Genomic DNA, 72089 nt, shown 5'->3' on the forward strand with positions numbered 1-72089 from the left:
TGAACATTCACCTCCAAGCCCCAACTCAAACAAAAAAATCTTTAAATCTCCTTCAAGAAGACATAATATATTTATTTGTCAATCCATGTTTAATGATTATTAGGGCAATCAATTAATTAAAATGAACTACATGAAAGTGAATGCAATTAAAATGAAATGAGAGATGGGATTACAGCCTCTGTATTTTGTACTGGTGTACATGGTAACTTTTCTGTCCTTAGTGATCAGTTTCAGCAAGGTCTGAGAAGAAGGAGAGGTACCTCAAAGATGTGCATGTTCTAAAAGTTTTGCCAACTCAGGAGACAGAGTAAAGAACAGAAATTATTGTTCCCTCCAAGGAAAGAACAATTATAACTCAGCCAATTCGGAGAGGATAGGACGAGGCTGGGGAGACTGGGAGCTCAGAGCTGTGAGTTCTGTGTGTGTGGGAGGGGGCATGGAATAGGTTAGGAATATGGGATACTGTCTCATAGGAAAACCGGCTTCATTAATTCTGCTAATTTTACTTAGCTTTAACTTTAATACCTAAGCACAGTAGCAATGAGGTGAGAGCTCTTAAATGGGTGAATGCACATTGTAAATTGATTATTAGAAGCCTGTCTTATAGATACATTTATATCTATATATGCAAATACAGATATTTATATATCTATACGTGCATTTATGGGTGTCTGTGTATGTACATATATAAATATGTATACATACATGCAAATACGTACATGTGCTTGTAATAGAGAAGGTGCCAGTAGATGGCACTCAAGAATGTAGAACTGATGGGTTTGTTGGCTGCCTTTTCAGGACGAAATCAGTAAGAAATCTAATCAGATTCTTGAAACAACGATGGCCTCCACCCCAGACAAAAGCATAACAAAGTCTCTACTTGAAACTAATGCAATGGCTCTCTAACCTCCAAACAGTCTTTTTCTGCGTTGTCTAGGGAGGGTTTGCATGTACTAGGGCTCAGGTGGAACAACTGTTAATACTACGGCTGCCTCCAAAGTACTAAGTAAAAAGGTTCAGATGTTATTTATTTTTGTCTCTGACAGCACCTGTCCTGGTATGATGCTTCACTATCAAGCTAAACTTTTTTATCACCAGAATTGGGGCAGCTGCATCCAAACTGCCTGATGGGAGTTGACCCAGCCATGCTAACCATTGTGTATTCTGGACATAGTCTGGAGAATAGCTCACCCAAGACAAAACCATGAAGACTTTTCTAATAGTTTACATAGACAACCCAGTCCTTGGGCCTGTTTAGTTTATGGATATAGATTTCTTATTTAGCTTTTGTAAGTGGCATTGTATCTGCAACAGAAATAATGAAAAAAAACTCTGTATGAATGCACTGAAATCAGGAAGAACTAAGTGGAACTTTTCCTGGTAAAAATGGATTTGAGAAAAAGTTGTAACCTCAGCAGATAGAGATTTTTCTTCTTTATTAGTCCAGAAGTCTGTTAGTCTAGAAAATACAACTGTGTCTACAGGCAGCACAGGCATACTCCATTACATCTAGACTTCAGTCTTGCCACCCCTACCAGCATGTCTGCATGTCAGAAGAAGACCCAGGTCTACACCACCCTCCCATATTCCCAGATTCTTCTTGGAAGGAGATCTGAGCAGAGAGATGTGAATTGAACCACACTGCATAACCATAGCTCGCCAGGTCTGGAAAGCTGGGAGAAAAGAAACACCAGCCCCTCCATATAGACACAACCAGAACATTTAAAAGAAAAAAAAAAAGGTGGGGGGCAGAGAGGGAGAGGAGCATCAGTATTTGCCATTGAAAGTGAGAAGCTTGAGAAATCAATAATGAAAAATTACACGCAGACTGCAAATCACTGGGACCATGGCTTTGTAAAGATCCCATTTTAAAACACATGCTGGATAAAAGTGGCTTGAAGCCACAACTAAAGAAACACTCCTGGTTTTGTTTTTTTTTTTTTTTAATTTCTTCTGTGTTCAGGAAAATGGGCTCTTGTTCTCTAAGAACAAATGATCATACCTCATTTCATTATGAAAATCTCTCTCCTATGAGATATCCCTCTCAGGCCTAAAAGCTTCATCTGACTGATCAGATGATGAGAGATAGCAGTCGTGTACAGCCTGGGTTTGGAAGACCAAGGAATGTGTGTCACAAGTTGCTTCCTTTCTGAAGATCTGCAGCTTTATGCCTTTCTCATTCAACCTTAAAAAAAAAATTAAACTTCGAGTGGGACTTAATTTGGGAGCACAGACTTTCAAAAGGCTCACAGAAGAGAAAATGTATTCCTCCATATCATTCTAGCTTGAACTTGCTCTTTGTCAAGCTTATGTACACTCTACTGGCCTTCCCCTGTATCTTCATTTTCTTTAAAAAGGCCTTGTTTTGAAATCTAAATCTTATCTGGCATCAAATGAAGTCGGTTGTATCACTCTAATTTCCATGAATAATCTCATTCATAAACACACTATGAAAATATAACGCACACATGCAGAGAGAGGAATCTGGGTATTTATTCTGCAACATAAAATGTTTGGATCAGCCACAATAGTTTTCCATGAGGAATGTTTTTGCCTGTCAATCATTTTAAATAACCAGAAAGAGAGAAAGCCTAAATAAAACTTTGTCTGAATGGCTACAGAGAAGTCAGAAAACGAGAGATGCTAACTTCTTGCCAATTAATCTGTTTCTTTTTTTTAACAAATGAAATTAATTCTGAGATGTGCTACATTCAGAGGCAACTGTCATTCCTGTTCTAGTTTTCACACATTATTTTTCCTACTTTTTCTCAGCTGTAATGAAAAGACTAGCAGACTAAATTGAGAGAAAAGGAGAGGTGAATCTGTTGAGAGGCTCTCTAATGACTGCTTACTGCAGCATTCTTTGCATGATGGCTTAATTAACTAGTTATGGTATATATCTGCTATCCTTAGTGAGTACTTGTTAAAACTTTATGTATACTCACACATGCAGCTTTGAACACAGCTTTTAAGATACAAGGGCTTTTTTAAAATTATTTTTTTTCCTGATGTTTTTCCTCTAATTCTCTTAGCAATCAGCTAACCCTAATTATATTTAGTCTACAAAAGGCTGCTGTATGCTGTTGTAATATGCCACCTGAGAGATACCTCCTTGAAGTTTGGTAGAGTTTAATAAAAAACTAGTTAGCGAAGGCTAAATCCCGGAAAGAACTAATGCCACAAAGTCACTTTGGTTACATGGGAATTCTCCCTTTGCGGTACAGACACGTGCCACTCCTAAAAGCTCTAACTGGTTTGATAGATTCCTGCTTTTTGCTACATTGCCTGTTCAGCCACAGTTACTTAAGAAATGTTATTTTAGATTTGTAGGAGTTTTACAAGTGTTATATAAATTGCTTAGACACCTTTATGTAAAACAGAAGGGTTTATTTTCCTTCCTCTCTCAAAATAACAAAAATAATTTCACTCTCTCTCACATCCCAAATGGCAAATCACTTAAATTCTTTAAGAAAAGAGCATGTTTTTGCAATAATCTATAAAGTATGATATGTTATAAAGCATAACATGTTTTGTTGAATAAGGATTGGGTTACGTATATAATGGAAATTAGTCATATGCTTATAGAATCATAGAATCATAGAATCATTAAGGTTGGAAAAGACCTCTAAGATCATCGAGTCCAACTGTTGACCCAACACCACCATGCCCACTAAACCATGTCCCTAAGTGCCTCATCTACTCGTCTTTTAAATTCTTCCAGGGATGGGGACTCAACCACTTCCCTGGGCAGCCTCTTCCAAAGTTTAACCACTCTTTCAGTGAAGACATTTTTCCTCATGTCCATGTTATGTTTTCTGTTGACTCACCTATTGTAGGAATGACTAAACTAGCCTACGCTAATATCAATGGCAACATTCTTACGACATAAATCAAATAAAATCATCACAGAATTTGGTATGCAAATCTGCATGGCAAACATCTCACCTTTCTTCCAGAATTCTCCTATTCCATATCCTATTCCATTGGACCAGCTTTTTCCACATATGACAGCTTCATGCATAGGCTGTATAACAGAAGAATCACACATGCAACTATCAGTAAAAGTCTCCTTTTTCTTTAAGACATGAGGCCACTGTGGTACAATGTCATTAATCTGACTATACTTTGGAAGGCAAATGACCGTCAACTGAGCAGTCACAAAGCAACAACTATTGCCATGAAACACATTACCTTTATTACTTTTTAAACATAATTTAAATTATTAGCAAATTATTTGGAGGCACTTTTCAAAGACTAAATAATGACCCTGAGGTCCAGCTGATATAAGAACCTGCGATTCTTTTAAAGAGACTTGAGCCACGTAATTTTGTACATTCTGAGGACTGAGAAAAGTGACTGCTAAAGATATTTTTTTTTGACTGAGTCTTTGGGTCTTTGGTAGAAACAGAGCAAATTAGCCTGTGCAAAATCCAGCTATATCACTTCTAATACTTGAGATATTTTATTTTTGTACCTAAAAAATATTTCTACTCTGCCTTGTTTCAGGTTAGAGGTAGGAACCTAATTACTAAATACTTTCTCTCTATTTTTTTACCTCTCAGACTGTATCTGCATTAGTGACTATAAACCTGTGAAAAGAGCACTGTGTTCTTATTAAAGGCAAAACTGCAATCCAAAGTAGGTCAAAAGAAAGGAGCACCTGACACAATACACAGCTTCCAGAGATCATAGTTAAAAAAGAAAAACACCCATCTGTAGTGCCATTGCTAATGACAAGCTGAACCTAGGTTCCTTTCAGGAAAGAACTAGGAGGAGGGGCAGTGCAATAAATACAGTGGCACATGCCTGCTTGCCTGAAGAGTTTCCTCTCACTCAGCCCTGATACCCCTCCATCAATCACGGCTGATGCCTGCATTACATTCTAATTCCTAAGACACATCTCCTGTCATCTGGAAAGATCAAAGGGGAGGCTTGCTCAGGGACAAGGGAACATGTTAATCACAATCCCACCCCTTTGTTTGTAAATCCTTCGCAAAGTTCCAATTGCAGTGAATTAATTAAATTGGTTCTCACATAATGACACTGATTCTACTTGGTTTTTTCCTTTCTTTTTTTTTTTTTAATCACTTGCAAGAAACACATATTGCAATATCTTAGGCATCCAGCATTTCAAGAATATGAATATGATCTTGAAGCGTTATGATTACAGAGCACTGGGAATCTACATGTATTTTCTCTCATAAGAGAACTGCATTAACATTTCACTTACTTAACCTCCCAGTAGAATTGTGAGGGTATCATTTATAAGAATTGTATAGGTAGTATAGGAAGAAGAGAGGATTGATTGATTCAGGAGGGAAAATCATATTTCTTTCAGGCATATTCCTAAATTGCTTGACACACATTTGCTTATATGTGAAGGCTATACTTGAAGGAAAGCTGATATCTGAGCTTGAATAAAATACATTTCAAGGTAGAACTGGGAGAATTAGTAAGGAAAAAACTGAGATTCAGACTACACAAAGGTTGTATATACAAACAAGAAATTTACACCAAATTTACACTGAATTTAAACCACTTTTTAATCCAATACAATTTAATTAAACACACTTATTTCAATTTCACACTGGTTTATTGAAGTTTAATTTAAGCCACTTCCTCCAAGCTTGTTCCCAATTGACTTAGACTATGTCTACGTTAAAGACTTTGTTACAGTTCAAACAGCAAAGGTGCAGAGAGTGAACTTAAACTCACATGTCTGAACTGGCATAAATCCCTACTACAGATTCTGTTCCAGCAGCAAAGATGTCCTTTAGCTTGATTTGCTTCAAGACAGTGAATTTATTACATTGATACAAAGGTTCAGTTTGATAATGGCTCCATTAGGAACACTTTGCTGGTTTACTGTATTGGTATTTCTATAATGGTAAAGTGTTTCTAGTATAGATGCTTCTGGATATTAAATTGAACAAAACCTGATTTAAACCCAGAATAAGAGCATCATCCCAGCTTTCCACATATAAACAACCCCTGTGCAATAGTGAAATAAAAGGAGTTTGTTAATCCAAATATATACTATTTTCCCAAGGCAAACATTTTCTGATGGCAAAAGAAAAAAGTATTAAACCTCACTTTGGACTTAAATAACAGTGAAAGCCATATTCAAGGCTGTCAAAAATCCCAGACTGTCCCTGAAGTTAACACAGCTGAACTTCTCTAGAGTATCTGCATAACTGTATCAGCTTCTTTCTTCTTTTACAGATAATATATATTTACATTAAGCTTTTAATCTCTATGAAGAAAGGGACCTTAGAAAGGATTCACAGAATGATTTAACCAGGCAACAAAACAGAACATGTAAAAATTCATGTGTATGTCTCTTTCCAAGTAAAGATGTGGAAGGAGACAAAAAAAGTCCTTGACGGGGACATTGATGATTTGGGAGTTTAAAGCTCTTTAAAAAGAAAAAAAAAAAAAAAAAAAAAAAAGCTTTACGTAGAATATTTTAAAATAACATATTTTGTTACTGTGTTACTGGTAGTGGTATTTCAAGAACCAATCCAACATCTATAAGTCAAAGGAAAATTAGCATTGCCTTCAAACTTAGTTTCTTATATGAAAACAATGTTTCTTTCTACACTGTGAATTTTCTGGAGTTAAGACTCAGTGCTAGGGCCCTTTAAAGTTCCCTTGTGAATTTGCCAGGGTGAATTTTCCTGGTAGTTTGATTCCGAACATCATATTAAAATTTTGTAGCTTATATACATAAGTATTCAAACAATTTTAGCCTGATTCTAATGAAATGATGTGTCCATTCCTGCCTTCCAGAATTCTAAAATAAAAATGTCACTTTCATCTTTTTCTTTTTTGCTTTTGGGAATTAAATTATTGTAGTCTATCAATAAATGTTCACCTATTTAATACGGATGCTAAAATCATGCCAGGTGGAAATGGCTCATGTCCACACAACTGTGGAAAATTTAAAAAAAGTCAGGAGGGAAATACAGTACACTGAAGATGTTTCTTTTACTTATTTTCTTCATGTCACAGCTGCAAAAGGTAGAACTTGATTTAAGCTCTTTAAGTTTTTGTTATCTTGGTGAAACTTGATGATATTTCATGTAGCCATGAAAAAAAGAAAAGCAAATAGTGTGTTCCTTGAGTAATTATTTAAATCATATGGATATCTGAAAGTATTCTTCTTGTTCTGTATTAAAACACAAAGACCTGCATGGTCTTAGAGCCTGTACCAACATGAATGTTTAGTGAATAGGTAGGCATCCATGTCAAAGTCTGCTCCATGTTTTAATATGTTAAAGTTTGTGGCCTCCATGGGTTCCTGAGATGGTGAATTCCATAGTTCCTCAAACATATGACAAGACAAAACCAATTCCTTTAATTACTTCTTAATTTTCCTTTTTCTTCAAGGAGAACCTGTGTGCCCTCTTTGTAAATTCCATCTCCTTAAATTTAACTGTCCAAAATAATTTTATAATAACTGCAATCCCCTGTCATTTAACTTCATGGGAGGAATCACATACTACACAGTTTTAAGAGTCTTTGGTGAATGACTAAATGAATTTTATTGGCTGAGTCACTCTTTTCTATAAATTTGTTAAGAAACTAAGAAAAGTACTCCAGTAAGTAACTCACCTCCACAAAAGCCAGGCTAATGTTCTGGTGTGCCAGTTTTGTCTATCCATATGTTATCTTTGTTCTTTATTACCACATTTTGGTACAGAGCAAAAGTTGTTGATTTGCATGCTGGGTAAAACTATTTTGGGAGACTTGCAATCTTCAGCCTTTTTTAGTAGTAGTAGTAGTCGTAGTCGTAGTCGTAGTCGTAGTAGCTGAATTTCTGTGAACTGAAACCAAAGCTGGTTTATCATAATAGTTTGGGTCAGCTGCCCCACTGCAGAGACAATAAAATTTAGGAGAGGGGTAGGACAAACCCTGGGAAGTGACTACTTCAGCAATCACATTCCAATTTTCCTTTATGTTTGAGTCAACAACTTAAACCCTTAGGTTGCCAGATCGCAAGACAATCCTGGAGGTTTTTTCGAAGACTCTATGAGATTTGCCATAAATATTTTTCTGGTATTGAGATAAATGCTAATAATAGTAGCTTAGTAGTCCAGAAGTTTCACAGATGAGCTTCTTTAGAATGTTTATGAATATCACTTTTGTATTTATTTGTTTACTGAAACAATTTTAAAGCAGTTTTCCAACTGATCCCCTGTTGTGGTTTAACCCCAGCCGGCAACTGAGCACCGCACAGCCGCTTGCTCACTCCTCCCCCAGTGGGATGGGGTAGAGATTTGGAAGAATAAAGGTGAGATAACTCATGGATTGAGATAAAGACAGTTTAATAGGGAAAGCAAAATCCGTGCACGCAAGCAAAGCAAAACAAGGAATTCATTCACTCCTTCCCATCGGCAGGCAGGTGTTCAGCCATCTCCAGGAAAGCAGGGCTCCATCACGCGTAACGGTTACTTGGGAAGACAAATGCGTCCCCTCCCAACTTCTTGTGCACTCCCAGCCTCCTCGCTGGTGGGGTGGAGTGAGAAGCAGAAAAGGCCTTGACTGTGTGTAAGCACTGCTCAGCAGTAACGAAAACATCCCTGTGTTATCAACACTGTTTCCAGCACAAACCCAAAATATAGCCCCATACTAGCTACTGTGAAGAAAATTAACTCTATCCCAGCCAAAACCAGCACATCCCCCTTTAAGAAGAAAAAAAAAAAAATCCTTGTGAGTGTTTCTCTGACTTGTTTTGTAGTGAAAATAAATACAATAATTAAGTTAGTCTGACTGCAATGGTCTCCTTTCACGCTTTTTTCATACCTTGATCACTATTAGCTCTCAGGAGCTTTTTGCTGCTGAAGTATTTGAAAATATTTTATACTCTTGGTAAGTAATTTTCTCATATTTTTGTGGCCTGCCTTGCTGTAATTTTATGTGTAACTTTCCAGAGCTGATGTTTCCAGAGCTTTCTATTCTCCTTGATTAGAAGCTACTTTCTCTTTCTGGAGGAGGTCTTTCTAGTTGAATGTTTCACTGCAGGAAAGATGCTGACCATGGAGAGAGAGTCTAAAAGTAAATAGAAAGAATTACCAGAAAATTAGAAAGAATGATCGTAAGACTGAGGAAACCGAAGCAGCTGTGGCGGGGGGCAGGCACACAAAAAAACCCAAAACCATAGAGAATACTGAATGGGGACATTAAAAACAGTTGTCAAGTACACAAGAGGCTACTGCAAGATGAAAAATACTTAGTACTCTGTATCCATGGTGGTTAGGACAAGTAGCAACACATTTCAACAGCAGCAAGAAAATTTCAGGCTGCGTGGAAAGAAAATCTTCCTAGTGTAATCATAATGAATCTCTGAACTGTCTTAGATGTGGAGGTTGAGTCCAGTACTGGAGGTCTTTCAGAACAGCACAGAAATATACACACTGGACAAGTATAGCTGATTCTGATTGGGCCAGGGGATGTGTTAAATGATAGCCTGAGGCTTCGTTCATACCTATTTTTATCTGTTTTTATCATTCTAATAACTTCCTTTATTCTGAGTTTTTAGCAGGCTGGCTTATGACATCTCCCTTTAGAGTCTATTTCTTTATTTGTGCCATATATAGAGGCTCTAATGTGTCTAACTTAATCTCTGTGGCACCTGTTTAGCCTTGTTTAAGTGCCTTTTAATTAACTTACATATGTTTATGTAATTATTCTTTTTAAAAAATAATGCTATTTTTGGCTTTTTTCCTCCATGAGACAGACTACATTTGCCTAATTTTAGACATTGTTAGAGAGTGAATTTTTTGTAAGTTAATTCAGTTTGAATATTTTTAGTGTCTTGTTAAATTTTTGTATGAGAAAGCTTTATTTTGGATGAGTTAACATATATCACATCTATACCACAGTAGTTAGAAGAGGTAATGACACTTAGATATTGGCAATGATATAATCAATCCTTGTGTCAATATTCCTACCACTGATTTTGTAAACTTGAAAAGGTTGATAAGTGTATCTGATTCCTTGTAAAAGGTGGCATGTGTACTTTCGTAATGCAGGAGATACTGCGGAGCTTCTTACAGCAGGTAGAATAGATCAACCACTGTAGGTGTAATTTTTAAATGTAAATTCATTTTCTTTTGTGTAATGTAATTTCCTTTTATTGAGTATAATGTATAACTTCTCCTAACCCTTTCCTGATAAAGATTTTCATTTTTGTCATCTTAATACAGGATGGGTTCTTCATTTGCTTTTCTGTTTTTGCGGGATCTTTTATAGCACTACCGTATTGCAGGACCCAGTTTACTTCCTGTTTCTTTACAAAGAGGTGAAGGCAGTAGATGCTTTCATAAGTGAAACACGTAGATTCTTGACATACTAGTTTTCTCTCCCACAAAGTGACTTTGGAATTGATGAAAGAGGATACAGAAAGAACTTTTAAATTAACAGGAGTAGCAAGCAATGAAGTTTATTTCTAACTGATCCAAAGAGCATTACAATTTATTTTTGAAGTTGTGCAGATGAAGTATCTCAGAAATTCTTCTAAAAAAGACATATTCCATAGGTAGTTTCTTCGTTGTGTTTCAGCACTAGGTTTTTAAGGATCTTTGGAAGGGATTCATCTTATCTAACTCTTGGCACCAGCAGTATGGAGATATACTCCAAGCTGACACTTTGGTCTCCCTTTCTTCCAAACAGAAAGGATCAGCCATTTTAGGAAGTAATTATCTTGGTCTATATTAGTTGACTATTTTAGGACAAGATGCATTACTCTCAGTAAGAGCCTGCTTGTTTCTGATGGTGAAAAGATTAGCTTAAAGATGAGTATATCATCATAATTAGCTCAAAGATGGATATATATTTCTGATGTTTGTGTTTGTTTAGTTAGATGACTCTCACTCTTTATGTTTTATTATACTGTGGTTTTAATATTATGGCTTTGTACATGACCTAAATAATCCATCCAGCAGACCATTTTGAAGGTGCTAAATGTCTAGGTCTGTGCTCTACAAAAAACATAAAATGGAGCCAGGCATGACTATGCACATTTATAATTTGTGTCTTTATTACTTATAACCAGCCCAGTTGAATAAATGTGCTTTGCCAGCAAGCCACAAGATCTGCATAGCTATATTTGAAATGTGCATTTGAACTTCATCAGTGAAGCATTGGTAGGAGGTTGAATGTTTAATGTTCCACCAAATGGCTTTACACAAATCTTTAAATTACATATCTAATACAGAAATTGAGGTCCACAAACCATTTAGAGGTATCATTTCCTCTGAGCTACCCTATTGTAAAAGTCAAGCCACATCTCAAACTAACCGCATTCCTCCCAGAAGTGGTATCTGAAACAGGATTAAATGGAGAATCTGCTTGCTGTCTAAAGATCTTATAATTTGTATCATTCTCAAATCTTTAGGTGACTGGACAATATATAGCCCTAAACCTGAAGGTAGAGATCAGATTTGAGAAACATTACATGTATTAGTTCTTCCCCTTCACAGCCACTGAAATCTCACCTATTTTATACGCTAATATTATGATGAGATGAACTTGAAGTACTGATATTTTCCTGTATGCAAGATAGAGAGTCTAAACAGTCAGTTTAGATGAGGTGCCTGTTGAAGAGCCATAGGAGAGATGAATCCCATTTTAGGTAATCATTTCACTCTTTAAATGTAGCCTGGTTTCTATAGGACTATAGGTGGGGGCTCTTTTCTGAGAGAACACACCCAATGTTTCTGTTCTGCTTCTTTTCGGTCCCAAACCCATCCAGGGAATTAAGCAACAAGGCTGTGCAAAATAGGAGATCCATTCCACTGGCAACAATGCAAGGCAGTCACAGGTTATTCTGTGCTGCACCTAATATTTTATTTAAATTTTATGAAAAGTTTGTATTCATATCTAGAAAGCTTTTAACAACTTTCTTACCTCCTTGGGGCTCCCAAAAAAATGCTATGTAGTAGTCCTCAAAAGCTCCATTTCAAGGGGTCTTGACAATTAAGAAAAGGCAGTGTGATTGTCTAAGTTGTTTTGAAATATTGGCTTGCCGCCTATGCAAAACTAAACAAAGGCTTACTCTGGCTTTTAGGTCAGACCAATACAGGCCAAGCTTGAGCTCTGATTTGCCCCATACGAGGAAATATAATGGAGTGGAAGCAGCAGCTACTTAATATAGGAGTTAAAATTACCCGTGACTGAAGTGAGCACATCAATCAAAAGTTTTGGCATGTAATGAGCTAGAAAAACTGGTGTGGCAGGTTTGGGGGCAGGAAAAGGCTTCACTCTGTATTCAGCAGTTTCCAAATTACCATGACATCCCTTTGCATAAACCACCCGACTTCCAGCAGGTGGATTTTACAGGCATTGTGCTGCCAGCACAAAGATGGATCAAGCGGGAGCATTCAAAATAGCTTCCTGTTTTGTGTTCTTAAAATCAGAATTCCATGAAGTCTGCCAAAATTCTTAACATTTTTAGAAGCTAGACTATAAAATAATAAAAGGGAGAGAAAATCAAGAATGAAAAATGTGACAGGTTTAATACATTACACAAGCAACAGTGCTTGCTTTCTGTGCCCTGAAAACCACAATTTTTTAATATAAAGACCTACCTTAAAATGATTCAAAGAGAAATGCTCTAATCTTTCTGAGGTGTCTTTCTAGTGCATGCATGTCATTCAGTGTTCGTTGCAATTACACATAGCATCTTCTCTCTTACCACCTGAATGCTTTTTGATTTATTATTCCTGTCTTGATCTTTTAGAAAAAGATACTGACATGTTTACGTGTCTAAAATCATTAGCTAAAAAATCTCTCCTAAATATATAATGATTGCAAAAGTGCATTTGGGAAGAGATCAGATGCATGTTATGACACTTTTCTATAAATGCCTTCAAGGCATCTATATATAGGGGATCAAATTCTTTTTTTCAGATTCCCACATGGCAGTGTGAGTTGTGTAGGAAATCCTTGCAATCATCCCAGAGAAGATCACAGACAGTGCAGGGCTTTAGGGTGTGCTTCTAAGTTAGTACATTGGAGGCCCTCTGTTCTGGGAGATTTTAACTTTTTTTTTTTTTCCTTAACAAGGTATCCTAAGGTTTAAAAGCAGACTACGCATTTGCAGTTTCTATCCTGTTTGTTTAAAAATAAAGCCATTTTAGTGTATGTTGCAAGCAATACTAAAACATGTTTCTCAAGGAGTGTTAAATTAGACTCTGCTGATGCTGCAGCACCATTAACCCACCCAACTGGATGTTCACTCTGAGTCACTGCAAAGTGCACAACACAGATGTTCATAGAATTGCTAGAAAAATCCAGTGTTCAATGGTCATAGGATTTCCAGCTGTGTGGAATGACGATCTAGTTTCAGGATACACTGAGTTGTAAAATAAAGCATTACAGACTGGAAATAGTTCGTGTGGAATTGTTTTCCTTTTTTCTTATTTATGTTGCTGCAGGACAGGACCTCAAAATTTCAGCCAGGATTGGAGATAAGAAACGGTGGAAGAGAAGGAAGAAGAGAAGGAAAATTGCAAATCTACAAAAACTACAGGAAGAGACACCCTTCACAGGTTGATAGATTAAAAACTTAATGCAGGTGTTTTCTGGAAGCTGAAAAGAAGGCTTTAGTCAACAAGGAGTTTTAAACTTAAATCAGAACATATCTTGAAGAATGATTCAATGTCTAGTACTTGAGCTGGACACATCATTGTTAACTGGCAAAAACTTAGGTGAAATCTAGGCTCCATTGCAAACAATAGATGTTTGCCATTGATTTCTGTGGAGGCAGGATTTTCCCCTGGCTTCTTCTCATCAGTGTACTACTGGAAACTTTCCCTCTGTTTTTGCTTTCTAACACAATAGTGCGAATCTCAACACACAAGAGACATTTGGCCCCCTACAACAATTTCAGCTGTTGCTCTTACTTCATACTCCTGTTCTTCTGTCCTCATGTCAGCTGTTCCTCCTCTCGCCACAAACAAATTATTTATGAACCCTTTCTCTTCATAAAAATGCCTTCAGTAGCAGGCTCAAAAGAAAAGGCCCTCATCGGCCATTTAATCTGTTATACTACATGTGAAAGCAGAAGCCAGGGATAATATTTTTTAAAGTGTGGAATTTCACAGGAATAGCAACATTGAAAATCACATAATCTACTGGTCTTATTGTTTTGCTTTCATAACTATCCCTTTTGTTTGGTCAGAGAAGAATTAAAAAAAAATCTTCATTAAAGAGCATGTGCTTTAAGTCTGGCATTTAAATGATATATACTGGCTCTAGATCAAGAGGATTCTTCTGATGTCCTTTTTTTTTTTTCCCCCCTTGTGAGTAAATCCACAACCCCTTCACAGCACCATCTTTCTCCTTCCTTACTTTTAATGGGATAAAGTCTTCTGAGCTAAAGCCAAAAATTGTTTTGAATTTAATCTGTGGTATTGTCTGCCTGTGTCTCCTTTTAAGGGTTGACAGCAATTTGTTGTTCTGCATATTTCATGCAACTTAAAATCAAATCCAAACATTCCATTAATATAGGTAAAACATCAGAACGATGAAGCTGTTACCTATATCTGCAACAAAGACCTGACTTAACAGCAATCTTTCCAAGGACTTTAGTGCTAGCTGTATCACATCCTGTGTTCCTTGCATCAAATTTTGTATTTTCTCTTTTCTTTTTGAGAATTACTTTCAAAAAGTAATTCCTAATTTCAGAGAAAATCTAAAATTATTAAATCATTGTTAAATTACTTAAATTCCTCAGCGGAAAGGAGAACAAGAAGCTGCCTGCATTAAGTCTCAAAGTCAAGAAAAAACAAAAAGCAAATGACTTATTGAAAATATAAAGAAAGGAAACGAGCTTACAATTAAGATTTTAAAAGAAAATCTTTCAGACAAGGCAAGTTGGTTAAATCAGTACCTGATTTTGCCTAAATGAAAAAGAGATGGAATACTTATTTTTCCTACTAGGCAGGGACAATGTCTCTTTAAGCTAAGGGAATTAAATGTCTGTTTTTATCCGTCTTTTCCCCCTGCAGTACATAATCACTGTCTGTCACACTTTGATGTCATAATCATCCACTGAAGCTTCACTGTTAAAGAGTAAATCTGCTTAACGTACCAAAAAACAAAACAAAACAAAAAAAAGCACTTGCTTTTTATTGCCTCAGTGGCAACCAATTTGAATTACAGACGTGTGGTATTATGTCACTCTGGCCTTAATGAAACCATTTTGAAAGGCAAAAGTGCATATTTGAAACAAAACCTTAATCAGTTCAAACAGTAACTGCAAGTGTTTTCTACTAAGTACGCATAAAGAATCCTTTCTTGTGTGTAATGTATGTGGGCAGCATGACCTCAGTGTCAAATAGTACTTCACAATACCTTTTTGCAATCATTTTTCCATACAAGGAAGACATCTAAACCTTGGTATAGATTTCAGCAGTGAATGAAATACCCTTTTATGTATTTAGTTTTTCAAAAAGGTTGGTTTACGTTTGGATCAGCTAGCCCAAAATGAAGACAGTATCCAGTTCATTTCTGGAATGAAGTTGAAAGTTGCCGTCCGTTTGATGTTATATTATATTTTTAATGCCAAGTGAAAGTGCTAGCTCCTGTTTAAAATTTTCTGTTATTTATTTGCACCGGTGTCATTTTTTCTGTTGTTTTTCTTCCTTTTAATTCTTGTCCAGTTTTTATCTAACTTACTGAGCCATTTAATGTATGATTCACTGCATCCCTCTGTTAAGATTAATTACAATAATCAATGAAGAGAAAGGACTTTCTCATTTCCAGTAATTGTTAACATTCTCCTGCTGGACACCATACTATTTGGTCAGCTATTGTGAAAAGGAAAAAATAAAAAATCAAAGAGGGAGGGGAGAAAGAAGAATGAGACAATCTGTGATCAATATCAGTAGCCCACATTATTTCTTTTGCAACTTTTCCATTTTTACTGTGGGGTTCCCATAAGCCAATTCCAATTTCCCTAAAAATGTTGACAAAAAAAGCTTCTCGGTGTAAAAGTATAACTGAATGTTAGCATCAAACCTTGGGAAGTCACCTCCATCATACAAGTTGCGCTTCCTGATTTTGCCCTTGACATATTAACAAGAAATCTTTTTTTAAATAATAATGCTAATATTATTGTTAACAATAATAGCAACAACAATGTTTTTCCAACATTATTCTAACACAATGTATTGGCAAACACTCCTGAACTGGTACTGATTTTATATAGTGGGTCTGTAGAGAAGCTGTAGCCAGATGTCAAAAATACCTCTTTGCTCCATAGAATACTCAATGTTCTTTTTATTATGTTAAGGAGTTGATCATTTCAGTTTAATTATCCTTTGGTAAGATAGTATAATACTTACAATGCAAACTGCTTTCCCTATTATATTTCTCTGGTGATTTTCCTGCCTATTGGGTTTTCAAATGGTATTTCTCTATACAGTATAGGGGTAGAAACTGTGGTTCCAATATATTTACATTCAATGCAAATAGTAGTATGGTATATCAGTTGGTTCACTCAACAGAGTAAGTAAAAAAGATTGTTGCATTTCATTACCCATATCATGTAGCAATTTTAACCTAGTTTAGGCTTTGACTGCCTCAGTAACAGCCAGAATCGCCAAGGAAAAAGAGACTCATTTGTGCACAGTCCCTACATTTGATCAACTGCACTAAAACGCCATGAAAGGAATCCACATGAAGGATTGATCAAGGAGTGCAGATAACCTGTACTGGTGTCAAATAAAGCTAGTGCTGAAAAGCTCATCTCAAACTCACCGGTGTGAACCTAAAATATCTCTCATTCTGTACTCTTAATGACAAAACACTAAAGAGAATATAGATACAATGAGGTTCTTGTAAACACAGACAATGAACTGATGCTTTTCTTAAAATGAAGAAAAAATTGGAACCATAAGACAGCATCTTTGGGATCAAGAAAAGAAACACTGGCTGTTCTCAGTACAACTGCCTGTCAGCTTGAATATGATCTCATTTTCTTTCATATTATTCTGAATACACCAGTTTAATAACATTATGGACACTTTAATGCATAACAGTCTATAAAAAAAGGAAGGAAATAAATTATATGTGGGTTTCTTTTAAGATCCAGCAACTATTGTTTGAGTTTCTATGCCTGTTCTTTCATTATGCCAAAATGAGTTTCCTTTCAGAGACAGCAGAATGGTTTGACACAACAAAACAAATAGCTCTCCTCCCCCTCCCTATTAGACTCACAAGCCACGTGCAGGTCTGCACTGCTGCACTAAGCACAGTGTGTTTTATAAATCAGTGAATTCATGCTTCTCCACAACAGCAGACTCAGCTTAATGGTGCATGCTACTTTTAAATGTACCACTTTTAAATTATTTTTCCCCTTGGCACTTGTGAGTGTGAGGAACCAGTAACATTAGTTCAACTCAAGCCTTCTTCAAGGAAGCGTGTCTGAGTCGAGCTCCATCACTACAAAGCAAACGCAATCTTGATTCACAAGATGTCTTCTGTCTTTAGGAGAAGCTGGGCCGTGAAAAAGAAGACTGCATTTGCGTGGTAATTTGGGGCTACATAAAGGGATGCCTGCTGCCTATTGACTTTATAAACCTGCTTCAGTAGCAACCACAGCATGGAAATTACGCCATGGAATGCAGCATTTTTAAATAAGTATCAAAGAAGAGAGGTGATGTCCACATCACAGGGCTGCTGTTGACTTTCTGGTTTACAGTCTGATATAATTCAGGTGACAGTTCAATAAAGTGACTAGATGCATTTGAAATGTAAATATGTAAATATCTTTACTGACTCCAATAGAATTGCTGACATCTCGAAGTTGTAAGTTAAACAAGCTTTGCAGAGAGGAATAATGTCTTTTGATAAACCTAGTGATATAGTTAGGGAAAGAAAGACAAACTTTCAGACACAAAATCTATTTCTCTGTTCAATTACCGGTTAGTCTAGTGAAAGATCACTCCCCATAAGCCTTGCTTCCTTTCCTAAACCTTGGCCATGATAGCTAATATTCTCCTCCATTCTTAATTTTAGGCATATATTTAAGAATTTGCTGTATCAAAGACTCGGTGAAAGCTCTGAGATATTTTACCGTAATTCAAATGACAACCACACTATACAATTTTTAAAGATAGTACTGATGCAGCTGTATTCTAAGTCTACATTTTGGCTCTAACCCTTCACTGCATGTGAGCACTGGCCATGTGATTCCTGGCCGATCTGACATGTGGTTGTGAGAGTGACAGAGTGACTCGGACTCCTATTATTGCCATAAACATATGTTATGCAGAAGGAGGGTCTCATCCATATTGTGGCTTACCTATGCTGTCAAAGTCTTCATCTCCTAATATATCCCCTACCTACTTATATTAGGAATTCACCTTGCCCAGTTTTACATATGTAACTTGTTAAAAAAGAATTTTTTTTTAATAGAAGAAATCATTCAGGTTATCAAAATTCTTTCTAAGAAGCTTTGTTCTTTGAAATTACTCAACCACCTCTGAAAGGATCCAGGAGAACTAGAGAAGATACACAGAAAGGTAACAAAGATGGTCACAGGTATAGAAGTCTTTCTACATAAAGACTAGTTTGGAAAAGAGACCACAAAAACACATAGGATACAGCCCTATAAAATCATGAATTCTAAAAAGAAGTTTAATAGGAAATCTGTTTTTCTCACTACAAGATCTGGGTAATATTTAATGAAATGATCACGCAGCAGGCTTAAAACAAACTAAAGGAATCACACTTCTGAAACTGATTTATTCTCTTTGAAATTACATTATATGGATTTAATATATCTTGTCACAAAATGAAAATGCTATGTTTAAGGTTATAATGTCCAGAAATATGTAAAAATAAAGAGAATATAAGTATGTCATAGTTCTGTGGAAAAAAAAAATGGGACAACATATTTAAGGGTGTTCCATTATGCTTTTTGTTCTTCCTTGCCACTAATTCACTGCTATTCTTCTATTTCTATAACTATATTTTTGCATGTGTTGTTATTTCTGGCTTGACATCATCTCAGTTGTAGGTCATAAAGGAGAATCTATACCCTTGAAAGCAAAGTCTAAGAAAAGGTAATGTAAATCATTGTATGCTTTTGACATTTACAGATAGTTACTGCACCCCGACTAGTACTTCTGAGAGTTCTTTCTTGTTTATAACAAGTAGTGCTTGTTCTTAGTTTTAGATTTTTGAAATGCTATATGCATAAAACAATAGAAATGCACTCTGACTCGACCATTTAGTACAGATCACAGAGCAAATATAATGAAACTATTTCTGACAGATGTTTGGCTAAACTCTTAATTACCTTCAGTGACCTTAAAGGAAATGTGAACAGCTAAATTTTTTTAATTTGTTTTTAATAGGCATTTTTATTTTTTCCTCTTTCTTTGGTATAATTTCAAAGACATACATTAAAGGTCAGCAGTGCGTCCCATATACTTTTGTAAGAATGCAAAACACATCCCTTCCATGAAGCTTCTGTGAAGATTGCTGATCACAAGGGACACAGAATTTTGTCATTAATGACCAAATGAGTACATACATCAACCTCCCAAATGTACAACTGTGTATCTCTGTACAAAGGAGTTTTCTCAAGCAACTTCTTCAAATGGAAGACATAGGGACAGGCTTCTCATAATTCAACGTCTCTTGAAGTCTTTGAACTGCTCTGCTATTTTTGCCTTTCTACACATTCCATATCACTCAGCTGCAGCATCATGATGTGTTTTGCCCACTGCAAAAGAGTTATCTTCTAAGCAAATTTCAGGTATCTGAAACTGATCTTTGATCTTTTATGACAAGGTTCTTTTTTCTTGCAATTGTTGCTGCTATCCAGTCATGGCTGATATTAAATGGTAGTGCTGCCTCATGCTCACTACGGCATTAACAGATGCCCCCATGCCTGTGAGACATGTCAGCAGCTAATCCATTCTACACGGAAATACTTCATGTACTTGTAATAAGCATATTCTGAAGGCTAGTGAAAATGGAACTTTCTCCATTTCTCTAGTTAGGAGAACCAGCAAAAAAAATCTGTCTGTCCGTCTGATTTGCTGACCAAACATATCTCCTGCCTGACAGCAAACTTTTCACATCTTGCAACAAGTAGCAACATTCACAGTTTATATTACTGATTAGCACTTTGGTGACCATGCAAAGTTTAGTCCCACCGCATTGTCTCCTCTACAATTAACAAGAGTCTTGCTGTATTTACAGGTGTTGGATTAAACAAGCAGACAACCATTCTTTAATTTCCTTGGGATTTATTTCACAGGGAATCAGAACTGCAATATGTGGTCACTGGCTTTCTTTTCTTGTTTACTTCATTGGCAGTAGCATTATCTCTGTTTTGAATCCAACAACATAGCTCTATATTTTGCAAAATATGTCTTATATGCCAAATGGTGGTACAGTATATTACCATGAATTCTACTGTTAGGACTGAAACAGGATCAAGCCAACTCTTCACTGATTTTGCTCCATTATCCTGATCCTCCATCTTTCTAGCAGAGCAACTCCACTATCAGGACTGAGTCTTGATACACACTTAATAAGTATGCTTTTCATACCAAATTTCACGTCATGCCCATCTGAAGAAAAAAATGCAATTGCCAATGTAAGTTCATCTTGAAGACCCAGCATGACTCCCACTGGCATTAAAAAGAATACACAGAGTCTTCACAAAAGGATCATGGAAAATAAAGTTATATTGGTGCCGATGCTGTGCAATACTGAGAGCTTTTTGAGAATTATGACTCACCTTAAAGGCCTCAAATGGAAAGGAACATCTGATGGCTTTTTATTGACGTCATCTTTTTGTACCTGTGAAAACTATCCCTACAGATCAGTTAGAAAAGGGTATTAGAATTAAAAATGCTTGTTAGAATGAATTCCATAATATCTCTCAACCAGTTCTTACAGAACTAGAAAAACTTCGGTCCCGAATATGGCACTCAGAGCTTAAAAGCAGTTGGTGGTAGATGTCTGGTAGATTATGAGTATTACTCGTATAACAATAACAATAACAAAATTAATAAACTAGCTTTACACATATTTTTTAATGATTTTGGAAGACTTTCTTACTTTAATTTTGAAATTGAGAAAAATTGGTTCCCTGAAGTTAGTAAGTTGTACCACTAACTCTTTTAGCTGTTATGTAGCTCCTGTGTTCCTTAGCTGAATGACACTTGAATCAGAACAATACCCCATGCTTATGGATGAAATTCAGAAAAATGAAGAAATCATAAAGTTTTTCAAACACGCTTCCTATAAATGGAAGCACAGGAATGTCATCCTATTCTTTGTCTTTAAATACAGATTATTAACTTTATATATAAAGAACTTCAAATGAAATATATTGTTCTTTGTTCGCGACTGGGTTTTGAATGACATTTTAATATTTTTGTCATAAACTAAACTCTTTTTTGTTATGAGATATACTACTCAATTCAATTAGTTTATTTTGATGACTGGGTGGTATTTATTGGTAGCTTTTCTTGATGTTCCCGTAAAAGGTCTTCTTTGACCATCAGTTCCAGGAATAAACTTTTACATCTTTTATTCATTGCTATCTTCACATCTTCTCTAGGTATGAGAGAGAATTTTCCATATCCAAATACTGGAAGTCATTGCTGGTCCTTGTGTAAGCATGTACATTAAAAGCAAGGTCCTGGCACTGACATGTAGAAATGACTGTTTATTGTATCAATCATTAATCATCTTGCTTTGTTTCTCCTTGTGTTTTATCTGCTAAAGCTTTTATTATCTTAAGGACCTGAATTCTTTGAGCCATGGTCTGTCTTTTTCTTTTGTGTGTGTACAGTGCCTGACACAGTCAACTCTCATTCTGTTGTATAAAGTAAACAATAAAAATAAAACTAATAATAATAATAGTGAAATATGGTCTTGAATTAATGGCTAAACAAAGCACAGTTTCCTACTAAAAGAACAGAAAGTGAATCTTCACTGACAGTAGGGAATGATAACACAAAAATTCACAGAGAACCCCTCTTCCCTTTCCCACAGGCACATATATAGGCATAGAAAGAGGAGGGAGAATGCAGCAATCCACCTGCAGAGACGTCTTTAATTTTCATTTTATGGACACTGAATAAATAAGCACTTGAACAATATTCCTAAGATTCCAAAGCATAAGGCTTTACAGGAGAACCGAGTCAAAAAGAAAAGTAAACTCTGTAGTGATTTGATGAATTATACCCTCTTCATTTGCACAAATTAAGAAACTGTAAATACAAGCCAGAGCCTATATAAAACATTTAAAATCATTCTTGTTTGTTGCACTCTTAATTCTAAAATGCAGGGATTGCAGCATTGTTGACAGGGACCTGATTTGTTCAATAAACCCATAATACGGAAAAAAAAAAAGATATAAAAGATTTGGCCATTAGCTGTGTACTGCAGAAGAAATTCAGCTTGTTTAGCAGACCACTTCAGGTAAGGAGTTCATGGATGTACATGCTAATGCTGAGTTGGCAGTGAAAAAGATGTGAGTTTCAGAAAGGGCTAATTAGATAATTCCAGGTAGGTGTAGTGGTTGCTTTTACGCTTTTTAGCTGGTGGGTATCCCCCCACTGAGGGCTGCTGTGTGGGAGCAGTGTAACTCTAATTCCAGACCGTGCTTCCTATCCTGATGTGCTCTGGTGCCAGGCTCAGCGCCCACACAGGTGGGAAACAAAACTCCCAAAGAATCGGGGTTATAAGTTCCTGGTGAGGATGGATACCTCATTCCCCATGGAAGAGCTTCACCTGGGAGGTGGCTAGACTTCCCAACAGGAAAAACTAAAGTCCCTATGAAAAAAAGGTGCGGGGGAATACTCCCACACATATATTCAAGAAAATGCACATTTGTGCAACTTTCCAATTTACATCTGACAGATCAGAGCATGTCTGACAATAAAGGATATCCAATACAAAGCCATGCTTGCATATTTTTATATGTGCACACAAAAGAACTCATAAAATGGACTCAGCAATTGTAAGTATGATACTACTTTTATGCAGGTTTTTTGATTTTAAAAAAGACTAGGCTTATCACGAACTATAACAACTGTTCATCTGGTATTCCTAGAACCACTTCAGCACCAAACAGAGCCAGCAACCAAATTACCAATTAGTCTTCAGATAAGAATTAACACATCTAAAAGAAATTACTATACCTATCGTGTGTGTGTGCGCGCACGCTTATCACTAATGTAAACATGATGAATGGTCTTGTAAACTCCCCCCTTGAAATATATAGTTATTGATGTAAATGCAGTGAAACAAGAAAATTAACTTATAAAATGACTGTTAGGTATTTTTGTTTGTTTTAATTAACAAATCCTGGAAAAAAAATGAATTTGATCAAAATAAGAATACTTTTTTTCATTTTTATTGTCTGTGGTTAGGATTTAAGTGGCTTTTTTTGTATTTCTCTTGGTGACTTAGTATAAATACATATTTATGGAAATTGCATTTTATGTTAATTTTTAAAATTAAAATATACATTAGAAAACAAACAAATAAATAACACCCCCAAAACAATGCAACACCGACTGGAAGCATACTTTTATAAAGTAGAAGAATTTTAAGACAGGTCGCAATCATGAAATAATAAGTTTTTTGTGTATTCCAGCTGCAATTCAGAATAAACATTGAATTAACACTCTGAGAAGAAGAGGAAAGAACATTTTGCTTTAGACTAAATATTTATGCGATTTCACTACACCAACATGGAAGGTATTTTGTTTTGATTTATCATCTTTTTTTCAGTGGAATAATTTGAAATCTTAAGGAAATGAGATGAAAGTGATGCATATGTTTTAATTATCAAGACAATTAACTATCTGGTTTACATTTTCATGATTGCTAGCTGCTTGCAATGCTTTAAGAATGAAAACAAATTGTCCTCTCAATTTCTTTCCTGTCTTCTGAAACTGTAAGGTCATTAGCTTCCTGGCACTCTGATTACAGAGAATTGTTTGTGTTGGCAAGTTTTAGATCAAGACAATATAATCACAACATTTTATCTCATCTCTGAACTTCTGTTTACTCAGTTCCATAGCCAATGGACAAGATTACTGAAAAAGGATGCCATGCTCTTCCTTACATTAAGATGGGATGTCTAAGAGATGTGTTTAATCTCTGCCACCATAGCTGTAGTGGTTGGCGCAGTGTGTGTAATTATACAGAAGAGTACTAGAGTATTATAAAATCTGCTACTATCCTTACATATAGAATGATGGATAACCTAATTTAAACAAAAAAAAAAAAACCCAGGGGAAGAGAACTACCTAACACCTTGCAGTCAGTGGAATTTTAGATAGCCCACAAAGCCATTTCAGTTATAATGAAAAAAGATCACTTTATATACACTGGTGTTTGCTGGTAGTCATAGATGCTCCCAGCCTGCTTTAGGATTATCTTTTTGTTGTTGGTTGTTTGTTTGTTTGTTAATAAATGGAACCTTCCCTTCCCTACTAAACAAAAATAATCTCTCTGGAACATGGAAGGCTGCTTTGTACTTTTGGTATAACTTTAGGCATTATCAAGTTTTGAGAAAATGAAAAAAGAATAGCGGGAAAGGAGCTGAAAAACTCCCTAGAAAAACAAACTTAATGTCCATGTGATAAGAAGAAATCAGAAATTTAAGCTTAAGAGTAACAAATAGGTGTGTGGTACCAATGAATGTAAATTCTGACCTTGACCAAATAATAACTATGAGAAATATGTTTTTTCCCTACAAAACTGATATATTTATTTTGTTATAAACTTAAATTTAGTATAAGGGTTTTTTTCTTATCCATCCCATTTTGAAAAAGTAAATCCACACCAGAATATTTCTGATTCAGATCACATTAATAGGCTAATTATCTACTGAGGAAAATTAATTAGGATTTCCCCTGTAACCTTTTCTCTGAAGATGCTGGAATGCACTGAGAGGCCCTGATTTACTATAAAATTAGTAGACCTGGGTCCAAAATTTTCATTGGAATAGAACATATACTTTGCTTTGTAGGTTAAAATTCTACCAATGGCCTTGAAGAAAAAGGTTTTATATGAAAATGGGCATTGCCCTTGTGATTAAATTACCTCTAGGACCACATTTTTTGTTTCTGGAGGAACAGGCAGATCTGAGACTAATTTAGAATAGTCTCACATTAGATTAGTCAGAAGGACATCAATGACTGCATGAGCTGCTTTACTCTTAATAATAAGTTCTGTGAAACCATGTCTTTCCTTTCCCATATTTATTCTTTTCTACCCTGGCTATTTCGTATGTTCCAGGCAAGGTTTATCCATTCTAATGATTATACTGAAGGAGAATTCTCTCCAAGGTTGGCATGGCTTCTTGCAGCCACCAGGATATCATAAAAATAATTGTGCAGAATAGACAATTTTATCTTTTTTTTTTTTTCATTTTGGAATTATTTACAAAAAATCAAAATTAATATACTAATTGTCTTTCTTAATACAGCCAATCTCTCTCCTAAATGAATTCATCCTTTCAATTATTATTGTATGAACAGCACTATATTTATATCCTCTCCACTGGATCAAGAGCATCAGTTGGGCACTTGGTCCATGGCTCTTGGTTTGGAATAATGGAATATATTGAAAATTTAAACTAGAGTTGCAGTACTTTGCCACAGTCCATAAACATGACTCATCCCATGTGATATGTGCAATCTCTGTAAAATACTTCTTAATAAACACACCATATTCACAAAGAAGAAGGATTTGGAGGCAGGGGTAATATCATTCGTTAAACAAGTAGATGTGATAGGGACAAGAAGATGAGTTTTGGGAACACGATTTCTTCAGGAGATCCCTCATCAGACATATTCTATCTGTGATCTTGGTTGATTTTCCTTAGGGTTGTTATTTCCCTAAAAGAGGAAATAACAAAGGAATGAAGTAAACTTTCATTTTTAGCAGCATTTCTGTGTATTTCTACTAAAATATGACTATCTTTAGTTTCTACAGTAGTTTTAGGGCAGGTATTCAATCTGGATCAGAGTTGAAGGTGACCATATTTTGATCAACATTATTTTATGTGTGGGAAAAACAAGTAAGCAAACAAGATCAGTTTCTGTAGTCACCATTCTTGATACAGATGCAAGTTTTAAAAATATTTTGTCCTCATTATGAAAGAGGACTTTCTCGATTAGCATTATTATTTAAGGTTATAGATGAGTCAATTAACATTAATGAACATTTTGCACAATTGTTCCCAGTGAAATGCATGCAGCCATGCTTTAGAGGATACTCAGCTCAGTGGGAAAAATCAGAACAGAGAAGTGTATTCATTATAGTTGAAAGGATCATGACTTAGTCTACTAATCCAAGCTGTGTATACTCATCTGATTGTTCTTACATTGAGCTCATATCTTGAGGTTAAAATACAGAGCACAGATACCTTAAAAAAAGATAGATGTCTGACCTGTGACCAGAGATCTGGAAGGTCTACACTGGTAGTCTGAAAGAGGTACAGAAAGAGTCCCTATATCCAGGGCAGGCTCATTATCCATGAAACATTGCAAAAATGTTTGCTACCCTACCCTAAAAATATGAGTCTGGTTGTGGGCAAGATGCCAATGATATGCCTGGGTGTCTCAGCATCAGTATATTCAGTATATGCATTACAAAAGTGATTCCCAAAAGAAATGATTGATGCCTTTTGTACTACAGCAAGAAAATGGTCCAATATTGGAGGCACAGATGATTTAAAGCCAGGATATACAGCTTCAATATTAGTCATAAATTTATTTTTCAATATTCAGGCCAATGTATTAGCAAACAACAAAATGTGACCTACGCACCTATAAGAACAGTTTTAATGAAGAATTTTATTCAAGCTTATTTTGTTATTTTTTTTTCTTACTAGTGTGAACTGTGAATTAAGTTGAATACAAAAGCTTTTCACTGCACTGAATTACCTGTTTCACCTTGAAAAGCCACACAAAATGAAGCTCTTAAAGCCTTTTGAAAATGACCTTTTTCCTCAGCAATGATTTATCTTTCCCCTCGAAAATCCCTTTTACAAAAGGGAGTATGATTAAAGGAAGCCAAGCAGCACAAACACTCGGTGAAGATCCTGCTTATCTGGAACTCACTTGACAATGTATGTTTTTGGGGTCGGGAATGCTGCAGGTTCAAGGGATAATTCTGCCTTTCAAGCACTTCAATTTATTTCATGCCTGAGCACTGTCATTGTACGCAGACAAGATGAAACGCATCGTTGTGTAAAGAAATTGAAATGAAATCCTACTTGACCCAGCAGGATGGGGCATTATGTTTGACTCAGTAGTGATTCCTGGAATAATATCTAATTCCAGGAGGAAAATTTCTTGATATGGCCACCTGCTGTGAGTGTCTTTGTCCAGGGATCACAAGTTGTTCTGGGTGACTGGGCTCAGGACATGCCTAGAAGAAAGCAGCCAGCCTCCTGCTGGCATTTAGATCTCTTCATTTTCTGTATGCTGCCATTCAGTGGGAATGAGTGAATGAAGAGCAGGGGAAAGCTGAAGCACTTCCACAGGAAGACACACGCTCCAGCAGAAATGAGAGCTAAAAACCGTTTGACCCTGGTTTCTCATGCAGGTTTCTTGAGGGGGGGGGGGGGGGGGGGGGAGTTGGAATAGAGGGGAAATCTGAAATTAAGGGTCATTGTTTTTTTCCTTGACAGGCAAGTTTTTAATTTTTTTTGGTCACGCAGGCCAGTCACTGGGATGTCATTCCCCATTCAGTCCCTGTGAAGTGTTTACTTTGAAAAGGCTGCACACCACCAGATTAAATAAAATGGGAGCTCTCCATGTCTCACAAGAGGGAATCGTGCAGACAGCTTTATTACTTCTGTCAGAGAACAAAGGTTTTCCCAGCATGCAGGGGATTATTAGGCCAGCAGCAAATAAACGGAATGTGCAGCATCAAAACTTCAAATATGACTAACAAAGAGGAGAGGGAGTGAGAATCCATAATTGATTTCTCTGCTGCTACAGTATGAAGAATAAAACTATTCAGGTGATACCACCTAGCCAGCTTCATTGTTGGGGCAGAATCCACTTTTGATGCAAAATTCCATAATTGCCACTGATATAATTACTACAGAAATTGATAATTACTCCCCCCCAGACAGTCCATCTGTACAGTATAAAAATATCCTTATATATAATAGAAATAATATTTATTCCTGCTAGGAAAAAAACCACCAGCCTTTTCTTCCCTTCACTATTAGTTTAAAACTCCTGAGAAGTTCATTAGAAGACCAAGCATTTATTTATTGAATTGACTAAACAATTCTTCCTTGCAAAGGCATGCTAACACAGGCAGCCTATTCCTTTTTTTCTCTTTTTTTTTTTCTCCTTTCCTTTTAATGACAATTTTGAACAGGAAAACTCTGTCTTCACAGTCTTTCTTTTACCATTTTTTCTACTCTTAAATTTTAGTGTTTCCTACATTTGTCAGTTGTAGCTGGGGTCAAGGAATTTTCATACGTTCCTTTAGCCTGAGGTGCCATATTTCCTGTATTGGCAGCTTTATACAGTGCAGCTGAGATGACTGACTACACAGATACTATCTATGTCATGGCATGAGTGAGTTTCTGAATATCGTGGAAATCATAGAAGGTCGTATCTTGTAAACTAGAGACTGGAAGCATAACCTGCACAATACATGTACCTGGCAAAGAATGGCAAAGAATAGCAAAGATGTGGAGGATGCTCTGTCTGGCAGCATCCTGCCTTCTTTCTCTATAGAAGTAAAAGCAGCTCATGATTAAAAAAGTATTTGTAATTAAAAGCTAGAGGGAGAGAAATACCTGTGGCAAATATTTACTTTCTTTTCATAATCAGTTCTGCTTTCTGTTATATCCTTACACCAAAACCAACAGGAGTGCACTGGCCTAAACGGAGTCCTGAATTTACCCTTTGATATTTCAATTGCAGACACTGCAGTCAAGAAGCAGCAAAAAAGTGTTTGCTGCAGTGTATTATTCAACTTCGGTGCACCTCCCTTGCCTTGTGCAATACTAGTGCTCATGTTTTCAGGCTTTGTGTTACAGCACTTGATTTTGCAGAAGCCTGAGAAGTTGAGGACCCAAAATGTCATAAGAGAGGGGATAGGCTTAAAATTATTATTTTTTTAAATGCCAAGAGCAGTTTAGAGCCATGAATACCTTAGGCCATGAAGTAATCCTAGTCCATAATGAAAATAATTTGTCAGACTAAGACATGTCAATTTACATTAAAAGAAAAGGAGTGTCACTCACAGACACAACATCCAACAGTTAGGACCAAATTCTGTTCCTGTTCAGATCAGTAGGAGTTTTTGCCATCAACTTGAACAGCAGTAGGAGCAAAACCCTTCAGGCCATATTTTCAGTGTCAGCTTCCTTAGGTTTATGGCACAGTTTGGCACTGGCAATGAATTATATTTTGACTGTGTGCACCTGCAATTAATTATCAGTGCAATAAGATAGGCCAGGTTATAACCCTTCTTTAAAGCCAGGCTTTAGTGTGCTACTAAAATATGACTAGTCGTAACAACAGGAATTTCTTGTCACCTAAGGCATCCTTCAGCCCTAAATAAACCTGGAAAAGTTTATATTTGACCCATTAGAATCCAAATGACGCTGTGTATGTGGCACTGTAAATGTTTTAACTGCCAGGGGAATAATCCTTTGAACTGCTGATTTTCCAACTGAAAAAAATCAGCTTTGCTGTTTAATCTCAGTGATACTTAATATAGCACATATAGTACCAGTGTTTTCTAGCTGGTTGTAGGATTTTACAGTCACAAAAGGAACAAAATAATTTCAACAGTGTTAAGCTGTCTGTGGAACAAGTTATATACATTATCACAGAATCCAGAGTACTAATCAAACTATTGACCTCTGTATTTTCAGTACAAGCCCATGTCGAGATAGCCCATCTGTTCTTGTACACTTTGGTATCTAATCTGACAATTGGCATATATAGAGAGTGTTGCACGGGAAGAAGGAGAATGTGGTACAATCTTTGCTGTGATTGTTTTTTTGTTACAACTTCATGCACCCATTGTTCCTCCACATATTCTTGGACGGCATCCTATATTCAAAGTGATTTAACTATAAGGAGTAGATTTTGAAGAAAGAAGGGAAAGGAATGTAGTTCGGCTCAGGTCTACTACCTGATACATTTAAGTACCTTGAAGTAACTGATAATTGCAAAGAAGCCAGAAGAAATTGCAAGTCTCTTGTCAAGTCTAGAATTTCTATCCATTTTCTGTTTACTGTATAAATAGAAGATTTGAAAAGCTGAGTCTGAAAGTAGAGAAATGATACAAAAATAGGACATCAGTTCATGCCTAGCCAAGTGGATGAGAAAGGAGAAAGCTATCCATGAGCAGGAAAATTGAGGGGAGTCCAGAGACGAGCTGTGGTTTCATGAACTTTTTCTGCATGAATATACATGTAGGGAGAGCTTACTCCTTCACCACCAGCAATGACAATGGACAATATCTAAACAAGAATCAGAAACAGAAAAGCTAACGGAGGAGGAAGGAGCTTGAACGGGAACTCCATTTCACATTGAAACACACAGTATGAATGGTTTGAGTTTGTAGAGCTAGACCCTAGTTCCCACAAACATGGACTGAAGCTTTGCTTTGTACTCTTCTCTAACAAACAAATGGCCTCAGTAAATTACTTTCCAATTTAAAGTCTTAGTAATAATGCAAGAGAGGAAGGACGTTTATCACACACATTGTTGGCACAGGGTGACAGAGAATGTTTTTGAATTTTCAGTCACAGAAGGAGTACTGTGTATGCTACTTTGTGAAGTTAGATATCTTTGACTAAGCTGCACCAAGAAGCAATAGTTTGCTTTTTCTTAATTTAACTAAAATCCACTTTGGAGGAAGAGTTGCTCTCTGACAAGTAGGTGTCCTGAGAAAGTGCTTCATGCAGTTTTGTGGGAACCTCTTATTTCATAGCTGTTATGCATATATAACAAGTTACAGTTAAAAATATCACAGATTTTCCCTCTAGCAAGAAGCTTATTTTCAGTCTCGGATATCAATACTGACGCAGGGACAACCATCAATAAACAGAATTTATCCGCTTTTCTGAAGTAGCCAAGTTCTCCTGTGACACACTGACAGGTATTGGTGTGTTTCTTTTTCCTGTGAAAAGCAGAGTGAAGAACTCATATCCCTTAAGCGATAGGGGTGCCTGAATTTAAAAGATTCATAAGTTTGGTTCACTTAAGCATCCAAAATTCAGGTATGAATCTAATCTGAGAGTTCAAAATTCCCTCTCAGGGAAATGTTCTACCTGTTGTTAGAACCTGGTCCAGAGAGCTTGAGAGCCCAGTTGTTCTCTGACATTCACTGGCACTTATTGGCACTTTATATGACCAATCACCTAGATTTAAAGATTCTGGGGGTGAAAAAAAAATATCATGCCTTTAATTTTGGCTGTACATATCTATGTACACCTTTGGTGCTATAAGAAGATAATTAATAAATACATTCCAGATCTTCCCAGGTGCTTCAAATGCTTCAAATTACAGAGTGTGACTCAGAAACCCCAGAGTGCTTCAGATTTGAATGATTCCAGGGCTTCAGAGATGTGCCATGTGCTTTGAAGCAAGATTATAAAAGAAATGCTTAAAGCACCAGGAAATTTGAAAGGCATTGCAGCAAAACCCAGCAGAAATGTTCACAGACTTGCTTCAGTATGAGTGGTGTCAGGTACAGAGGTGCAGGTGGCAAGAAAAAAAGATCCTGTCCGTTCCGAGTACAGCTGAACAACTGTAACATTAAAAATCTCAGCTGTGAAAGGAAGATGAACCCGGGGGACTTTTCCTCACAGTTTTGCTGGATGTGGCTGCTGATATTCCTCATTTTCAGCTCAGTAGTGGGGCTGAGTACATATTCCAAAGATGCAAATACACGTGCACACAACAGAAACATGAACAGGCTGCCCCGGGAAGTGGTTGAGTCCCCATCCCTGGAGGTATTTAAAAGACGAGTAGATGAGGCACTTAGGGACATGGTTTAGTGGGTGGTGGTGTTGGGTCTCGATTGGTTGGACTCGATGATCTTGGAGGTCTTTTCCAACCTCAATGATTCTATGATTCTATGATTCTATGTCATGTCACACAGATCAACACAAACAGGAAAGCACGGCCTTACTGACAGCCACATTAGCACTAACAGCACTCACATAAATGTGAACAACACAGATGGGCCTATCTTGTTCCTCTTCTCTGGTTGATCAGACTTGAAGTTCACCGCTATGAACATGCATACACCCTCACTATCATGATTCACAGGCATGGTCACACAGATCACCCTCACTATCATGATTCACAGGCATGGGTCCCTCAGACCCTAGACCAGACCTTAAAAGGTCATCCACCATCCATGTCCAGACCCTCTTTTTTATCCACTCTCCAGCTCTGACCTTGAGCCCTTCCAGCTTCTGGTCTCCTTTTCAAACTCACCGGCTAGTCCAGCGTAAAGTGCATTACAAAATTGCAAACACATACCCACAGAGCGTCACACAGGAAGTATAGTTAGAGTTTACTAAGAGGATAGGACAGATTGTAACAATCAGATGCAGGCCTTGACCAGAGAATTATACTGAGCTACTGTTTACACGACTGGCACATTTTGTCCTCCCTCCTCCCCATTTTCCCACACTTGTTCCTGCATAATCCACTTTATCTCTCCTTTTTTTCATCTGTGGTCCTCTTTCTAAACATCTCCTAATACATTTAGGAAGTTTTGTACATCTCCAAAATCCCCTTACAACATCTCATTATAAATTATTTTTCTCATGAGATCTATGATTATCTTGCTTTCCCTTCTTGTAATCCCTTACAGTGTTCTGGTTGAACCTCTCTGAGGTTGTGCTTGAGTGGTTCCTTCCATGGCCCAACAACTTCAGTGACCGAAAAGTGACCTCAAAGTTCTCCTCTTTTGTATTGTCTCCTTCCTATTCTGCTTTTCATGAGCTAAATGTGTGTTCTTGTACAGAGGAGAGAAGAAACTCCTCCATGACGGTAGATCCACTCCAGAGGAACTGACTAGCAGGCCTAAATTTGGCCTGTCTGTCAAATTTCCTTTTTGTTAAGACAGAAGGCTCTTCCACGGAGGCCAAAGCTACCCACAGCTTTTACTTTTGTTTCTGATAAACAGGCTGAGTCCTGCCCCCTTCCTCAACAAAACAGGGCAAAACCCAAGTTCTATGTTGCCCCCTTTCATACTGTCAGGTAATCTAAACAACAGTGTCAAAACTCAATATAGCAATACACACCCAAAGTAATTGTTTTTTCTAGGGTACTCTCATTTTTTGTTTCATCTGTTTAATGGAAGTTGGTTCTATTACTTTGACCTGCCTTTATATTCCAGTTAAAACTAGTTTGGTTTATCTGCTACTGTGACTCAAGGACCTACCAGAAGAAATCTGGATCAGAATTATAATATTTAATTTTTAAATGACTGAACTAAATATCCCTGCATTAATATGTAGCATGTTAGAACTGTTCAAATTTTTCTTTTGCACATTGTCTCCACTGAGGAATTATGCCTCCTCCTATCCACTTTATGAAAATTTCCCTGAATTTGTGGAGGAAAGGGGTAGAATCTGTTATCAGTTTTAACTTCTGATGTTTTTCACACACTTTCAGTACTAGAAAATTATGGCAGGAGGGCAACTGGGAACTTACTGTTTATAATTATCACCCCTCCCATGATTATAATTAGCTATTCTCAGCTACTGTTGATATGTGCAGGTAATATACAGCAGAAGGATATCAAATTCAGCTTGAAAATCAGTGGAGTGAGTGGTTTTTAAGATGTCTCTCCAGAAGGACTGCACTAAGAAGTAGTCCTTGAGAGTTCACAATTCAAAGACCTGCAATCATTTTCATCATTATCCTTGAAGTCAGAAATGTCCACTGCTTAAGGTTTCTTGATGTTTCTTTGCCTAAAATTGATTAAAAATAAAATCCTTATCACAGTCTATTCTTAAAATCTACTGGTGGAATAAAACATGCAATAACATTTTGATTTACCTGCATCAGGGTTGTCGTGCTCCCTTGAATTTTTCATGATGTGCTTATATTTCTTTCTTAATCGCCTGAAAGAGCTTAATGTTCCAAAGTCACACAAGTGTCAATGGACAGAATTCACGGTATATTCCAGGAGGTTCAATTCCAAAGTGAGTGTTTACAGTCTCACTGTAACCAAAAGAACTTTTCTTAAAGCATATTTTCAGTTTCTAAGCAAAAAGTAGTATCTATACTTGGATGCATAAATCAAGCTTGTGCTATATTATCTACATGTGTGTGAATACATCAGTATTTGTTTCCGAGATGATGTTCTTGCAAAAGACAGGAACACTTCATGGTTCTTGGGTTGATATTATAATAGATGATGTTCTTGCAAAAGACAGGAGCACTTCATGGTTCTTGGGTTGATATTATAATCAGGTTTTGAAAAAAAAAAAATATTGAAGATATAGCTGATCATTAAAACATTTTTACCACTGCCTTAATTGTGGCCATGTAACATTGAGTGGGGAGACAGAAGGAAAAAGGAGTCCTCAGTCCATGAAAGAAGTAAAAAGGTTGCACATGCTTAATCACAGAACTGAGAGTGAGATCATTCCTGTGCCTAAGCCTGGAAGAAACTGCAGTATTATAGCCGTAATGTGTTCAGCATCTTAAGTAGCCTTCATACTTGACAAAGAATGTGTGCGCATGCAAACTTTCAGAAGATCCTTTAGGACTTACAGTTAAAAAGTCTCAGTAGGTGTTTGTTCTCATGATGATGATTAGATTTTAATTAGCATAAGAGCAGTCAAACTCCCAGAGCCTCAATTACTTACCAGCTTGGACACTGGATGCTATTCATATCAACAAGATATAACTGGAAAACTGAATCCACATTGAAACTAAAATTAGCATTTTCAAAATCAATAAGTAATCACATGTATTTATAGCACACCCAGAGGATCGAGATATACTTTGCAAAGTGTTATTAGATACAGAAACCTCCAAAATCCCAACAACTAACACAAGTTTCTGTGCATATGCTGCAGGCTTTGTGTAACCATTTAAAGGATTCACTGCTTACCTCTATAAACTACAGTCTATAGTACAACTGCTGTCTACATAGATTATGCCCCAGAATACAAAGACTAAGAGTCTCTTTGGTTATAGTGTGCATGCAACATTCTATTTCAGTAGATGTTTATCTATTTTTTTCAAAATTTCTCCAATGGTTTATGGATGTTTTTTAAGCATTCAGCTGGATAGATAGATCCTGAAAGAATCATAGGCTAATTTAGGCTTAATTTGAAAAGGACCTCCTATGGTCGTCTAGTCCAGTCCTCAACTCAAAGCAGGGTAAACTACAGCAGGTTGCTTAGGACCATATCTAATAGAGTTTGAAAATCTCCAAAGATGGAAGTTCCACAACCTCTCTGGACAATCTGTTTTAGAGATTAACTACCTTCAGTTTTCTCATGTCTGGTCAGAATATCTCTGTTCTAATTTTCCTCCATTGCCTCTTATCCTGTCACTGTGCATCACTATACACCTCTGACAAGAGTCTGGCTCTATCTTCTCTGTATCCTCCCATGAAACAGATGAAAACAGCAAACAGGTCTCCCCTCAACCTTCTTTTCTTTAGGATGAATAAACCCAGTTTTCTCTGCCTTTCAGTGTATGTCACATGCTCCAGTATGTCTACATCATGTTGGTGGGCCACTGGAATCACTCTAGTATCTCAATATCTTTCTTCTACTGGGGAGCAAAACTGCACATAGTACACTACATATGGTATCACAAGTGCAAGGCAGAAAAAAATTGCTTCCCCCGACCTGCTGTCTATACTCTTGCTAATACAGGTCAGTATGCAGTTGGTCTTCATTTTTGCAAGGTCAGAGCATCAACTTGTGATCAGCTTGTTGTCCACCTGAGACAGTTCCTTTTCTGTGAAGCTGCTTTTAATTCTTTTGGTGCCCAGCCTGTACTGCTGCATTTCACAGTTGTCTTTGATATACTACCTGAGGTTCCTGTCTGCCCATTTCTTCAGGCTGTCAAGGCCCCTCTGAATAGCAGCTCTGACTGCTATTGTCTGCTTACTCCAACTTGGCCTTGCAGGCAAACATACTGAGAGGACTCTATCCCCTCATCCAGATTGCTAATAAATACATTAAATAGTATTGGACACACTGCAAGTAGTCAGCATGATTTGTACCACCAGATGATAAGTATCATCTGGTGGTACAAATGGTGAGTCTGGTAGTCCACCGTATAGTCCTCTTATGCTGTCCATATCTCATCAATTTGCCTGTAAGGATATTATGGGAGACCGTGTTGAAGGTGTTACTGCAGTCAAGGCATAAAGCATCCACCGCTCTCCCTTTATGCACTGAGCCTGTCCTCTCATCACATAATGCAATCAGGCTGGTAAGACACAATTTGCTCTGGGCAAACCCATCCTGCTTTTTCCCTGCCATTTTCTTGCCCTTCATGTGCTTGGAAATGGCTTCCAGAGGGATTTGCTCCATACTCTTTGCAGGAACTGAAATGAGACTGACTTGCCAGAAGGTCTTCAAAACTTTTTGTCTTGCCTTTCTTGAAGATGATTGCGATGCTTGCCTTTTTCCACCCACCTTTGGCATCATTTGATAGTCCCACTGAGCATCAGTCTAGCTGTAAGTATGCATGGAGAATTATTTTCTTGGATCTATTTGGAAGTTTTCTGCCCTGCTTTTTATTGTGTGAAAACTGGTAAGTTTCTTTCAAACATGTGATCCTGTATGTTTTTCTGGCAACAGACACTACAAATAAAATTCATCTCATCTAACCTTTAGGTACCTGCAGTGTACACATCTAAATCTGAGCTAGTACAATATAGAGCTTTTACATCTAAACTGTTTTTTGTTGGTGGAAAGACACTGGCACTTCTAGTGTATAACATCATACAGCAGAAATTGTTTAGGCTAGAAAATATATGAGAACGCAATTTCCTGATGAAAATCAGGGTAAAATGAATTATGAATAATTTATTGCCAAATTTCATTTTGATAACCACATGAATATCAACTTTGTTAGTTTTATGGAAATTGTCAGAACATACAGACATAGTGACAAGGGGTACACAAGATGTCATTTCCACATGTCTGGTGGTATTTTCAGAAACATCTAGTTGCATCAGTGTTTCTGGTGGCTAAACTTTTACATATCTGAAGAGAACTAGATTGTGATTTGGAGGCATGCTGTAACAGTTTTAAAAAGGTATAACCCAATGACTTTCAAAGATGCTTGAGTTCTATGTCACATAAATACTTTTTAGTATCCCACCATCAGCTAAAAGAAGCTATGATTCTAGCAGTAATGGTCTCAGGTATAACCCTGAGGTATGTGGCTAGTTCTCACTCAGAAGAGAAAAATACTTCTTTGATGAATAACAATTTATGTTCTCTATACCAGTTTATTAGAGGAACTTTGGAGATCCTAGTGTCCCTGTTCACTTTAATTTACCAGAGCTGTTGCTATGAACATATTACAGGTGGATTACAATAACTGAGGTATATATTTATATGTGTCTGTATATAAACACAGACACACACACATACATATATATGTATGTATGTATGTATATAGTAGTGAATTCATCAAATGCTAACTAATAATCCAAAACAAGCTACCAGTTAATGTGGTGATAAGAATCACCTTTGGTAGACTTAAAGGAAGAGGTGGGAGACTTTAACTGACATGCGGTGTGTTTTGTTTTTTTTTTCCATTTGATAGATAACAGGACCTCTGTTAAGAGAAAATTTATACAGTATTTATATATCTGTGTGTATAACAGTATAATTACCCAGAGTAAAGACTTTGGTTAAGAAGGAAGCACCTATAATTTAAGGAAAAGGATTTAAAGAATGTAATTATCCCCAAATCAAGACAAAACATTTTTGCCCATGTAATCCAGAGTTCAGATTAAAACTAAAAGACACAAAGAGATCTAAATGTATCTAAATGATACATTTAGAATTTTGGTGTATTATTATTTGCTGAGCCAAAACTGATTTTAAGGACAAATTAGATTTTTTTTTGTTGTTGTCATTCTGTGAAGTGGATGACAGAAAAGGAACTTAACTGAATGTGAGCACAGATGAGAAAAAATGCCCTGCCATGTCAGGCAAGAAACTGAACAGGAGAGGAACACCTGAAAAGTGCCACTAACCATGCCAAAAGCCAAACAGAAGGGCTACAGCAGAAGCTAAGGAACCTCATGCAGTGTAAGAGAGGAACTGAAGCTTCCCTGCAGCAAACTCAGGAATATTATTTGCAGAGCAGACCGTATCTTTCCAGCAGGATGTTAACTAATTGCTTCTGACAGAGAAAATTCACTAGGCTAGACACAACGAACAAGGCCTGTGGAGCCCTAACATTTTCTAGGGACCAAAGATGGCTAAGTTTTGATAGAATAAGCTTGAAGTACTTCTCATAACTGCTTAAATGATATGGAAGGGCCTTTTTCAATTTGAAGATCCCTAAAATGTTTCCAGAGAAAACCCCTTTAGAGGTTTTACAATTGAGAGTTATATATATGTGTGTGTGTATATATACGTGCATGGTGCATTAGTATCAGTTAACAGCCAAATACCTACCCAGCCACTCACTGACTCCTCCTCCTCAGCAGGACAGGGGGAGATAAGAAGATGAGAAAGCTGATGGGTTCGGATAGAGACAGGGAGATGTCTTAACCAATTACTGTTGCAGGCAAAACAGACTTGACTTGACTAGACAAAAATTAATTTATTGCCAATTAAAATAGATCCAGATAGTTTGAAACAGAAAGACAAAGGTTAAAACACCTGTCCTCTCCCTTCTCCCATGCTTAACTTCACTCCTTCACTGCAGACGACTCTACCTGTTCCTCCAAGTGGTGCAAGGGGGTGAGGGGTTGTGGTCAGTACACAGCGGTTTGTCTCTGCTGTTCCTTCCTTCTCACACTTTTCCTCTACTCCAGCATGGGTCCTCCACAGGCTGCAGGAAATATCTGCTCTGCCATGGAACATCTCCTCTTCCTCCTTCTTCTCTGACCTTGGTGTTCCCTCTGCTGTTTCTCACACTTTTTTTTTTCTGTTTTTTTGCTTTGTTGTTGGTGGTTTTTTCCCTCCTCCTCTGCCTGTCTGACATTTTCTGCCCTTTCTTAAATATGTTTTCACAGAGGTGTCACACACTTGGCTGATGGGCTCAGCTGTGGCCAGCAGTACGTGCATTGCAGAACCAGCTGTGTCCAGCACAAGGCAGCCCTAGCTTCTTCTCTCAGAGGCCGCTCCTGCAGTCCCCCACTATTACCAAAACCTTGCCACCTAAACCCAATACATACAGTCTGTAGGAACTTGCTTTTCTTCATCATCTTCAATAGATTCCTTAAAAGCAGTTCATGGATCATTAAGGGCCCTTTCTCTGCAGATAAACAATGACTCCTCAGATAATTGTATCCTTCCTTTCTGCCTACCTTTGCAAATTGTTATTTCCGTTTAATAAACTATATGAATGCATATTTATGCTGCTCAGGCTCAATGAAGCCTGATGTAGAGGCATCTGATTCATCTCCACTTAACACTAACCCAAAGTGAAGAGATCTAACCCATACTGACCCAAGCTGATACATCCACATAGATCAGTGCAACACTGGTTGGAGACGTAGATTGGGTTTGAAAGCAGGTTGCCCACCTTAACCTTATCAGCTAACCACCTTAACCTAACCTTATCACCGTGTGTGGTGATAAAATGGTAAAATATTTTAAATGCATTGTTTTTCATTTTGCTGTCTTGGGAGTAGTGGTGTGCAGATGCAATATAACGCCTTCTTTACTTGAGTACAAGCTTGAACATTACTTAGTGGTACATCTTTGTGCAACATGCTATCTTCATTCATAGACCGTACCTGAGTTTCTAAAGGAATCCATGTAGACTTACTACTTACACTGCCTGGTAGCAGTACAGTAAGTACTTCCTAGTACAGTAAGAAGTATTTCAGCCAGTATTTTAAATATGGCATAGTACTGTGCAGTTGTGCTTATTACAATAAAGGCTGTGTTAATGATAATATATTAAAATTAGACACATACACACCCAAATATCCTTCCATTGCTAGATGTTTATATTACATTTCTAGGTGGGAAATAACAGATAGAAAGTGATGTATTCTGACAATTAAGATGAAAATGTTCAAAAGGATCAACCCTACCTACTAAAAACCACTTCTCATTCTTTGCTGTACTGACACAGTTGAAATAAGAACTTGTAAAAGTGAGAGGGAGCCGATAGCAGTAATTTTCTGTGGGGGCTTTTAGAATCAATCCCCACCTGTACTGAATTAGGCCAAATCTATAGACATTGAGAACACATTGCACATGTCATTTTCCCAAATGCATTTAAAATTAGGTTACCAAGGGGGAGGGGAGACTTGAATTTTCAAATAGTGTGACTCACTCTTGATGGGTTGTATTAAGTTCTACTGCTTCATTTGTCATGTTATGATTTTTTTAATAGATAAGAGCACTAAGAACACCTAGACAACACTTTAAAGCATTTATATAAAACAGAATGGATAATTGAAATACCTCAAGGTACATCTTTGAACTTTCAATGACCTGATATAGAAGCATATTATCAGAAAACAAATGATGACAAGTGGACACTTTTAAGATTAGTGAGGAGAGAAAAAAACAAAACAAAACAAAACACAAAAACCCTTCAGATATACTTATATATCCAGTCCAGGAGTCATAGATAAGGACAGTCTTATAGTTTTCCAAGCAATTAACACTGCAGTATCCCTGTTGTCTCTTCAGTGAAACAGTGCTTCTGTTTTTGCAGCAAAAGTATGTGGTGTGCACTCAAAAGACTGTTTGGCTCTTGATTTCAAATGTTATGCCTTGTCACTTTCAGCTGTTGGCAGAAAATAGTCCATAAATGAGTCAGTGGAGTAGAGTGAACATTAAAAGCATTAAATTAATTAAGAGCATCCAGAAGTGGGTCTGCGGAGAAGAAATCCTGGGTGAAGACAGAAATTATGCGATCTAGGCAAGAAGAGCATCTCTTAAAGAAGAATGCCTTAATAAAAACATTTGCAGATCTGGTTAAAGGTAAGCCTAGCAAGGAGGAAAGTGGGTCTGGGAGAGAGATGAGCAAATGGATGGTGGGTGCTGCCCTGAGAATATGGAAGAGGACATAATCTACTAGGCATTTGGTGTTCCTTTGTATTCCTGTGACCTTTAAAGTCAAGCTCTTTGCTGCATTTGATCACTTTCTGTTCCGAAAGATAATGGGTTATCTGAGATGATTACAATGAACCCTTGTAGGTTTTACTTTAAGCAATTCATCCCAATAATGTGGAACATAACAGTGAGAAAGTTAATTTTTTTTCCTCCTACCAGATGAATCTGTTTCCAATTTAGTTTCAAAGGAAAAAGAAAATCACAGTTTTGAACCAGGGTGAATTTCATACATGTTAAGAAACTGTCTGGTTTTCTTTTGGGGGCTTTGTTTGTTTGTTTGTTATTTACAGAACTGTCTTTAGCAGGAAGCAAAATGTCCAGTTACTTTGTTATTTGCTTCTTTGAATTTCTTAAATTTCCTGGAATCGTATGAGTTCAGTGATGCTGCATGGGTACATATGGTACATTGTTGGGTTACAGCTGGTCACACAACAATGTGTGTTATGAAGTGATCCAGAATTCCAGTGGGTATTGCACTTTGTCACCAACTCAAAGAAGATGACTTTTTAAAGGAGATGTCTCAGAGCTTTATTCACTGTAGACAGCCGGAAGTTTCACATTTGCTAAAGACAAACGATAAACCATTAGTTCAGTGAATCCTGAACTGTTTCTTTAAATTAAAAATTTAATAAAATTAATAAAAAACCCAAGAGAGCAGAGAATCAAATAGAATATATTTATTTATTTTCACATACAGCCTACCTCTTTGTGCACAGACTCAGGAGAACATTGTGTAGGGAAATACAGAAATAAGGATGATTCTGACTCTGCTTTGCACAGCTGAAGTCAATAACATTTTGGATTTAGACAGGAAGTTTGACAGTTGTAAATGCAATTGTAAAACATGTAAAATGCAATCAACTAATGTTAGATCCAATAAAAAGAAAAAAAATCAATCTGACTTCTGCAAGGCCATAGAAAACCTTTATACCACAATCAATTTGTCAGTGCTTGTATGGCCCTAAGCATCAGAAAAGACTGCCATTTTTTCATTTAAAATATAACTGTTTATTAGGACCGTGATTCCTGATTTCAAATTTATTTCTTCTGTGTTGCAAGTGCATTAGCATCTGATGACAAAGATATTATATAATCCCACCTCTCAGACACTGGCCACTGGTCTTCTTACTGTACAACTGAAGGGTTTTTTGCCTAAGGCTACTAGCAGAGCTGCATTATGAAAGACAGATGAAATGCCACGGGGAAAACACAGATCCCACCTTTCTCTTTCCCCCCACTGTGGAGCTGGCACTTCTCACTGCAGGTGTTGCTTTTATGGCATGGCTACTAAACACAAGGATGCAGAAGTTGATCATCAAGACAATTTTCCTGCCAAGCAAGACAGCAGTGTGTGCAACCAGCACACCAGAAAATAATATGTGACCATGGAGTTTATAAAGAGAGAAATTTAACATAAATCTGACCCAAGGCACTATAGCAAAATTTAACTAGGCATTCAGATCCAAACTGTGCAAATAACATCTCCCTGGAGTCACAGGTGTGGAAATTGCATGCCATTTCTGCACTATGGGAAATAATTGGATTATTATAGTATAGCACTGTGCATATCAACTGTTATTTGTTTTATTCTTTTATTGGAACTTTGGTCAGTGTTATGGAAGATCTGCAGTTCAGCAGAAGGAATTAAATGAAAACTATTTTTGTTATCACATGATTTGAGTCATTGTACAATTAGTGAAAGAGAGTCATACTTTACAGAAATTTTCCCAAACAGATGAGCATTGTTTGACAGAAATTTTCTTTGGATTTATTTTCATTATTTATTTCAGATTTATTTACTATATGTATATAAATACACACATAACTATGGACATACATATCGACCCACACCATTATATTTAATTATATAATTATTGTCATTATCAATCTGGTACTATGCTGCATATTTTACAAGAGAGATTGAGCATAATTACTGTTAATAATTTCTCATATTGCTTGGACAAATGCATATAAAGAGCTGGTTATAACCAGCAAAGAAAGCAGTGAGAAAGTAGAAAATGTTTCACACTGCCTAACACATTCAGTTGTGGTTCCACTCTGGTTTGATGCATGAATAGAAAGCTTATTTGCTTAATTTCTTAGAATGCATAGTTTAATTCTTACATGAAAAGAAAATGGCTAAACTGTTGTCTAACTAGGCATAGCAGAATAACACAATATGAGGCAGAAACCATAATAGAAAGCCAAGTCCCACCCATTCTATGCGAGTGCTCTACTAACTTGCCATATGCTGCTTTTTGCCTAATGAATATTCGGAAAAGTGAGACAGTGTAGACAAATATGATAAATGGACTACCACACTGTAGATATATTTTATTTGGAACATTCTTCCGGGGAAATGAAAAGAAGAAAAAAAAAAAGGAAATGCAAATTCTTATGCCCATTAGGCAGAGAAGAGAATGCATCTCAACTCATCTCCTGTGTCTCCCTAGGACAGATCCCTATTCTAATCCCTGAAATTTTCATTATATATATGTATATCCTTTAGTTGGAAAAGATGAACAGAGGAATGCCTAGCATGGAATATGTGTGAGAGAGAACACTTAGCTGCTTATACCTTTAAAGAGGCATTCCTTGAAGCAGATATTTTGTGGTTTAAAGAATTTTGCTGAGAGAAACCAAGCAAACAAAAATTAAAGAAAGTGAGCATTTACAGATATTATGTGGTACCAAAGTTGGTGGGTTGCCTAAGCAACCTAAACTGGCTGAAAATGTCTTTTGAAGATTTACAGTTTTCAGTCCCTGTGTGACCCATTAGACAGAATATGAAACAAATCCACATGAGGCCAAGGAACAATCAGGGCTTCATACCATTGCTCCTCTGACCAGCCCCAGAGCCAGTGCTGGCCGAGGTCTGAGCAGGAGCATGTCCCAAATATTTTTTCAGAAGTACGTTGTAGCATTAAGGTAAAGCACTGAAGGAGTAACCTTTCCAGATGATATCTAATGTTCAGTTCCAGATATCTTTTTGTGACTTGTAACTGCTCTCTTCCATTTCAGTTTCTTGTAGGGTGGAGGTGCAGGGTTAGGGCTTCTGAGAAAATGTTTGCTTTGAAGACTGCAAAGACACTTTTTCTAGCATTGCAAGGGGTGCAGGCTGCTGTGCCCTTTTGTGGCTGCTAATAAGAAATCTGAAATAGAGCTTGTAACTCTAATGAGATTTCAATTAAAAAAGAAAAAAACCCACAGGTTAAAATATGAGAGGTTAGAGCTTTTAATGGAGGACAGGTCTTTCTGTTGACTTTATCAACTTGCTAAGATAACCCCCTAAAAACTACTAATCAGAAAGTACCAACTGGTGTTAGAATTGTTAAGGAGGCAATCCTGATACAGAGAACAATGAAGCTGCCACAATAATAAATAAAGCTTCCTGGTTTAGTCAAGTTCTTTTATATTCCATCTGGAAGGTAGTCAGTGGTGAAACTGTAACTAAGTTCTGTAACGTATTCTCCTAAAAAAATCCTACTTTACATTGCACAGTAAAAAGGCAGACACAAGCTACACTGTGTTTTTGTAATGTTATACAGACTTAAAATTAAGTGCCAAGAAATTTCTCACTCATGGGAACTAGAAAAATCAGGGTAATAATGATAATTAGGGAAAGTATAATAAAAAATAAAAACTGAGTTCAGAGGACATTTGAACAACACATAACTGTGCAGGAAGAAGATGGATCATACTTGTCAATGGCAGAGCAAGTTTCTACCAAGTATCTATTGGCTCTGATGGGTGCTTAAAGTGAAGAGCACTTCTCTCTTTTCCAGTGAAAAAGAAACATGCTTCCCTAAATAGTTAAAATTTAGATACCTGAATCCTAGGTTACAGTCCTAAACACACCTGTTCAGCTGTTGTCTACTCTTTCCTGATTGACACAGAGTGTACCCTAAAGCTTCATAAGTGACAGGGTGTTTTATTTGTAGATCACAGTTATGACAGAGATAAGCAATGGAGCAGGTGTCTCTGGATCCAGATACCTAGACAGTCCTTTCTCCTCGTTATCCAAGAGGTTACAGTGGTTGTACACAAAATGCTTTGAATGCTCCCCCAAGGGATTAATCTCAAGACAGAACGTGGTGATGAACAATTCTTTATTTTAAAACTAAAGAACAGAGTAACCTTTCCAGCCTCTTTAAAATAGTCTAGAGAAAATCTTTCCTCAGACCAAGAAGATACAAAACCACATATCTCACGAGGAGTTTTCTAAACATTAATAAAGAGGATATTTTGAAAGGGTTATTTTTAATTCCTCTTATTAAAGCTGTATCACTGGACAGAAGTGAATTCAATGATGAGAGAATGGAGGGAGGAAACATGAGTCTTTTGAGATGGAATGACAGAAGTTTCTCTTTATCCTTCCATGGCCATTTCTGTATTTTATCTAGAGATAATTTTGTATAGAATAGGGAGACAGTCCTGAAAGTAAGGACCTATGATCTCTTTACTCTCAGGGTAAGGACGTGCTCAGAATTAAGAGAATCACCTGTTCTCTTGGTTTTGGCCCAACTAATCTTGAATTCTCTTCAGTACAGCACTTAAACATCAAGAGGAGTTTGAAAGTCCTGCACTAGCTTCCATTCCTTATACCACTCTCTGGTAAGAAGAGAGATATGGATTTTAATTTATTCAGATGGAAAAGGGATATGGATTCCCATTCTTGGAATGACTGCCTTATTGACTAGCCTATTATATAAAGAAAAGAGCCTTTATTCATCATCTGTTGCTTTAAAACAACTTAGTTGAAAACAAGCAAACCAACAAACAAAAAAGGAACCAGTTTCAAGTATTTGGTCAGTCTTGAGCATAGTTGGGAAAGCTTCTTTGGGAGACCTAGTCAGGAGAAAATAAATTTAAGACTCTCCATCTATAATTAACTAGATGACTGTTGCTAACTACATAATGAAAAGCATTGTGGTGCCATTCTGAGGTTCTGAGACCCCTGATGTTGAACAGACCCACTAATAGGGTCAGACATCAAAGACTTCATTGCTAGAATTTCCTAAGAGTTAAAGCTAAAAATTTGTAAAAATTCAAGGTTAAATCCAGTTCCCAAATGGATGGAAATGGAAATTTTGAAAAGCAAGTTCCCAACTTGCAGTAAAGGAAGCTGTCTTTGAATATCAGACAGCTGAGTCCAGTTCAATAGTGTCAAATACAACCAAATTTCAAATAACAAGAAAATAGCTATAGGAATGTGGCAAATCAAGGTTTCTTCCTAAGCAACAAGCTTTCAATTTACTGCTTAGCTAAGTAGGGCAATGAAGTAACCACACTTTACACCTGAAGCTACTCTACTTCCAATTTTCTACAATGCTACCAACATTAATCAGTTGCATGGTTAAAATCATTAAGGAAAACAAATCAAACATTACTTTAAATGGAGGCTAAATGTACAATTTATACATTACACATCTCTTGCTATAGCTTTTACACTCAGGTATGTCTGAGGCTGCATTTCAGTAAAAATTGATCCTACTTTTTTACATATGTGAACCTATTATCTGTTTTAAAAATATTTTTATAGCAGTGACTCAAAATCATTAGTCTATACTTTCTCTTAGCTATCTAATATTGTTGGTGGTCTAGGGAGCTGATCTCAGTTTGAGCCGGTTTAGGTTTGGAGATATTTTTCTGTGCTTGCCTTATTATTTGTTTAGCCCACTGGCATGAATAAGCAGGATTTTCCAGTGCTAGAAGCATATGTACCAGCAGAGACAGCTTGCTCTTATTGCTAAAAGTCAAGAAATAAGGATGCCTATTCTCTGAAGGCTAGCAAGGTTTTTAATTAAATTCTTTCTCAAAAAAGCAGAAAGGCCTCAAAGTAAAATACTATGTTGCAAATGGTAATCACAGAATTGTAGTTCTGTGTTCTCTACAGATATGTCAACAGTAATGATATAAGATCTTCAGACGTGTATTAATCATAACAATGCAGTCTGAGGAACTGGGGGAAGTCTCCAGCAGCCAAGGAATGAGTAATGCCATGGGTTGAAGTCCCTACATGGGCAATCTAGAAAATATAAGAAATCTGATTTGGGGAGGGCTTTAATTAAAATTTCTCCCACTGAGGAAATGAAAGGTTGTTGGACACATCACAGCTGACCAAGGATCGTTGCTTCACTTTTAAGATTCTGCCATCAGCTCCTGCTTAGAAGTAAGAAATCATCAGAAACCATCAATCGAATGCTGGCAAAACCACATGTGAAACACTGACTCTGTTGCACCTGAACTCTTAATTCTCTGATGTGTTTTCTATCATTGATCGTATATGGTGCATGTGGATAAGTGTAGTATCCATGAAGTTTGCTAACATGGAGTTGTTGACTTCCTCTTGTACAATTCCTTTTCCCTGAAGAAAAGCCTGAAACGATACAGACAACCGAATGGACTTCAACAGCATGCTTTTGATGTCCACAGATTCTGTGCCATCAGAGGAGCATTACTGAACAGAAGTCCTCCAGCTGACGGTTACCTGGCCTCCTCCAGCTGTGCCTCTCCTAAGGACAGGATTTCTTGCCCATTCCTTGCCACAGAAAGCTGACAGCCTGTTCTCAAAGCAGGTGAGAGAAAACAGAAAGAATAAATTCAGGGACTGTGGAGCAGATTTTGAGCAAAACTTTGGTTGTCTGTTCAGTGCTGTTGTGGTGTGCCTTGAAAACATTAGGAATTTGGAGGCAAGAAAGTGAAATGGAAAACATTACCAACCTACTTAATGACCAGCTTAGGTTCTGTAAATCCCTCTTCAGATTGTGACAGCTTTTGCCCGTTACTGATGTGGTGTAGATTAAACCAGCTGAATCAGAGAAAAGAGAACAGGATCTGTAGGCCTCATCATCAGCTTTCCTAGTGAAACAAGTTTTCTATGGCAAAAATCATATGGGTTTTTTTAACAGCTCAGGATTCTAGACAGAAGCTGAAGTGGCAATAAGCCAATGATATTCTGTGTTTAAGGTTAGTCATAACAGCCTAAACAGCACATAAATCTTAGATGGTCAGGGGTTCCTTACATTTCTCTTCATTGTGGATTACTGTTTACTGATGTAACTGAAAAAGCATCTTTGTATAACACTAGAAGTATGGTAAGTGTTGTTTTGTCAAGCTGCAAGCTCCAATGTCATTAAATCATAGTAACAAGAAATGTTACTAAAATTTCGTGCTTCAGCAATGTGTGAAGCAGCAGCTTGGAGTCTGAACCGCGCAAGAGTTTCTGTATAGCTGGCTTATTGTGACCTACCTTATGTATGACGTCTGACTGAGTATGCAGAAATCTTAATGCTAATAACCAGTTCTTTCTTTGCTCTTAATTTATGGTTGAGTTGTACTGTTTTCTCTAGGGCAGAAGAAGCCTTTTTCTTTTCCCAGAACACAGGAATAGATAAAATATTAATTCAGTGCCTGACTTCCCTGCTCAACTGAAGTGTATATCAGCTCACTGCAGTTAGAAAGGTATATAGTCTGGCAGCCTGAAACTGTAGTGCTTTCCTAGGGACCCTCAGGAACAGAGTGTGTTTTTCAATGTCCATTAGAAAGGTGAGTGCTCAGATCTATACTTCATTTCACTTTTATCATTCAAATCTGGAAACACAGCTCTGTGATTATGCTTTTCACTTGAGTAAGAAAACCCGCAAACATTTGAATAAGCTAAATAATAAGATCTCTATATTTTATATTACCTCTTAACACTAAAGACCTGTATTTGATAAATAGCTTTTATTTTCATGTGGTGAGCACAAGATCATAAATAATAATAATAATAATTAAAAATGCTTGCAAGTCTACCTCTACAAATAGGTCACAGGTTCAATGCCTCTTAATATTCCTTGAAAAGAGAGATACTTTGGACATTCATTTTCAAATCTTTAAAACACTCCTTTTCTCTCCCTCCTTAAACTTCAAGAAATAAGGAACAATGGTATGTAACTGTCTTCCTACCCTTCACAATGACTGAAATAAAGTCTATTGTGATCTTGTCTTTCCCTCAAATCAGAGAATAATACAACTTTTTTTTTTTTTTTTTTTTTAATACTTTTTTTTTTCTTTGAGAAAATGTGCTGAATTGTAACTGTCACTTCTAACTTAATGTTCGCATAGATAATGACCAGGGTTTGTAAATCTTTCCTGCCCTCTGGGCAATACGTCCAAATCTTATGGCCACTAAACACTTAATTTACACCTTCAGGAAGTAAGAAGAAAAGGGGAGCTCAAGGAGTAATTTGTACAGGAAAGTGGCAATGGCTTTTTATTTCTTCATTGCATAATATCAGGCCTTCAGCTGAGTCTCAGGGAATCAAGCAGTATCTGCTGCAGTAGCTTGTTTTGACTCTCTTGGTCCCAGAAGGAGCACATACTCTCCAGCCTTGCTGCTAATCTGATGGTCTATGCCTCTGCATGTAAGCTCGTGAGCTGTACTTACCCATGCGGTGTAAGTTCACTACTCTTCTTGATATATTCCTTTTGGGTAGAAACTTCATTATCCACTGAAGATGCCAAATTACATATCTCAAGAGAATGCAGTTTGGCATTCAGATCTCAGCTGAGCAGAGATTGCAGGTTATAAAGTGTAAGTAACACAAAAATGATCTGGGTGTCGTTAAGAAATACTGAACAAAGAAACACTATTCTACTGTCATACTGTTTTCAGAGGGTAACAGAACATTTAGCTAAATTAAAGCACTTGTTTCCTGCCCTTGACGGATGAGAACTTTTGCCCTGCCACCAGTTGGTGACCAGCTGATGTCCTGGTGCATGAAGATTGATTGCTTTTAGTTCTCTGCAATGTTGAGTCTTACAAAAGGTTAATCTGATTTTAGGTTTACGTTAGAATCTCTGCTAAATATTATGTAGAAATGAGTTCCTTAGGTTAATTCTCTCTTACAAGAATAACAATGCCAGTTTTAAAAGTCTCATTTTTAAATGTCAGACTAACATCTAGCATCTATTTTATAGAAATAAGTATACCAGAACACATGACGTCCTTTCACTATATCTCTTTTTTTTTGTTTTCTGTTTCCTGGTCTAAATTATCCTGAATTCTTAATCTCTACTTCCAGAAGATACACAGCCTGTCCCTCGCCCCTACCTGGTCATTTCTGTTCTCCTGCAGATCTTTCATATTCACACAGTTTTCAGTCTTTCCATAATGATGTGACCAAAACTGAAAACAGTATCCAGGGCATGTCTTCATTCCAAACTGTAACGATGCATAGATCTTTTCCACAAAGCCCCACTGCATGATGTTTTTCTCACAATGCATTCTTTCCAGGAAGTATTGTACCGATGTAAAATTAAAGTATCATGGTTCAGACCTCAAGTTTTCTACCTGCAATTAGAAATGTATGAAAGTATTAATTTTTGTGTGTGTGATTATTGATATATAAGAAATGATAGTTTTAATGCATTCAGCTTTTCATTATTCTGTCTTATTTTTACTTATATTTTGGAATAAACTAGGGGAAAAAAGGGACAAAAAATTAAGGTTATGGATATTTCATGCATCCTGCTTCTGTTGGCTTTGGCTTAAAAGTGTTGCCTGCTGGTCTGGACAAGGGACTGAGTCTCAAAAGTGGCCAGCTGGCTGAATACCTTAAGGGACTAAATCCCATTGACATAACTGTTTTCTTTCTGAAGTAGAGACTGGCAGACTATTATGATAATGGATAAAAAGTCACTGCAATATTTTAAAATAAAAAAAAATATTCCTGCTGGACTGAGAGTCAAAAGTATTTTTCCCTCCCATCTCCATCCCTCCCTGCATAAAGTTTGAGTAGTCTGATTTTGTGTGGGGGGACTCCAGGGGTTTGGAAATAACAGAATTTATTGCCACAAGCAGTGGGAAAGTTATAAGGTTGCAAAGCTTCTGGTTTGCCTGTCACTTCTTTGACTGAAGATTTCAGGCTAACTGAATCTGTACTAGAATAGATGCTATTATATTGGTAGTACCTGAAGACTTTGATAAAGCATCATGGACTCATTATACTAGGAGTCCACTCACATTTATGGAGGAAACAAAAAAGTCATTTCCACACAGAAATTACAAGGGAAGTATAAAATGAGAAAGAAAAAAAAAAAAAGAGCAGATTCAGTAATCTGTCTTGCCTGCTCAATGTGTTAATAGCACATAGCACCAATTCATCTTTTTGTTTGGGATTGCCTTATTCCTTTCCATGGTTCCCAAAAGGAATTCATCAGAGAGCTAACATGGGCTATTAAGATACAGAGACTCATGTGAGCTCTCCACATGCATCTGAATCATCCCAGCTCTCTGGTGGTTATAGCGCGTTGTATATGACAAATAATTTTATGTTAACTGGGACCTACTAAGTCTGATAAATTAGATGTACTTAATACACTTGCCTTAGGGAATATATAAAAGATAATATGTTTTTAGTATTTTTGAAAATAATTCCCAGTTCTCAAAACTCTGACAGAACAGTTTTCTTTAGTTTTTCTGGCAACTGGATGTTTTTTCACATGGCTGTATTTGCAAAGATCTCGAATGGGAATAAGAAAGCACAGATTTATACGTCAGCAATTGTGTGATGCCACTAAGCTGTAATCTTCCTGGAAGAAAAACAGATGAGCAATAAGCGTTTTAATCTAGTCTACCTGAATTTTTTTCTGCTAAACACCTTGTTGGCATGCACAGACAATTGCTGGGGGAAAAAAAAAAGAAAGGAAAAAAGAAAAAAAAAACAACTAAAAAGCCAGGATAATCCAGAATTTACTCTTAAAGGCCTCACAGCCCTATCAATATGCATGACCAGCTCAACATACACCAGAGGGGCTGCCAGCACTGTATGCATTCTTAATATGGCAGATCAAGGAAGAACCATTTTGACCAAGACTACTTGATAGCTTTCATTACAATCACCCTAGAAATGGAAAAGTATCCTTAAGTCCACTGCAGTGTAGCAGATCACTCAATCAATCTGGGCTTGCATTTTTGTGTTAAGATTTAGTTCTATAGATTTAGATCTATCTGTTGATATTCTAGCCACTACCCTTAGATTTTTTTTTAGGCATTTAGAGATACTTATCCTCTTCTCTCCAAAAGTTTGATTATGTGTCTTTAGAGAAAATGACTGAAATGAAAGAGCTGTTGCAAGCAAACAAGAAAATATTTCCTAAATCTTCTTAAAGACAATCCCTCTTCCTACGTTTTTTTTAACAGAAAATCTCTGTGCTGTATGTCTTATACTTTCTTTTTTCCTTTATTTTCATTTTTCTTGGAAGAAAAATTACAAGCAGAAGTTAAATTAAATATATTGTTTCTAACAATGGCCAATGACTGGGTGGAGGCTTGTAATTAACTGAAAAGTTATTTCTTCAAGAAATGCAGCTAAAAACAAAGGGATCATTTTAAAGCCAAGCTTCAGGACTTGATATCTCAGTAGAGTTTTGGTGACCCTTAAATGGTCTGTGGATTGTATATAACCCCTTGTCAGTATTTCACTTTACTATAGCTATTCTCCTCTTCCAGAAATTATTATCATTCAGTGCCAGTCTAGTGTTCTCCCACTACAAGTTAAGCTATAACTTCTTCTACAAGTAGATGTAAATCAGTGAAACCATAATTTTGGGCTGGTTTTTGCTATGTTTTTTTTTTTTTCTGTAAGTGCCATGTTGTCATTTTTTGATACTCCATATTAATGGGTTTTTTAATATTTATACTTTTGACTTTTTTTTTTTTAATTTTGTAGTCTATAGTAACAAAAGTAATTGAACCTCAGGATTCTTTCATTGTCCTCCAAGAGTCTTTCTGAAGCCCCATGGAGAAAGTTCAAGTTCAGTGTCTTAAGTATTGCCAGACAACAGCTCAAGTTCAAAAACACAAAGAAAGCAGGTTTTCCAGATGAATTCTGCAAGCTTAATCTTGAAAGATATTTTTTCCCCAGTAGTTTCAGTCCATCCTTTACTCTCATTCAGAGATTATTACTGATATATCGACAGACTGTAAAACTACAGGCTTCTAGTAAATGTAAAAACATTCTGTACAATACTGCTGTCTTGGTATATTTGCATTAGCTACAGGCAGCTTTTCTCCTAAGTAGACCTCATAAATTACCAAAATACTTATGTGGAAAACAGCTCTGTTGTGCTATTAGGAAGAGATGGGGATCTGAACTTGATGAATGTGTTATCGTGACATGAACATATCAAGTGTTTGTCTTAGCATGCCCTTTATTTGAGGTAATGTGACATGTACCCTGTGAAATAGTAGGTGGCTGGTATGAAAAATATCTTCAGATGGAAACAGTTCTCAGACTTTAACATATCTTCAAGAGCTCCTTCAACAGCCACAATTTCATGGGCTAAGTCTTGCATATTTCTGCCTGCCAGATACAATTAACATAAGGCTTTATATGGGAGAAAGGCAGTGGGCAGTGGTACCATGCTCTAAATGTACAAGATTGAGGCCCTGAAGCGAGAAGAAAAAGAGAAAATGAAAGAGTTATAGTCACGTCTAAACTGTGATATGCTTGCCTAAGATGCTAGTAGCCCAGTTCTTCTGTCTTTCACACTGATATGAAATATAAGTGACTGCACTGGAATAGAAAAACAGTGAAAAGCATGATATAGGCACATCTTCACTGGGAGTTAGAGGCAGTGATAAACAACCACAGGTTAGCATCCTGCTTTAAGATTCCTCTTACTTAAAAAGTCAGACAGCAAAACATATTTGAGTTGCCCGTCCTAAATGATGCTGCATGCACTTGTACATGCTGTATATAACATAATGTTACATACTAGATGCTGTTTGTTTTTGGTGGGATGGGGGACAGAATCAGAAGAGTAAAAGTGAGAAAACTCGTGGGTTGAAATAAAGACAATTTAATAAGTAAAGCAAAAGCCGTGCACGCAAGCAAAACAAAACAAGGAATTCATTCACTACTTCCCATGGGCAGGCAGGTGTTCAGCTATCTCCAGGAAAGCTGGGCTCCATCACGCGTAACGGTTACTTGGGAAGACAAATGCCATCACTCTAAACGTCCCCCCCTTCCTTCTTCTTCCCCCAACTTTACCTGCTGAGCATGATGTCATATGGTGTGGAATATCCCTTTGGTCAGTTGGGGTCAGCTGTCCCGGCTGTGTCCCCTCCCAACTTCTTGTGCACCCCCAGCCTCCTCGCTGGTGGGGTGGTGTGAAAAGCAGAAAAGGCCTTGACTGTGTGTAAGCACTGCTCAGCAGTAACAAAAACATCCCTGTATTAGCGACACTGTTTTCAGCACAAATCAAAAAAATAGCCCCACACTAGCTACTGTGAAGAAAATTAACTCTATCCCAGAAAAAAACAGCACAAAAACGCAAACCCAAAAGCCTATAAGAGAAAAATCAGATCTTGGAATTCAAGTCTGAATGCCTATTTCTTTAAAGTATTCAGACTGTTAAAATAAAGTTACTAACCCTTTGCTGGAAAAGTCAAACATGACTTTTAATTTTCCTATCAAGATGTCTTGCAATCATCATACCAACTGAATTTTTAGACAAAATTCTTTAGTCTCAGGACTACTTTACTATATTTTAAAATTTGTCCTTTTAAACAATCTGCCTTATTCTTTTAACAACTCCAAAAGATTTAGGAAAAGATGAGGAAAAAGATCATATTCACTAGACACATTTACTTCTTTATGTGACAGAGCTACATTTATTTAGAAAGCATGGCCCAGCCACTTGACCTCTCACAGATAGACCTTGAGGTTTATGAGCCAAAGAGAACAATTAACAACTCAACTGCCTATAATAAATTAGCAACAAATTGAATTGTTATAATCTGCATTTATATTATAGTCAATATTTCCAACTGCTGTGTTCCAACTACAGTTCTGCAATATTTGCAGTATAGTTCCTTATGCCAAAAGCACTACTCAACTCTTACGTGCAGAGCAGGCAATGTGAGGAAAAATACAATAAAAAATAAAATTCATAAAAATAAAAATAGCAAGTTTCAGGGTAATAGTCATAATAGGCTAGTACTGCATATGATGAAATGCATTATCTGCGCCCTTGGAATATATCACAGCTATGCAAGACATTAATAACCTCATGCATACTTCCTTATGATATACAATGCATCAAATAAATCAAAATGATTTTTCTATGATAAAGCCAGCTATATTATACCTAGAGGTAGTCAATTAAACAATAAGACATGACACTGGGTATATTGCACTAATTCATCTTGAGCTCAGTCATGAAAGGCGTTGAGTTATCTCTCTCAAGCTTTCCCCCCCCACTCCCAGGACTTTAAGTGGAAGCTGAAGCTATTCAGTACTTCACAGGATTAAGCCCCCAATAATTTGCATTTTGATCTAATGTATTCTTACAGAATTTTTCCAGGTACTTGGGTACCAGCTTCCATTCAGTGCCTGGTTTTGAGTGCAAGATTATGAATTGCCTTCAAAGCATTAATCACTCATCTTTACGTTTGGCTTGAGTTAGAGCTATATATTTCACAAGAATAAATAAAGTTAAAAATATGAGATACGTATGCTTGTCTGCTTGTTTATAGCTACTGAAATACTTATAGTTCCAAGGCAAGGGAGCAAAGATACATAAAAAACAGGATAAGTATGTGTGAGACTGTTTACCTCTTTTTCTAAACAATCTCTTTTCCTGATTTTTATTGATACATATGTATGCACATGATATGACTGCTGATATGTATAGCTTACCTTGCTGTAAAACTAGGGTGAAACTGGATCAGATCTCAATTTACCAGAACGACCTGTTTCAATAGCTAAAGGGCTGGAAAGGACCATGGGAATTTGTCTGAAGGAAGAGATGTACTAGTGGTCTGAACAGAAGGTAGCTGCACCTCTGTGCCCTCAACATTTAATAAAACTGTGGCTATATGGACTGTGAAGTTCCTTTTCTTTTCTCTCTCTTTCCTCATTGTGAATGGGAGGCTCACTTATTTCTGGATAGAGATGGCTCTCAAGTTCCTTTAAGTCCTATGTTGTGTGATTCTGCACCTTCTAATGTAGTTTATACCATCTGCTAACCAAGCTGAAACTCACATACCTGAGCTCCTTGGTCATAGCGTGGATGCCGGTGGAAAAAACTTTGTGGATGGAATGAAGTTTTCCTGAAATCCCTAAATATCATTTGTCAGTTCAAACAGCTGCAAAAGCTTCAATTCCTTCTCACTATTGATAACTTTCTACAAATGGCCTAACAAATCAGACTGGAGAAATCTTATGGCAGTGACTAGAACACTACAGAAAGTATTTCTTGTTATTGTATTCTGTATATTTTAAATACAACATTCTCATTATCAGACTAAGAGAAACTAACAATTAGTTAACAACAGAGAAGACATAGAGGTAGGGAGGAATCCTTACTTAGGAAAATGGCTATATGCTTACTTTAAAGTATGTGCTTAAGTGCTATTAAACGTCTAAAGGAAGATCACGGTGAGTGAAAAAGTATATCCACCTGTGGATTATATAACAATATGTATTCTTGCAACTCATTTTAAGAGAAGACACCTGAAGTGTGGTATACATCTCATAGTCCCAGCCCAGAGAAGACTGACAATTCAACTTCTGTAAAAATAATCTGTATTTATTACATAATAAGTTCAAATAGTTACATCCATATTGAGCGTCTGAGACAATCGCTATGAAATGAGTGTGGATAAAGGAATTGGATCCCCGTGCACAAGGATGTTTTGGCTATGTTCAGGCCTTCTTAGGGGAGTTTAGAAGTCTAAAGAACGTGACCTAATCATTCCAATTTTCACTTTTCTTCACTGCATAAAATAAAGGTGTTGTAAAGGAGTGTTTGGATATCTCCTCCAAAGATATCATGAAAAATCCCATCATCAATATCCTATGAATATTTTGATGCTCAGTTTATGAAACCAATTAAAAAAACTTTTAGTTGAAAAAAATCATTATAGAACTCTGGGGTAAACTTGCCAAAATAACAATGAATTTGCATATTGTCAAGACATGCCTTATGATACCACAGAATACAGTGTTAATTACCAGATCTAACACTTATTCAGTAAGCAGAGAAACTCTGTTTCAGCCATTCAAATGTTGCCCATTTATGCCAGCAGGAAATACAGCCCAAGTCCCCATGCTGCCTAAATTTCTGCCTCAAGTGAGGATATGTAGTATAAAAAGAGAATTACAAGTTCATTAGGCAATACTACCTTTACATCTCAAAGATCAAATAGTCGTAAGAAAGAGCTGCAGGTCATGCCAGCATTGCTATTTTGCTTCTCTCCACACCCTGTAAGATCTTATTTTCTTTTAGTGCTCTACTGTACTGATAAAAAGATAAATTTCTTGTCACTGTCCTTTTTATACAAAAATAAAGAAATTTCTAGTGCCACCTATTGGTACAATATGAAAACGTAATAAGCAAATTGAGTCACCACAGGTAGGCTAGAAAGTGGAAAATGTTGAGTATCAGAGGAGGAAATATATCTGTTCACTATGATTTTTTAAATTTTGTCTTCTTTTTTTAAAAACAAGTATTTCAAATATTTATAAAAAGAAAACCAGTTCTGATCCAATCAGTGCTTAGCAGGAACATAAATCCTCTCTTGCTTCACAAGGCATTTAAGGAATAATAGAGGAGTTTGAAATTAAGTCCATTCATAAGTTCAGTTGAATTAGGCTAATAGAGAACCAGCATAGTTGTTGATAAGAAGGGTGAGAGAAGGAGGAAAACTTCTCAGGAATTATCAATACAAGGTAATCAACAGCAAAAGAATGAAAAGTAATAAGCTGTTACATACTGCTCAGTATCGACTTTTTTTATTTCTTTCTGTGGGATGCTTCCCTGACTACAGAAGAGTAGCCAACAAAATTCAAAACAGTTGCAGAAATTAAGCAATCATTAGTATCTTGCAAGGTTTCATGACTCCAAACCACTCCTGACTAGCTTTTAAGATTCTAGTCATAACAGCTATTTCTTTTCCCTTTACAGTCAAAGCAAACACAGTGCCTTCTGAGGGCAATTCATCTCACCAGTTGCAAACACCTTATCTTTGGATGGAAGGAATTACCTTCTTGAGATAACTATCTTTCTCCATTGACCACAGAAGATGACTAGATTACTAGTTTGGACTAGACATGTAACTCTGAGATAGCTAATGGCAGATGAATCCTACTGATGAGATGCAGGTATGAGATTAAAAAAAACCCCCAAAAACAAAACAAACCCAAAACACACCACCTTCATTAAATAAAGTATTTAAGTACCTTAGGTACTAAGTCCCTTATTGCCTAGGTTCAATAATGGGAACAGCTCTACCAAAGTCAATTGAATTGTTCATTAAAGACATTGGAAAGGAAAAGGAAATATTATTGACAGCAAGTTTCAAATTGTTTCCATTTAACAAACTTCAAATTGGGCTAATTTTCATTTTCCTGAAATCATTAATGACATGTTAATCAATGTTTGTATAAACAGTTATTAAAATATTTACTGAAATCTCTTCTTAGTAAACAAAACCAATTTCATCAACCATTTAAAAAACTTCTTTTATTTTGATTTTTACAAATATTGATTAAATTTTGAGGTAAAAATAATGATAAACAATGTATCTGAAAGAAATCTATGCTTGCACAAGATATTTTTGTTTGGAACCAAAGCCAGATTTTAATGGAGGAAATTTTCATATGAGACACTTGGGTCATCTCTACTATTTATATTCTTGAAACTCAGCATTAGTAAATAATTTTACTGAATCAGGATCTGAACCTAAAGTTCTATGTAGGAATTCATATCTGGAAACAAGCCCAATGGTAAAGCCAATTAATAAGTATTTCATCCACTTGACATAGGAAGGACAAATGGAATTCACACAGTATGTTAGGAGTTTAAATTCTGCTCTCATTTTTTCATCTTACTTTTCATAAACCAGCTTTGTCCTTTGATCCTCATTGAGATTTACCTGGTCACCTGCTCCTGAAATACAATGATTCTTTTGGTTATTTAAAATATCAGTGTCAGAAAAAGAGCAAATGAAAAGGCACTACCAGAAGAGGAAAATTTATAACAGAGAACATGAATTAACAGAAACCCCCAGGTTGAAGGTGGTGAATGCGGGCCAGAAAGTCAAAGTGGAAAAGTAGAGAACAAGAACCAGACTGGTAGAAAGAAGCAGGGCTGGAGAATAACAGCCTGTTTTCTCTCCTGCTAAAGTCAGTGGGGAAAGTCCTATTGACTTAAAAAGGAAAAGATCAGACCATCTTTACAGCATGTGTTTATTCTGCTGTCGAGTTGGTATTCATGCTTCTATTTAAGTCTAAGTCAATGACGTAGTGCTCCCTTCGCTTTATCTAGTGTCTCCTTCTCTGCATTCCTCTGTGCTTTTTTTTTTTCTTCTAATGGATGCTAGCTATGCTGAAATCAGTTATACTGGTGCTTGTATATTTGATTAAAAGACAGTTGTCTGAGTTATTTGAAGTTTTGCTAGGAGAAAGACTTCATCGTTCAAGGGTTATTATTACTCTGTCTCACACTCTATTTCTCTCTTTCTCTCCTAAGGTACTACAGTGCCTATAATGAAGTGAATCCAAATGACTACTTTGAGACTGGCAAGGAACCTGACGTGCACACCAAATATTCCTTTAACATTGGTCTGAACTAAACATCCAAAGGGATTTTCTATCTAATTTATGGGATTTGATTCTCCCATGTGTTTTTCTCCTAATGTGATTGTACTGATGCAAAATCAGAAGCACTGGTAAAAAGGCTGGCATACTTTCAGTCTGCAGGACTTCGTGATAACTCCAGAAAGGCTGAACTAGTCTCTGGGTGGTAATGGGGGCAGTCTGATGGAGTGACAGCAACGTGGAAGGCATTAGCACCTGTAGGGCAGATTCCCGGCTGTGTCCCTTTTTTCACTATACAGATGCAAGAGGGTGTGGGTTCCCCTCAGTAGGATGTAAAGGAGGTGCACCTGTGTGGCTGCTTGGCACTTAAGTTTCTGTTCCCCTTGTACTGATTCAATTATCACAAGGAACAGGTAGCTTAAAGCCTCTGTTATGAAGTACTAAATCATAATTCTGGGTAGAATTATGCCTATATCTGAGGAAAGGTTTTTCAGCTGACTTGTACCTGCAGTTCTGAGTGTGTAACCATAACATGGGTAGGTTTAATGTAAGAAAGGGTAAGAGTGGTACAACCCTCAGCTTGGGATGCTGCTAGAACTATCAGCTTAAGCCACCTCCATCCCACAGGCAATAGTATGCGTACAGGTAGCTCTACCAGAGGACATTAGCCTTATTAGCAAAAGTACAGAACAACATAACCACAGAGCTTGGCACAGGGCAATGGGGACCTAACCTGAAAGGATCCAAATGCTGGTTAACCTCTTGATGCCCACTGAAAGAAGAGGCACTAAGCGATGATAATGTAAGTCTAATTGTCATGATATTTTTGGGTGGCCAGTTTTAAACTTTGTTCAAATCACCTTTTTTTTCCCACTGAACATGTAGTATAAAATATAAGCATAATCCTACTGGAAGCCTGAGCCCATGACTATCCACATCTAAGTCCTCCATAAGCTTTAAAATGATTGAACAAAAGGATGTTGAATTTCAGCTGCTTTTCGGTATGTTCTAAAGCTAGGATTTCTGACCACATGACCCATCCCTCCATTGCGCTGACATATAGCGCAATAGGCCGAGTAGGGTAGTCTAGATAATTAGAAGCAAACTATTAAGATAAATTTGTATGCTTTTGAAGGCATACATAAGAGAATGTAAGCCATGATATAAGCTATATGGAGAAGATTGGTGAGTAGTGGCTTCACATTGTTATAAATGGGTCTGTCTATCAGACAGACATTTCATCAGGGGAAATTCACATCTCAGGAGGATAAAACAGTTTTTGTATTGCTGCATTAGTTACAGAGCATTGACCCAAGAAAAGAGGTTCTCAGTATGAACAACCTACTTAGGACACATAGACTAAGAAAACTTTGCTTCTAATTTAAAAGCAAAGAAGAATTTTCCTTCGCTCCTTTCTTTGCCTCCCACAAACACTATAATTCATTCTATGAGGTTTTTACCAAGTAAAATACAGTTCAAAAGGTTCCAGAAGAGCTTTAACAGTGGAGATGTCCTCTGAGAGGACCACTAAGTCCTAGGCTATTTCATTTTTGCAGTCCATAACCACTCTGAATACAGATGCCTCGATGTGGTTCGCCTTACCAAGGTTAGAACTGTAGGAACTTTTCAGTGCTGCAGTTCACTTCCAGACTCTCTTTCTATTGTAAAGCTCTAGGACAATGCTAACGGCAGGTGTAGTCCTAAAACTGGGTCAAGACTAGGTCTCTGTACATTACAGAGAGAGTTCACACATACTAAGCTGAGAAAGAAATTTAGTATGCTTTCAAATAGTACTTGCCATTTTTCAGACTTTCTAATAGTTTTCCCAGTGAATGTTGAGTTCAATTGATTTTACATATATCAGCATACTGGCGGCACCCTTCCTTTCCCCACTATAAATAGACACACTCTACTACACAAACTTTCAGCCTATCAAATTACAAACTATCCCCTTTTTTTGAAAATTTGTGTTTCCAATACATCAAAAGACAAAAATCCTGTGGGAAAATTATGCCCCGTTCCGTAACTCCTTTTGTCGCTAAATAGAACCTTAAACCTCTTCAATGCCTTTATAAGGAGCTTTGCTTCTCAGATGCATTAACCCACCCACTTCCTCTCCATATCCTATTGTCATCCCCTTTGAGGTTTATTTCCCTGTTTGTCCTTTTCAAATGCTAGCATTTGTAAAAAGGGTCTTTCAAAGACATTGTGCTCAAGCCTTGATGGCAAAGGGTCTTCTCATCTATACAACTGCCCACACTTCTTTCACTCGTTTTGAAAAAGAATCTAAAAAATAAGAAATATTAAGCTGCTAGAATGGACTTTGTTTTAAAGCGGCTTCTTTGTTTCCCTCCAGCGGTTTAAAAAAAGGATGTTTTCCAGGGAAGGGGTTCCTCCCACTGAAGTTGACACAAATTCTGCCTTTAAAACAGGTGGCAGTAGAAGTTGGCCTAGGCTGGTTTGTACAGCTCAAAGAGGTGTTGTATAACTATATAGTCCAAGACAGATCTATGCAAAAACTTCATGGGAAACAATAGGAAAATATTGATCTGGTTTTTTACGATAGAGAAATGGAAATAATTGTATGACTATATAGCACTGGCCCATTTCTTTACTGTATGTAAAAGCCTGGAAACTTCAGTGTATATGCTTGCAGGAGCCAGGTCAAGTATTTCATAGGTTGGATTTGCAACTCAAGTAAAGCAGTGTAAATCAAGAGTAATTCCATTACAGATAATTAAGTTAGTATACCAGTATAAGCCCGGAAGAAGTGTGTGAAGATTGAAACCCTGTAATTACATTTGTTTCCAGAACAGATAGAGCATCATCGATATTTAAAAGGACATTGTTCAATAAATTAGTACTAAACGAAACACTGCAAAGAAAAGAAGCTTAAAAGATATCATCTCTGTAGACCTGTTTTAATTTTTTTTTTTAATTTATTTAAACTTTGCCTTAAAAATATGGAAGCTCAAAACCACTAACAACTAGCAAAATCTGACACTGTCAGATCCCCAGTTAATGAAAAAACAAAGCCAAGAAAATTCATACAGGTTAATAAATGAATGAAAATGCAAAGATTTCAAACTTTATTTGTTTTTTGTTTTATTTTGTTTTTTTAATCTTTATATATTCTTAATATTAAAAAATTCTTTTAACAAGAGAGTTTTGAAGTTTCGAATAGGATTTGTATGAACATTGAGTGGGTTTATTACCGTTTGTGGATTCCTTGTAAGTTATCTCCAGGGGATTTGAGTGTCCAAGGTTAAAAATAAATAGCTCAGGAAATAAGCCTGAGCAGACAGTAAATGATAAAAAGTGAACGCTGAAATAGCATTCTGTTCCAAACTGTTGTTATTGAAACAAATATGGATGTCTGATTAACCAGAGAGCACCAAATTATTCTCTGAAAAATGTTTAACTCTAATAAATCTAATTGTTAGTTTAAGTGAGATAGAGAATCAGGACTTTTTTTTTTTTAATCTAGAGAGTAACTTTTTTTTCCTATGAATTATGAGATTAAAGTAATTTATACTTAACATTTTTTCTGCTTTTAACCTTTATTTATTTTGAATCTGATAGCAAGGTCATTAGTTCCCAATAACATACTAACAAGGAAACAAATGGAATAACAAATTAATGAGATTTATCTCAAACTAATTAAATAATAAGAAATATTATCCTTGCTTAATAAGAACTTTTCAAGAACCTACACCTTGTTTCTGCAATATACTTTAACAAGACTAGCCCAAGTTTTTAATCCTAGTGTTTGATAACGTTCAATCACTGACTGGCAAATAATTCAAGGCTTCCATTTTTAAGAGCCTTCCTCCTCTTAAGTATTCCCTTGCTTTAGATTTTCAGTAAGTAGTCATTGATGCAATTGTACATTACCCTTAGTTCACTAACTATTTCTCATTGTCATTCAGGTGTTTTAGGTGACTGGTTCATATCTAATAATTTTGCTGTATGATAATAGACATTAGATGTCATCCTTGTCAACTTCCAGATTAAGGGATAAAACTAAGGGAGAAACTTTTGGATTAAGGGATAAATTAAGGAATAGTTACCTGGGCAATGAAATCGGTGAGTTAGCAAAATATGTGGATTTACTAGCTTTGGTTCTTGGACTTATTTCAAGACTAAAGGTGAAGGAGTCAAAGGAAGGGAAATATTATCTTTGTGTTTTCTTAACCCCTGGATTTATTAGAAAGATAACCTGCCATTGGAGAAAATTTAAAGTAACATCATGACATTCTAATTTGCACCATCTGTTGATAATTGCCAATTCCCTAACATGTCAAATGTGAAAGGCTGAGAGGACGGAACAAAGATGGATATGTTTGGTGCATGCCAATCATTTTTCTTTGTAACAGGGGGAATCTACAGCAGCTGAAAAAGAACTCGAAGTACTTCAGGAGCCATAACAGAAATAACAGCATGAGCTACTAAATTGTCACAAAACATAAATGAGAGAGGAACGTCTGTCTCCCTATACTTCTCAATAACAGCCACAGAACATCTCTACTTTGCATTTTTTCTCAAGGGTGATATTTAACAGAATACAGCATACGAAAGCAGAATATGTTATTTCTCAGTCCTGAAGCTATTGCCTTAAGTACACAAGTTTACCTGCTCTTGTGAAGAATGTGCCTGGACAACCAAGCATCTCTTCTTGGATCAGTGTAACTGGAAATGATGCTATCTAGGTTGTACTTATTTGTAAGGCCTCCTTACTACCAATCACTGTTAAACAGCTGGGGCCAGATGAATCAGTCAGATGACCCAAAATAAGCAACTTTTAAGTAAGAGAACAATATTTACAACACTGTAAATTAAGTTATATTAGTTCTCTCCATCATTTTTTCTCAGGCTGTGGACAGACACTCAAGAAGGCTGTAATTCCAGACATTACTTTCCCTCAGCTGGAGGGTACAGTCTTAAAGCCCAGCGAATGGACTAGCTCCCATGAGCACTTCCTAATCTGTTTCAAACAGAAATCATCTGGGCTAGTCTGAAGAGTTTAAATAAGAAGCACCCACATAATTCTTATCATTGGCACAGTTCAGAGGGTAGGACCTCTGACTAGTGGGTACTGAGGAACATGTTTTGGGCCCTTCTACTTGTAAGTACAAGTATTAATCTTCTCTTTGTTCAGCCTAATCTTATATTCTGAGCAGCAGAAGCAGCCAGTATGACTGCTAATGTTAGTTTTAAAACAAAAGTTTCACTTTTGAAGAACATTTTTACTAGCCAAAATTTTGGTATTTTCTAAAGGAACTCAAATTTAGTACTCTTTAACGGTCAGGATAGTTCTTCAATATGCCTGTGGCTTTTCTTAGTTGAGAAAAGAGGTATATTAGACTTAAAAGCAAAGAAACACAGAATCTGCACGCTTTTTAAAAAAAAAAAGAACTCTTTGGAACTTTCTTATTCCTTGGTGTTTATGTATGTAAATGGTTTTATGTCTATGTATGAACATATGCAAAGACTTTAACTATATCACAGAGAATTAGACTGATGATATAGATATAGAAATAAAATTACTCAGTTGCATAAGTTGTTTTATATTTCTGTATGATCAACACAATTTATAGAAAAAAGATCTTGACTGCTGCTGTAGCTGCTTTGATAGCTCTGTATCTGTGAGAGGAACTCTGGTTTAGAAAAGTTTCACAACTGAATATCATGTAAATACAGTAAGAACTATGTAAACTGAAGAAAAATAATCATGTTAACAGCTTAAGAGAGTCTTGTACTAGGAAACATATGAATACCTTCCTCATGTCTGAAGACAGGGAATGTGAAAGCAACTACTGACAGTTGAAGGTGAAAGAAAATATATTCTTTCTGTTTACTTACCCTTGGTAGAGTTTAAATTGTTTCAAGATGAAAGAGTTTTTGTTGGAATTGAGCTGATTTAAATCTGTTTGCTTTGCTGCTGCTCTTTTTATAGCATCTGTAACATTAGCTTCTGCTCAGGTAACTGTTTGCTAATGGGCAATAGACCACCAGCTAATTCCAGAAAGAACAAAGACAGATATTGTACAATCAATATTCAGGTAGAGATGTACTGATTCTCAATTTTCTGTTCCTGCCATTTACTAGAGCAACTACACAACATCTGCAGCCAGACCACCTTAATGGTGATAATCTCACAAGTTAACCAAGGGTGGGTTTGTTCCATATTTAGAGAAGTGACTTTCAAGATAATGTCCTGATGCTCTTCAAAATACTATAAATTATTTTATATGGGCACTCTTTCTTCTTAATATCTTCAGAAAATTAATCAGTAAGGAGGAATTAAAATTAAGGCCTTACTAAGTCTACAGTCCTAGTATAGATTTTGTCAACATAGTCTGTTGCTTGTACCAAATACCAGCTATTTTTCCTATTAAAAAATATCATTATTCCATTTGTTGTACTCCTCTCCCTCTCTTCTTTCTGAAAACAGCAGTGACTGCTTCACCACCTAGTCACCAAATAACATGAAGCACTGATTCTTTAGATGATTTTTGGTAAGTAATTACAATATAGACTGTTTGGTCATGACACACACACACACACACACAAAACTGATTATCTCTTGTTTATCTGTTGTTCAATTCACATTTTAAATAAAGATAAATGAAGAGTCTGTTTGTTACTAAGGTTCTCTCTTTTGAAAGGTCAACTGCTGATAAACTACAAGAAGAAAACAGTGAAACCAGCTACTCTATAGCATTCAGGAACTTGAATGGAAAGAGGATCTGGATTTTATTTAAAGCAAAGGGGCAAAATCATCTGAATTACATAACCTAAAGGAGCAGGAGGATGAATCTTTCAGTGCTCCCAAGCTAACTGGGTAAATAAATATGTCCTGGTTTCACCTGTAATAGAGTTAATTTTCTTCCTAGTAGCTGGTGCAGTGCTGTGTTTTGGATTTAGGAGGAGAATAATGTTGATAACACACCGATGTTTTAGTTGTTGCTAGGTAATGCTTACACTAGTCAAGGACTTTTAGGTTTCCCATGCTCTACCGACTGGGAGGGCTGGAGGTGCACAAGAAGCTGGGAGGGGGCACAGCCGGGACAGCTGACCCAAACTGGCCAAAGGGACATTCCATACCATGTGACGTCATGCTCAGTACATAAACTGGGGAAAGCTGGCCGGGGGGGGACGCTGCTCGGGGACTGGCTGGGCATCGGTCGGTGGGTGGTGAGCAATTGCACTGTGCATCACTTGCTTTGTATATTCTTTTATTATTATTATTACTATTTTATTTCAATTATTAAACTGTTTTTATTTCAACCCATGAGTTTTCTCACTTCTACTCTTCCGATTCTCTCCCCCATCTCACCGGGGGCAGGGAGAAGTGAGCAAGCGGCTGTGTGGTGCTCAGTTGCTGGCTGAAGTTAAACTACAACAAAGTGACTCAAAGAAATATTAGAATGAAAATAGAGCAAATACAAACAGAAAGAAGACTATATAGGGACAAAGTAAAAAAAAAAAAAAAATTGAGAAACTGGGAAAAAAAAAAAAAAAAAAAAAAAAAAAAAAAAATCAGTTTTCTATGAAACTGATGATGCTGAACATGAAGACAAAGGTAAGGTGATGAGTGTGTGAATAGAAGTTCAGAAATGGAAATTACTGTAACTGGGGTAGATACAAAATATAAAGATCTTAAAGTGTTCAAATCAGAAGAACCAAATAATTTTATTCCAGAACTTGGAGCAAAATGGAACATAAAATTTCAGACTTCACAGCCAAAATTTGTAATATTTTTTTTATTTCCTGAGTTGTTTCATATTAGTAAAGAACAGAAGATAAAGTATGAAAAGGAGGGCAGAGTGACAACCCATTAGTCTTATAAATAATAATATGCAAGGTGGCTTCTAAAAGACATTTTGAAAGAAAGAATAAGATATTGCCAGTCTAACCTGATAGAATTCATTGAAAAATAATTGATTTTCTAGACAGGAAAAGAGAACAGATCTAATCAATCTGATACCACACAGGAATTTTTAGTTAAGAAGAGGAGAAAAAAGGGATTAATCTGGGAATTATAAAGTGGGGAAGGGACTGAAGGAGGGGTGACAATAGGAGTAAAAAACAGGAAGGAACTCGGGTAGAGGGAGGCTGCCACGGCAGTTCCTCAGTGATTGGTCTCTTGTGTGGTTTCATTGCTATTTTCTGTAATAACCTTGAAAGAAATATGATACTGAGTTAAATGAAATATGTAACTTGTTAGGAAAATTGGGATATCATGCAGAAAGAACTGGATGACCCTGGGTACTGGAAAAATATTAATAGAATGAAATTCAATAGTATGAAATATATGGATATGCATTTAGGAATTAATAACAATTTTTTTTTTCAGTAAATCAAGAATTCAGCATTTGGAAATGACTGAGGAAGAGAATCTGTCTCTACGCATGATAGACAACTATGTACCATCGAGATAGTATGACCATGAAAAAGACAAATGTGATCCTACAAGGTATCATTTGAAGCATTTTCAGAGGAGACAGGCAGGAATCAGTAACATTGTACAAGGCCAAGGTAAAATGTCATCAGAAATATTGTATATTATTCTGATCACCTGCAATCAAGAAAATATGCATTCAAACTGGAATAGGTTGGAGAAAGGCACCTAAGATCAGGAGAAAGCCTTCTTACGAAAAGAAACAAAATGTTCTTTGGTAGTTTAGACATAGAAAAGATGGCCAAGAAGGACTGAAATTATATACAAGGAACGAACACCAGGAAAAAAAAAATAAAACTGTTTAAGTTAAGCGATAATGTTGACTCAGGATTAAAAACAAAAAGACCACTAGTCAGGTCGTGAATAAATGTAGGCATGAAAGGAGGATAAGATTTCTGCCACAAGAAGAATGAAGTATTTTCAGGAAGAGTGAAGAAAAAAAAAATCTGACCTATTTTTAAAGTGGTCCTTGTTTAATTTATTAAAAGTATTATGCGATATAGATACTTGTAATATCAGGAGCTAAACTACATTAAAAAATTACTTTCATCCTAGTTCTACGTTCCTAAGTATTTTCTGACTTACCAGTAAGATGGACTTATCACTGCCAAATGTAAATCAAAATTACAGATTTCAGCCCTCTGTCATTCTGCCAGAGGAAATCCTTAATCAACAGCAGCAACACACGTTGTATACAACTTCTCGTTGAATTACATTTAGCACATCAATTTAGTAGTGAAATTGGAGTCTTTGTTATGTTAGTACATTTCCAATTTTTATTTTATATCATTTTTCTAAAACAAAGCCTTTTTTTTTTTGTCTGAAATCAGTGTTGTTTTCTTACTGTGGTTTTCATTCACCTTCCAATTTTTAAAAGGTAGGTTTATAGGGTAGGTTAGTAGCTGACAAGATTGCAGGTGTGAAGAGTCTGTCACAACATACTGTTTCAGGACTTTCCAGGCACTCTAGTTAGAGCTATGTATGTCCCATTGGGAAGGTAGGAACCATCTGTTTCTAATGGGATAAAGCTTCTGTTTCTAACCCTGCAGGGCTGCAAGTTATTGAACTTACAGCCTGTCTTACATTTAAAGGCAGAATGCATTTGGAAAGGAAGTTTGGGAGAAAGAAGGAAGCAATTCTCTGGCAGTTATTGCTTGAAACGACTCTGAGCTTGAGAATGACAGAAATAATCCATGAAGAAACGACAACAATGCAGGAGAGACTAAAACATTGCATTAACTTTATTTATCACAGTGCTCTAAAATTAGTTCATAGACACATGACATGGTTATCACGCACAGAGCTGATGAAATAGTCCATTCACCAGAAGAAAACTGATTTTAGACTTTGCCAGTTCATGAGGACAGTGCGACAAAACATTCAGGTATCCAAGTATCTACAGGTAGTTAGATCATGAGGACAGAAAAATATAAACTGAACTTAGTAAAATTTTCTAAGGAAAAAGCTGAATGCGTAAAAACACTAGGATCTCTACTAAATGTTATTTACTGGAGAATAAAATTAAGCAAGGCAAAGCAAAAAGGTAAAGCAAAGCAATGCAAAACGCTATTCCCCTCTATTGATGCTTCAATATAAACTGAAGAGGAATCCAACTGCCTAATAGAGGTAATTAAGTGCTCCCTCTCAAAAAATGTAGGGAATTGGCCCTTGCAAGGGGAGGCTACACAGATACCTAAATTCCCTGCACCCTCAGTGGTGTGAGAAGATGTCTCTGGAGGCTTGGGGAGGCATATACTATATGCTTCATTTCAGGTTCTGCTGCAGGGGAGAGAGCTCCTGCTGGCAGTATTCTACATACTGCCAATATTCTATATTGGTAGTATATAGAAGAGACATCTCCTTCCATCATGTCATCCTGAAATTAGGATTTAATTCTTCTTACCTCTTCCCCTGAGAATTCAGGAACAAAGGGGAAGCATGAATTGCCTTCATCATTTGGGATCCATCCTGCTCACAGCTGCCCTTGCCAAACTGCTGGCCACCCTTTATACTGAAAGTTAGCAATTAGGGCAGCCTTGGAGGATGAAGCAGAATACCAGACCCAGAGCAGGGCAACAATTTCATTCTCATTCCTCTAAGCTATCTAGTTCCTTTCTTACCAGATACAAAACAGTCTTTCTTTCCTCTTACCCTGTGACTCTTACCTGCTTGATGGTAAAGAAGCTGAGTGTGGAAAAACTCCACAGGCCTGGTGGTTTGGGCACCCTGCCAGCATGTAAGTGTTCAGTCCCCTCTTGTTGAGTAGCCTAGGACCTAGGACGGGGTTCTAGCACTAGTCTAGAACAACCCTCTACAGAAAAAAAAAATTATTAAATTCCAATCAACAACCAGCGTGCCAGAGGATGCTAATTATAGTCGTATAGTTCATGTTTGTCAAGCTTCTCTAAAAACTTTGAGAGTTCAGGTGTCTATTTGCACTGCCCGGTCTGAATGCAGTTCCCATATCTGGGCAGTTAAAATTAAGCACCCAGGGGGCTTTAACCTAAGAATGACACCTAATTTAAATGCGTTAGGATTAGACTATTTCCAAAAGTACATAAGCATTGGATTTCTTTTAGGGACTTTGATGGGGTTTAAGAAAACTGTATGTCACCTTGAATTCCTAGACCTGGATTTTCAAAATAACTGCAAAGATGCACACTGAGAATGGATTTTAAAAGTAAGCTGACAGGCTGTCTGTTTCTTGCATATTAGCAAAGTCCCTGTAAATAGGAATTATTAGATGTAGAAAGAACTGGCTTTCCTTTAACTTCATTTTCTGTTTTGTTAAGACAAATATAAGATTTTGTGTCTGTACTTGTGTGCATATACACGTGAATAATAATACACTTCTATGACATCAGTTTAAGAGCCAAATAACCTATATAATTTATTTACTATGCAATTCAGAGCAATCCACTTTAATAACTTCTATTTTTAAATACAAGGCAACTAGGGATGGATTAATGAGGCCTAATATTATGAAAAGAAAATTAATGATACATGTGGAGATAATACTTCACAACACAAGCCAGCAGGGGACTATTCTCCATTAGAAGCCTGAGTTCTGTGAAGGTTCAATGGTGCAACTGAATGCATTATTTTATTAGCACATAGTTACAGTTTTCAGAACTGTGGAAATTTTGTTTTCTTACAAGATATTATTGGCAGACATTGGAAAGCTCACCCAAACACATTTGCTCCTGCTGAAACCCCTGAGATAATCATCTTTCCCAAACATCAAAAAAATAATATGCAAGGTTATTAGAAGAGCAACAAAATTGTCAGAAACATGGAATTCCTGCACCAAATGAAATTAAAAGGGCCTATTCTAGTTAGGTCCCAACCCTGTAAAGAGTTCACATTCCTATCTTTAACTGTGTGAATAGTCATATTGATTTCATATTCAAAAATCTTCACAGGATTAAGGTTTAAATTGGGGTCAGATGTCTCCAGTCACTTCTGTTGCCCTTCTTGAACTCCGTGGCACTACTCACATGCTCAAAATTAAATGTTTGCAAGGTCAGAGTCTCAGTCTGGATATAACAAAAGTAAAAGCAGATATGATAGATAAGTAATTTTGTATGCTATACTGTTAAAAAAAATCAAAAGCTTCTCTTTATATCCAAGCTATGAAGATGTTTGCACTGAGTTGCACAAAAGGTCCTGGTGAATGGCCCCTCAGGAACGTACTTCCTGATACCAGTTTGGATTCTGTGTCATGAGA

This window comes from Aptenodytes forsteri, unplaced genomic scaffold, assembly GCF_000699145.1.
Source record: "Aptenodytes forsteri isolate BGI_AS27 unplaced genomic scaffold, ASM69914v1 Scaffold20, whole genome shotgun sequence".
NCBI lineage: Eukaryota > Metazoa > Chordata > Aves > Sphenisciformes > Spheniscidae > Aptenodytes > Aptenodytes forsteri.